Raw genomic sequence first — 72089 nt, 5'->3', positions numbered from 1 at the left:
AGTCGCAGTTGACTATTTTACCAAATGGACCGAGGCGATGCCTACATTAGATAATACTGGTGAAACAGCTGCCCTCTTCTTTTTCAATCATGTAGTCGCCAGATTCGGCGTACCACAGGCTATAGTCACAGATCATGGATCGCATTTTCGCAATCACATGATGGTCGAATTAGCTGCCAAACTAGGGTTGTCTCACGACAGCTCTACTCCATATTATCCGCAAGCCAACGGACAAGTTGAAGCGATCAACAAGGTCCTGAAACGCATGCTGCAAAGGATGATCGGAGTTCACAAAAGAAGATGGCACCTAATCCTATACTCAGCTTTGTGGGCTTACCGAACATCGGTAAGGAATGCAACCGGGTTCACACCCTTCCAACTGGTATATGGCCTGGAAGCAGTCTTACCAATCCAGTGTGAATTCTCGTCTCTCAAACTCGCAATTGATCTCCTCCCCGGAACTTCAGAAGAAGAGGCTCGTTTCTTGGAATTAATCCAATTGGATGAAACCCGTCGTGACGCCGCTTTGGCTAACGAAGCCCATAAGAAACGAGTCAAGGCGTAGTTCGACAAAAATGTCAAACCCCGTGTCTTCTCAGAAGGTGACTTGGTCTTGCTTTACTACCAAGAATCCGATAAATTGGGAGCAGGTAAATTTAAGTCTTTATGGATAGGCCCCTATATTGTTAAACGAGTGTTAGCAAAAGGAGCCTACGAGTTAATGGATTATGACGGAATTCCACTGGCGCAACCTCGTAATGGGTTGTACCTCAAGCGTTACTATGCGTAATGGTAACCAGTATGCTTTTGTTATGTTTTTGTTTTCGCTAAAGTGTTCGGTTTGGTCAAGTAATCCACTTTTTACATTTATTGCAGATGTCAAACCTATTGGAGCCATGTGTTGGATATGCCGACGGAGCGAGTCGTAGTTCGCGGAACCTGTCCTCCGCAGCCTGGGCCATTTTTGATCCAAGCAACGAGTTAGTAAGTTTCAGAGGTGTATGTATTGGTCGATCAACGAATAACATCGCTGAGTATAGCGCGTTGATAGAGCTTCTCTTTGATGCCATCACTCATGGTATACGCCGACTAATTGTCAGGCTAGACTCACAACTCGTAATACTACAACTCAATGGTATATATTCCGTCCGAAACCCAGCTATTTATCGCATGTTCCTAAGGGTTAAGATTTTGGAAAGACAATTTGATCTTATTCAATATCAACATATTTCCAGAAACTTAAACACATTAACTGACTCATTAGCAAACTATGTGTTAGATAGACATTTGCAACATTTATAAAAAAAAAGAAACACATCATCAATGTTTTGCATGTGGATCATGTAGCTCAACCAAAATAAAACTCCGAAAATCAAAAATATATATAACTGTTTATGGTTTACACATAATGTTCTGTAACCAAGACAAAATCGGTCAAACGACCCAAAAACTCAAAATGCTAGGGGGCACCCTATTCTAATGATGCTCGTGATAGCAAGTCACAGCCTGTGCGATCATGCGTAGGAGACGAGTCCATCGTCTGGGCACACCAGTAGTATGCCGCTGTAACCGCAAAGGTAGCTCGTCGGTCCTCACATCTGGAATACCGAGAGTGAGGCCCTCAACCTGCTCCTGCAAAGCTGTGAGAGTCTCGGCCACATCGAGGTCACGAAGAATAGCCCTTCCAACGGCCTCTCCTGCTGGGGCAACAGCTAGTACTCTCAGGCGAACTACTGGATGAACGGGACCAACATCTGCGTGTACACATGAGTTTGATTAAAGTCTTGATAGAATAAAGCACAAGGACATTATAAACAAAAAATGATAAACAACAATATGGTCAAAGATTTTACCAATGGCGCCCCACTGCTCGCCATCCGGCAGTACTAAATCTGGATCACCCCGGAAGTCCATGCCAGTGTATGGATACTCAGAATAAACCATCTCCTGACGATCAAACCACCTAAAGAAGGTATCAGAAAATGAAATCTGAGACTGGCCAGCATGCCTAGACATATGGTCAACCCATCTCTGCATACGTGGTTCAGTAGGAGAAGGTAAATTGAGTGCAATCTACTGCGGCTGCATCAGTGGTATCTTCTCCAATGCAAAGGTGGTCAAAATAGAACCATACCCAAAGTTCTTCAACCTCCCGCTCTTTATCTTGGTTAGCTGTTCTTTCATCACAAGAAGTACTGCGTCGCACCAGTTGAACACCTTCGGTTGGAGGCATTCCAAGGCATGCTGCATATAAGATCGATTGGCTACATGAAGAGACGCACCACCGGCCATCCTACCAAAAGTAAACAGAATAGTCCTAAGGGACCTGTCAGTGACATCACGGATGATGATCTTGCCGTCTTTACTCGGCTGAGATCCTTCTCTGTAGTACCGGCGGACATAATCTCTCATAGAATCGCCTCCTCGAGCCGAACCTGACAAAGAGATGGGGGCACCCCGCCTCGACAAGCCAGTCAAGAAATAGATATCTACTACAGTCAAGGGGATAGATTTGCCCCTGATCTGGAAAACCTGATTGGTAGGATCCCAAGCATCGAGAAAATACTGTAGTAAGTTGATCTGCTGTCTCATGCTAGAAATGCGGAAGAACTTCAGCAAGCCACAATTCCGCAACGCGTTCACTGTAACTGGATCATGTAGGGCAAGCATGTCCTCTTCTTCATGCTCACGTTCTCACCATGTAATGGTCATCTTACTCCAAAGATCTCTGAAAAACAAACAAGAGAGGAGTTAGGTCCTGATTTTGGTGAGAAACAGGCAAAAATTTCATAAAAAATTGTGCATCAAATTCCCTTTTTGCGCCCAACGCACCTGCAGCAGTGTTCTAGGTGCGTTGAATGTCAGATAGCCTTTAGACAGGCCAACATTCAACGCAGGTTTCGATACACTGAGGGTGAGTTGATGGAAGAACGAGTTCCTTAAACCCCAGGGGCTCAGAAAAGCTAGGAATCAAGCTCAAAATGCAAAATGGAAACCATGAAATGAAAGAGCTCAGGTTTAGCTCCTACCTGGTCCAGACGGCGCCGAGAATCGTCCACAGAATCTCCCGAAATCAACTGATGAAAATCGAGGGGAAAAGCACCTCCAAAGCTCCAACAAACCAAGTTCAAATGAAATGGTAAAATGAGAGGTAAAAAAACACTTTTTCATTACTTTTACGTAGTTCGAAGTAAAATATTAGCGTTTTAACTCGTTTTCAAGCAAATATTGTTCATTTCTGACTAGTTTGATGAAACAGTTGAAAATACAGCACTGTCACCTCCACTTTTTCATTGGCCGATCATTCACCTCCACTTGATTGTTTACCCATTTTGAGGAACAGCTGCGAAGAGTGATTTCACTAGCCATCCTTGTGACACTGCCGTGATTGGAAAATTCCAAACCTTACCTGGAATCAGCTGCTACCCTTTTTATCACTCGTTCCTCAAAAGACGAGTCTTCTTTAAGCTCTTTTCAACTAACTCGTAAAATATGAAAACATTGCCGAGTCCTTGGCCTTCCAGCTCATTAAGGGGACAGGAAGTGCTATCCCTCATCTAGATTTTAATATTTTTGGACCTGAGGGATTATTGCACAAAAAGATCGAGCGCTTGTTTTGTTCGGCTCGTTAAAACTATCGAAAATTCATCCCTTCTGTATTGTTTTATACTTTTTCGGACTTAAGGGATTAGATGACGAAAAAGGAATTTTGGAGTTACCTTTACGTACCTTTTCAGACTCTCTAAAATTGAAAAGGACCGAGTTATCTTTGTCGTTAAACTCGTTAAAAAGATTAATAGTGACAAACTTGTCTTTAGACAAGAACGAGTTTCACTATCGCTAGGCTCGTTAAAACATAGCGATGGGTTTGCCCGAAGGGAAAATTATAGAACAAGCATATGTTATCCTCCTCAAGCTTGACAAAAATAAAGAGGTACTGGTCAGCAATGACTGGGGAAAAATTGGGAAGAAAACTCAAAGAATCTTTATTGGTAGCAAGTCGCTCTTGAACATGACACTTCCACTCCGTGTCCGAGTCAGGTTGGGTTGTTTCATTCACCGGTCACATCGCCATGGTCACACCATACCATCCACATTTGGGGTTAATGCTACCAATCCATCACATCAGTGTCGCCGACATGTTCAAGAGAAGTCATCCAGAGAAGCCACCTGTGTCTCGTCCACTACCATACATTATACTCCATTCTTTCATGACCGCCACCCTGAACCGTATATCATCAGATCGTTTTCACCTCCATCAAAATCATTTGCTCCGTTCCGTGTCATTGATGTGGGATTCATTAAGGCCCTCCTTTGACAGATCACTTCTTGTCGACATCAGCTCATTATCCAAGAAGTTGGTCTAGGAACACCCCATTCAGTACTTTGAAGCTTGCATGCCTCAATGACAAGTTTCTCACTTCCGGCGACAGGTTTACATCAATGACCTTCGACCGAAAGATTTTGCGTGGTGTTCGACGCCAAGTCCTTTATTCACACCACGTGAATTGTACTGCAGTACCTTGAGGATCATTATCATTATCGGTGATTCCTCTCGCGCTTGTTAACAGTTTACATCATTGACTGGTAATCAAGTGATGTCTTTCCATGTTCGACTTCAGAACATTTCTCACATGGATCGACTTGTACTTCGAGTGAAGATCGGACGAGATTGAAGACCCCGGATCTAGTTTCATCAATCCGAGCTGCGATATATATCCAGGGAAATAAAGACATTAAATGTACAGCATTGCAGCACAGATAATCATCCTACCAAAAGGATGATGGCTCTATCAGAATCATCAGTCTACACTCAGACGATTGTCTGTCCTATGTACATAAAAATGAATTTATAAAACTGAGCATGGGAATGCCCGCCTTAGCTAGATCATGAAAACAGTATGAAGATAATGTATTGTAGTGTATCTTATTACAGGTCTCCTCCCAGCATTGAAAGAACTTCGGATCCTCATAATAAAGCATTTCACCCGACACCAAAAGGTTAACGGCCTCATACTTTAGGGGGCAACTGTTATAGACATTTTTGTGCCTTACAACTCCAAGCATGAAATGTCCATAAACCAAGGGCTCCTAAGTCCCTAAAAGTGTTGTTCTAACCCCTAAAGGAACAAGGTCAACAGATTACAGCTCCTCCCAGAAGTTCTCCACCTAAAACTGCTCAGAATAAGTCAAAACAGGATCATTTCAGCTGCTCCACTGGCTAGGTGCGTTGCATTGCACCTAAATACACTGGCTAGGTGTGTTGCAATGCACCTAAATACACTGTGAGGGTGCGTTGGGCGAGAAATGACAAATGGCGGTGTCATTCCACGAGGTGGAGAGACAATGGAAGCTTCCAGAATCTTCTCCTATGACACTTGCCTCACTGAATTCGACCAAGGATGAGTAAGAGGCCTTCAGTCTCCAAGTGGAAGCAAGAACTGACAGAGAGAAGACACTAATCAAATCACAAGCTGACTCATCCTCCTTACACATATCTATATATGGATCCCTCATCCCAGAGATCCAGAGGCTGGAATTTTGCACATTGTAAGGAATTGCTGTTGGTTTTGAGACAAACATTAGAGTATTGGGTGATCTATGCTTTGTTGGAGGTGAAGAGGGGCTTCTTTGCTGGGAGGTTGATGCTGGGTCAGGAACCATCGGTTGTAACTCCTCCTGGATCTTTTCTTGTTTATCAATAGAAACTATTTGAGTTTTTCCTCCATGCTTTTGTATCATTGATGCTTGTTACATTTGTATGGTTAACTTAAATCTGATCCTAAGTTGTTTATGAATATAGATCCATGTCTTTGTATAGTGTTCTTCTTCTGTGATCTTACAGGTACTTGGTGAAGCTGGGCAAGTAAGGGAGCAGGTAGCTGGAAGCTGTCAAAGAAGAGAGGGATTGGATCAAAGGATTAGTGCAAGACACATGTTGGTTCTTTCTATTCCTCTCTATCTATAGTTCATAAAGGAAATACAAAAGTAGTTTTTCTCTGTTTGTTTCTAAGGCAGCTGTCACACCTTAGTGGGATAGAGCAGTTCTAAATAGACAGTTTTCCCGGTAACAGCCAAACAATTAGAAATTAAGAAATTATAGGTCCAATAGACCAATTTGGTCTCAGTGGACGTTAACCATCATCATCATCATCATCATCATCATATATATATATATATATATATATATATATATATATATATATATATAGATATTATAATAGAGATTTTATTTATTTATTTTTTCTAATATAGGGGACATTAGACAAATTAACGGCCCAACAAATTTTCTTGCTTTCGGGAGCTAGGTTTCATGCCCGGGGTCAGTCAAATTGTAGGACACTTAAACCTGACCCACAGCCCAACTTTGACCAAAAATTTGACTGGCTCGTTCTCCCTCATACGAGCTCAGATTTGAGTGCCGTTCACACTGTTGGAATCAGGGCGACGAGAACTTTGATCTGGTGCTAGTTTGGGAGCAATTTGACCACTTTGAATTTTGCCCCTTTCTGAGTCCTCTGGGACTTTTGCATGTGTCTAGAGCCACCTGGATCAATCCTCCCCACTGAGGATCTTTTGGTCCTCCAAAAGCATGAAAAATAATCTGCAACTTCTCTGTACCTTGTCTGCACTTACAAATGTCTGATAAATCACCCTTCCTTCTCCTTCACCTTTGTCCTTTGGAGCCATAAGTGATGAGCCAACACCTGCAACCTCTGTAAACCTGTAGTACCATTATGCAAATTACATGCTTGATTGACATGACCAACTAATGACCCAAGCATCCCATACTTGCCACGAGTTTATAACACATACTCGGTGGTCAAGTTTACATCAAAATGGAAACAATACCCTAGCTATGAAAACAAGGCCAACATATCATTGTTGCTTCAACAAGTGATGGAAAACACATCATCACTGCAACACATGATTTACAAAAATAAGGCCAAACACTATTTTTTCTTTGAAAAGTGATGGAAACACAAACATCACTTTCAGAGTGTAAAATGCAACACAAAATAAGACCAGACATCATTGTTTCTTAACAAGTGATGGAAAACACATCATCACTTTTACATTTTAAAATGCAACAAATGATTTACAAAAGCACGACCATGAAAAGCTAACATATCTAGAAACCATTTTTCACTTATCGATGTGAATGGGTCATCCCCCTGTGGTGGTTTTGCTTGTCAAAAAATTGTTTCACTTGGTTCATGCATCGATGCTTTGTCTTTAAGGTGCTGCTCTGGATGGAGCCTCCAACACGTGGCTCTTTGATGGCCACCTCTGTCGCAATGACTGCAATAGGTCTTCTTCCTCTAGATCTGCTTAACATTTTTCTTTACCTGCTGTTGAGAGGGTCTTTCATGCCTCCTCCTTTTGTGTGCTGCTATTCTTTTCCAACACTTAGAAAATGTATGGTTATGTAATCCACAAAAGGTACATGTTTTTTGATGCCATGTTTTACGTTCATCATTAACAACATGATTATAATCGAAATGAACATTCGAATATCGAGACTGTTTATACCTTTCCCTGCTGTCTTTGGTGTCATTATGGCGATGAGAGCTTGCCTCAGCTCTTTCCCTACAATGGGAACTGCCATGGGATGATGGTGATGTGTTCCCATCATTCTCTTTCCTCGACGATTTCGACGATGTCTCGGAAGAATCTGACACCTTCGAGCATTCTCCTTCGATGTATCCCAAGCCTGCAAATCGAGGTCTCTACACAACCTCCAATGGTTGAGTTATGCCTTGGTTATTAACACCAAGTTCTTCCTCCTTGTACCTCATCCTGGTAAGGAGCCTCATGTTTGTCCTTGTAATTGGGATCTCCAAATCTCCAACAAAAATCATACTATGTGAAGACGAAACTGAAAGGAAATCAACATATTTTACCTCCACTGTTGAGTTGGAAAGAATGATAGGGCCTCTCATCATCTCTTGTTGGTGGTTCGCTCACTGTCTTGGCAGATTCCCCAACTGCTTTCTTAACATACCCAAGTTCTGTTCGACATGGTAATTTTTCTACTTTGATGGGGTTGACAATGCCTTGGCCATTAATGCCCAAGACTTTTCCTTCATATCCCATTTTCTTCAACAGTTTGGAGCCAATTCCCGTGGTATTATTTTCAAAAACAGCGAAATCATCATCTGGAAACATATATGAAGATGGAGAACTACTTTTTACCTCACATGGGTCACGTTGCAGCTTTTCCAAGGCCTCGTCCTTAGCTTGCAGCTGTTGTAGTAAAATTTGTTTTTCCTCTTTCTCTTCATGTAGAATCATCTTTAATTCAACGTTCGCTGTTTGAATACTCTGGTTGTTGTGCGTCATTTTTTCCAAGGCCTCTTCCGTGGCTCGCAATTGAAGATGCACTTGCTGCTTTTCCTCTGTCCCTTTTTGTAGAGCTTCATACATTATTTCCACCTTTTGGGAAATTCTGAGCATGGTCTCGTACATCACTTTGTCATCCTCCATCATTTCACGTTCCATTGTTCATGCTTGCAATTCACATCCATGCAAAGACCGCTCTGATACCAAACTTGATCCGAGTTGACTCAACTCCCAGATTTAACCAAGATCTTTTACTTTCGTGATGTGATTAGAATTGCATTTAAAATAACATAAAGGAAAATATATGCATGCTGTAAAGAAGAAGGAACATGACAAGAATCAACAACATAAAACACAAGACGTTGATAACGGAGTTCGTCCAGGAGGGACTACGTCTCTGGGCCCCGGTGTCAAGATGGTGTAGGCTGCTGCATTAAGTGCTGGAAAGAGTGATGATGTACATGCATGTGTTTTCTCTATCATACAAGGAATATGCCCTCATGTAGGAGTGGCTCCAAGAGATGTTCCGCTGCAGGAACTCTCATTCAGAAAAGGACTCCTATCAGCATGACATAATTTCACATATGTTAATAATGAGCATCCCGCCAACATGGCATCAAAGGGATCTCAATTCAAACATACATAGCGACCACATGAGTATCCCGTCAACATGATGACAAAGGGATCTTAACTCAAACATAACAATAAGTACGTCTCACATCAAGTACAAAACAAGATCACACATCAAACATCAAACAAGGATCTATACAACACAATGCATCTCAAGCAAAGAGACAAAGAAGTACATGATCACACTGTGTATACCTCACATCAAGGAGTTATCTGAAGAAGATAATGATAAACTGTTGGATCTGGTTGCACCATCAATCTCGTGGCGTCGAGTCTCATGGAAATGACTTCTCACACATCGAACGCTGACACCTGCACTCCACTTTGAAAAGTGGTCAAAAAATGAAAAGATCAAATGGGAATTTTGATTGCACCATCAAGTTCGTGGCGTCGAATAGTGTAAAATCGACTGTCAAATTTATGAATTCTGACAAAGTGAAAATTTGGGGCTACAAGAATCTTTTAGATTCCCCCTAGATTCCTCAAAGATTCCCTCCTCTGGGTCATTTGAAGATCTGCTGCTCAAATCAAAATTCCATCTGTGCCATCAGGTTCGTGTCACTGAGAGGTGTAGGATCGACATAAAGTTTGTCCAATTTGGACACTGGCAAAATTTCGCCCTCCTAAACATTTGGCTTAATCATGGTTATGCCTGCTCTTTTTCAGGGTCATGGTTCCACCTGAAAAAATTAATTAAAAATTGTTGTCTCGATTTCCGTGCCTCATTCTGCCTTAATCCCCCCAGGCACACTGCGGAATTGTGGGTTTTATAATAAAGTTTTGTGGTGGAAATTACAATGAAGCACCCGTGACGCGTTGGTTAGGGCGGAAATAATAAGGCGGACAGGGTGGGGGATCAAATCCCACTCGCGCCATATATACATAACAAAATATTTTTTGTTTATTATAAAATGGGCACGTTGTTTTAAATGGTGGAATCATTGCATTAAATGATGAGTTTTGTTTGAGGTTTGGTTGGTGTGATGTTGTAACTGTGCAACAATTTGAATGGATTGGTTACGATTTATGTGGTTGCAGTTTGGGTTACATTAATGTGAGGTGGTTTTGGGTTGGGCTGCCCATGGAGCGGGCTGACCACGTGGCTGGGCGGGTTCGATTCCCACCAGCTCATTTATATATGGTTGTTTGTTTTGAGGGTGGGGGCGTGGACCGGGTCCACCGAAGGTTGCCCACCCACAACCCAAATTAATGTCATATCGTTACAATGGTTGGGGCCAGTTGGGGGTCGACGGGGGTCATGGCCCATTGGCCATATTTTTTTTTGTGTAATACAGTTGGTTGTTGGGGGGTGGCAGGCTTGGTGGCCCGCCACCCCATAACATATATTTTATTTTTTTATTTTTTTTATATAATAGAGATTTTTTTTTTATTTTGTCTAATATAGGGGACATTAGACAAGTTAACGACCCAACAAATTCTCCCACTTTCGGGAGCTAGGTTTCATGCCCGGGGGTCGATCAAATTGTAGGACACTTAAGACTGGCCCACAACCCAACTTTGACCAAAACTTTGACTGGCTCATTCTCCCTCATATGAGCTCGGATTTGAGTGTCGTTCACATTGTTGGAATCAGGGCGACAAGAACTTCGATCTGGTGTGAGTTTGGGAGCTATCTGACCACTTTGAATTTTGCCCCTTTTTGAGTCCCTGGGACTTCTGCCTTTGTCTGGAGCCACATGGATCAAGTATGGTGATATTCATCGACTCTAGACACTAAGATGTGTTAGGGGCTCAACCTTCAAACCGTTAGCTCGACTTTGGGGTAAAAAGTGAGTGAAAAAAGTAAGAAGTAGAGTTAAAAACTCTGTTGATTGATGATATATGATGGTACAAGTGTCCTCAAGATCATCATTGGGAAAGGATTCTTTCATATAATCATCAGGTTCCACTCCAATGGTCAACATTTGGCTCCATATGGGGATGCATGCTAGATACAAAGTGATAGTGTGCAATAACCTGGAATCTGCATCCACCAAAAAAAGACATATATCAGCAATATCCATTCAAAATACCATCAAATGAAATAAAGTACAAAAGTGAAGCAATGGAAATTTATTCTAAGAGCATAAATGACAATTTATTCATGAAATAAAACTAATTAAACAAAATTGACAAGGGATAAGGTTAGAAATATGATACAGGAGATTCCCTATGGCATCAAATTTCTTCGGTGAAATCCATCTTGAGAACCTGCCTACTCACAGGAAAGTCCATAGGTTCTTTCTTCGATGTGCCTTGTCTAATTCTGACTATCTAGGGACTATGACTTGCCCCAATGTTAACCTGTTTTTGGCCATCATATACACCAAACCTCTTCATTTTCCTTTTTCGACTATTGATGCATTGAGGCTTGATCTTGCTCAAAATTGGTGGTTCATTTTTATACCTTTTCTCTTTTTTCTTTTCTTCTTGGTTAGTTGTGATGGTGATGATGATGCATTTATTTCCATTCCTACTACTTTGTCTTGAAAATGCTCTGATGGAAGATTTGAAGTACGCAAGCTTTTTGAGCTATTCCTAATCACTTCATTTTGAATATATTTTGTTAGGGGGGCAGAAAAATGATCAACAATGCATTACTTCCTGCCCGACATGATCAATAGATAATCTCATTGTTGGGCTTCCTTGTATCCTCAACATGATATCTTTTCTCTAAGTCCCGATCAAGTCTAACAAAGGTATTATCAGACATGGAGATGGTGGTATATGATAAGTCCATTTGAAGGCTACCACCTAAATCTGATGCCCATTTTCTTGATATGAGCATCCCCCATGAATCAGGAACATCTATCACAACAATATCCATAGTCATTATTCTGTCTGGGTATGTAGCTAGGAAAACTTGTAAATCTTTAACTATCCCACAATTTAGTGGCTCCATGAATTTTTTGGTCATGAAATTTGATGAAGCCCTTGAATCAAGCATGCAATTGTGTAAAATACGGTCATTCACTATCAAAGAAACATAAAATGGTAGATTATCTTCATTCACCACATAATAGTTCATACTTTTCAAACAATTTCCTCATCCTCTAGTTCAACATTAGGCTTTTCTTCCCTTTGATTAACTTCAATGGCACTTAGTAACTTGGCCCTTTGAGATGGTATCTTTAAGAGTTTTGTCTCTCGAATAGAAACCTCTACATTATTAACCCAATTGCCCAAGTCAAAATTTAATTCTGAAATAGGAGGAGAAAAAATTATGTGATTATTCTAGTCTTGGATATCCCTTCTCTGATAAGTCATCCATTTTTGTTTTTCCATAGCAAGAATCTGTCCAGATGTAGGTTTTTCCCCAAAAATCTTAGTGACTTCGTCAAAATTTGCAATCATATTGTCAACCCCAAGATTATTAGGCCTATGGTCAATCTCTTGATTTCTTTCAATGGTGTATATTTGATCTTCCATGGAGAACATATTGATTTGACCACTTTTTCCTACATGTTCATCTCCCAACATGCTACCTTCCATAATTCTCTTTACATATAGGCATATGGCCTCTTCATGGAACTCGTTACATGGCCTACGAAAAGGGGGAATCTAATCTACCATGTTGGTGGATTCCAATGGATTTGGAGGCCTATAATCCTGTTGGAGGTCTTTATTCTTTTGTCATCTATCATTTAGCCTAGGTTGGAATATTTGCACTTGTGATCTTTCCATGGTTGCCAACCTATTTTACATTGCTTGCATTTTTTTAATGTGATTTGCTTCTATGCTTTTGGTGAGTTGAGTTAATTCTTTAATAGGATCATGTGTAGTCTCTTCCTTGGCCTTGCCTTTTGAATCATTAGATTTTGATGGCCCTCTATTGAAACCAGAAATTTCATATTTTCCTGATTTCTTTCTAACCCTTTCTATCTTCAAGGCTTCAGATTGAGCTATACTTAGATTCATAGGCTCCTTCCTCCTCAACTCATAAGAAATGTCAACACCAAAAGCATCTAGATATGAGCATAAAATAAATTAATCATGAGGTTTAATAGTAGCAGACATGCTTTTTACTAATTCATTGAATCTCTTGTTAAACTCCTCCATGGTTTCATTCTCATTTTTCTTCATGTTGCTAATGGCATTGATCAAATTCCTATTTTACTTCTTCTCTCCAAACTTATCTAAAAATGCAATTATAATGGCTTGTAAAGAGTTATATGAGTTAGTAGGTTGCTCAGTGAGCCAATCAAGAGCATCCTCTTCTAAATATAAGACAAAAAGTCTCATCTTCACATCCTCATAATTAGCAGTGTTACACCATTTAAAGATACAAACATTAAAGTTTTTCACATGTGGTGTAGCACTAATGGCATTGTTACCTTGAAAAGAAGACAACTTTTCAATAGTCTCGTCGGGGATATTATGAGGATAGCCATTTATGTTAGTGAAGTCACAAGGATAAAAAATATCATTCATGATGTTAGGCTCTACTTGTTCTTGAGAAAGCAAATGAATATCAGATATATCCTCTTGCCCAAGACTAGCAAGAGCTCTATTATGAGAAAGTCTATTCAACCTCTGTCTAAAAACCCTTTCAAGATCAGGAGAGGGGCTAACTAGACCACTTGAATTTCTCCTAGTAGAGACTCTTGTAAAATTTGGATAGAGTGAAGTCGCCACTTGAGAAAGAATCTAAATCTAATGTTCAAATATGATAAAACCAAAAGGTTAGTCGATTTCCAAGGTAAAAGAAAGATTGTCCCCAGCAACAACGCCAAGAATGTTATCACCTGCTGCCTACACCTACCTACAAGTTAGTGAGAAAAGTCTTCAACCCCACAAGGTTTGGTTGGTGGTAGGGAACTCAGAAAAAGGGGCTATCAAACTAATCTCGACTCTCTCTGTTTGAGCTATATCCTAGGTTAGCTAAGGGGGTGGTCCCTAATGAAAAGTTAAGTTAAAAGATGTGAGTTTCTAGGAGAATTTTTAGAGTTAAATAGATTATTTATTTAAGATTTATAAGCAAAAGCGGATATGAGAAATAACCATCAATACATAAGGTAAGTATGAAATACATAAACAACCATTGCCTTCAAAGTATTGCTCTTTAAGAAATGAAATTGTATTTGCTTAAAATGAAGTGAAATGCTTTCAAATGGAAAGACAAAGTAATCTTGAAAATTTAAACAATAAATTGTTAGCACAAGATATTATAAGTGTTTTTAAGATGAGTAAGTCTACAAATCAAAACATGGAAACTATCTTGCTCAAAAGGATACAATTAGAAATCTACTTGTGAGAATGAGATGACAAAAAGAACTCAAATGTTAGACCAAGATGACAACATGCAATTAAGTTTGCAACCCAAAATAATAGTACTTGAAAGTGAAATCAACCATTCATGACAATATGCAATTAAACCAAAAGATAAGTCAATTTCCAAGTACAAGAAATTTAATCTTGTTGCAAAATTAAAAGAGATTACAATGCTTGCATCCTAAGTGTTCCTTGAAATAAGATTTGCATGTGAGACTTTAAACCATCAAGATAACAAGAAATTTAAGAACTTTGCAAACAAAGAAAATGTGATGGAATGTTGTTCTTGGTTTATTTTATTAATTAGTGCTAAGACAAAGTTACAATTGAACTCTAGTCCTCAGACCTCATCCTCACCCAAATATTTGGATCTCACAATGAGGATTCAATAGAGGTAGAGGGTTCTTAAAAGTCTATTCAACCAACTTAAGTTGGAGGTAAGTTTTAGTGATGCTTGGGGCATGTAAATAAATTAACCAAACAATGAAAATTAACTTCAACTTGAAATGTACTTGCTTGACATGAAATAAAATGTTACTTTATGGAGAAAATTTGTCCAAATACTTGATGCATGTAAAATGTGTTTAATGGTGAAGCATAAGTAAACTTGGAACTATGTTCAAGCCAAATAAGATCAAGTAAAAAGTGTTTGCATGCAAAAAATCTGAACTTGTTATGGATTTAAAACATGTAGTAAATTAAATTAAAGTGCATGCAAAATGAGTGTGATGCATGTTGTGTTAATTTCCCAATTAGATGATATGCATGCAAAATGAAATAAACCAACAAAGTCAAACCACCAAGCCTCTCCAAAAGGTGGAGAGATAGGGATACCAATGGGTAAAACCCACGCTCCCAAAATCAGAAATTTTATTAGTTGTTACAAGAAGGAAAAGACAATGAAGTCTTCTCTAAAATCCAAGGAAAGTCTTAACAAATTGGCATCAAACCATAGACCTTTCCTCGCTGAAAATTTCTGCAATTTGAGGCCCACAAAGGCTCAACAAAATGCAGATTTTTTGAAGAAGAAGAGAAGATAAGCCTCCTCTATGGCCACGACCAATAGAGAGAAATAGATGATCAAAATAGACTTGGCCTCCCTTAAGAGGAACACAACCTTATCAAAGTTGAATTCGACCTAAAGATGGAAGCAATCACTAAATCTGAACCCCAAGGTTCTGCATGCAAACTTGTAAGTAGTTTTCTTATGATGAATCACAAAATTAGCTGCAAGAGAACATATTAGAAATAACTACAACAACACAACAAATATTAGCTTAGGAAAACTACAAAATGTGTTACAAAAATAATCTACAAGAGGCTAGGCCAAAGAGTTTGAGAAAAAAATATCCTCCTTGACTAGCCATGACTTAGCTCTTTGAAATAGCCAGATATTGATAAATGAAGTAGAATACATAAAAAAATAAATTGTTTTCAAGTTTGATATTTTTATGCAAGAAATGAAAGCTTTAAGAAACTTGAAAGAATCCCTATAAGACACAAATAATATATAGATGAGACTTTGGAGTTCAACACATGCGGGTTCTCCTTGAATATTTTTCAAGAATGGGTTGATTCCTCCAAGAATTTCCCCTCACGCTTGAAAAACTTGACCAAATAATGATACATCTACAAAACTTCACCACAAATCATTAAATCGACATGAAATTAAATAAGAGAAGTGGAAATAATTCCTAGAGATACATCTATTATCCATTAGAAGATTTCTTTTCCAAAAGAAAATAATTTATTCTTATGCTAATATGAGATAGCTGCACACTGAAATAACTTGAAACAAGCATGAAAGAAACAATGACATGAGGATATAAATAAAAGCATAACAACAAGTCAAGAATTTACCACATATGCAAGGAGAAGAAAACCATCACACTTTACCCCAAATACTGTTGTATTATATTGCAAGTAGTGAATTCAATCTCGCAGAGTCTCCTCAAGAACAATAACTCATATTACATGATACAATATGAGAGCAAATAGCCTCATTATATAGAGAGTTGGGAGAAAATCTTAAGGAAGAATGCATGATAGAACTGGACTTGGAGCAAATCCCAAGGAAAGATAAGTCATGTTCGATGTGGAGAAGATACAAACAACAATGCAAAATTGAATTCCATATATGGCATAGTAAAAATATCCATGAGTGAAATAAAGCAATGAGATAAATCCAGTCAAACCAAATCAAACTCAAACCAAGTGCCGTCACTTCAGATGATGATCCCAAAGATGTTCTGCACAGATCCCTAGGAACTGCGTGATTTCCTCAAGTGAAACTCGTAATCCTCCATGTGAGGTGCTAAGTGTAGAAGCAACTCGAGCTAACAGCAAGAGAAGGCCCCATGAAATCCTCAGTCTAAATATTCCGTAGAATATTTCTTCAGTACATGAGTTCCTCTAATAAATTCGATTTTCCACATGTGCAACTGCTACTTTATCTCTAGGCAATTCGATTTTATGAAATAAAGGTATATTCATGATGCAGTGTGCTCAGTCATCTTCCACATGTCTGTTGACTCAACTGTTTGACTTAAGATAATTTCCAAGTCATTTCCATGTCATTTGTCACATGGAATAATTTATTTATCTCTATTTTATTTAATTCTAGCCTAATTAAATGCCACAATTTCCACTAAACTTAGGAAATGTGGGTTTTGATGGTCCAAAACAAATTATTAACCCCTCAAAATGTGTCATAGTATAAATTAGAGGGTGAGAGGTGTAAGTTTTATTACTCATAGCCCATACAACTTCTCTAGACTACACTTATTACAATTTAAATACAATTTTATTTGTAATTTTTGACCTGCGGGAAATCTAAAATAAAATAAAATATGACTACCTAGACCTAACAAAATTCCACAATTTTTTTTGTGTGATCTAGTATGGTAATATACATCTATTCTAGACACTAAGATGTGTTAGGGGATCAACCTTCAAACTGTCACCCCGGCTTTGGGGTAAAAAGTGAATGAAAAAACCCAGAAAATTATATGCCTCTAAAAAAGAAGGGATAATTAACTAGATAAAAAAAACACTCCAAGGTGTACTCGTTTTTTGTTCGAGTCCCAAAATACTAGGCCTTTTACAAACTCAAAACTCATCATTACTAGTATTACTTATTACAATTCCCCGTAGGGTGTGGAATCTGGGTACAAGAAAGATGATGAGAAGATAGAAGTATAGTTAAAAAACTATGTTGATTGATGATATCCGATGGTACAAGTGTCCTCTGGATCATCGTTGGGCATGGAGTCTTTCATATAATCATCAGGTGCCACTCCGGTGGTCAACATTTGGCTCCATATGGGGATGCATGCTAGATACAAAGTGATAGTGTGCATGAACCTGGAATCTGCATCCACCAACAAAAGACATATATCAGCAGTATCCATTCAAAATATCATTAAATGAAATAAAGTACATAAATGAAAAAAATGGAAATTTATTCTAAGAGAATAAATGACAATTTATTCATGAAATAAAACTAATTAAACAAAAATGACAAGGGATAAGGTTAGAAATATGATACAAAAGATTCCCCATGGCATCAAATGTCTTTGGTGAAATCCATCTTGAGAACCTACCTACTCACAGGAAAGTCCATAGGTTCTTTCTTTGATGTGCCTTATCCAATTATGACAATCTAGGGACTATTACTTGCCCCAAGGTTAACTTGTTTGTGGCCATCAGATACACCAAACATCTTCCTTTCCCTTTTTTGACTATTGACGCGTTGAGGGTTGATCCTTCTCAAAATTGGTGTTTCATTTTTTTATGTATTTTCTCTTTTTTCGCTTTTTTCTTTTCTTCTTGGTTAGTTGCGATGATGATGATGATGCATTTTCCAATCCTACTGCTTTGTCTTGAAAATGCTATGATGGAAGATTTGAAGTACCCAAGCTTTTTAATCTATGCCTAATCTCTTTGTTTTGAATTTGTCTTATTGGCGGGGGGGGGGGGGGGGGGGGGGCAGAAAAATTGTCAACACTGCATCACTTCGTGCCTGACATGATCTATAGATAAGCTCATTGTTGGGTTTCCTTGGATCCTCAACATGATATCTTTTCTCTAAGTCCTGATCAAGTCTAACAAAGGTATTATCATGCATGGGGATGGTGGCATATGATAAGTCCATTTGAAGGTTACCACCTAAATCTCATGCCCATTTTCTTGATAGGAGCATTCCCCATGAATCAAGAACATCTATCACAATAATATCCATAATCGTTATTTTGTCTGGGTATGCAACTAGGAAAACATGTAAATCGTTAATTATCCTACACACTTCAATTCTTTTAGAATCCATTGAACATATGCTGTGATGGGGCCTAGATACCCTTAAATTCAGTTGCTCCATGAATTTCTTGGTCATAAAATTTGATGAAGCCCTTGAATCAAGCATGCAGTTGTGTAAAAGACGATCATTCACTATCAAAGAAACATAAAATGGTAGATGATCTTCATTCCCCACATAACAGTTCATACTTTTCAATACAATTTCCTCATCCTCTTGTTCATCATTAGGGTTTTCTTCCCTTTGAGTTACTTTAATGGCACTTAGTAACTTGGCCCTTTGAGATGGTACCTTTAAAAGTTCTATCACTCAAATAAAAACCTCTACATTATTCACCCAATTGCCCGAGTCAAAATTTAATTCTCAAGTAGGAGGATACAAATTTATGTGATTACTCTAGTCTTGGATATCCCTTCTCTGATAAGTCATCCCTTTGTGTTTTTCCATAGCAAGAATCTGTCCATATTAGGTTTTTCCCCAAAAATCTTAGTGACTTCATCAAAATTTTCAATCATATTGTCAACCCCAAGATTATTAGGCCTATGGTCAATCTCTTGATTTCTTTCAATGGTGCATATTTGATCTTCCATGGAGAACATATTGATTTGACCACTTATTCCTACATGTTCATCTCCCAAAATGCTACCTTCCATAATTCTCTTTACATATGGGCATGTGGCCTCTTCATGGAACTCATTACATGGCCTTCAAAAAGGGGGAATATGATCTACCATGTTGGTGGATTCCAATGGATTTGGAGGCTTATAATCCTGTTGGGGGCCTTTATTATTTTTCCATCTATCATTTGGCCTAAGTTGGAATCTTTGCACTTGTGATCTTTCCGTGGAAACCGAACTATTTTGCATGGCTTGCATTTGTTTAATGTGATTCGCTTCCATGCTCTTCATGAGTTGAGCTTACTCTTTAATAGGATCATGTGTAGTCTCTTCCTTGGCCTTGCCTTTGGAATCATTAGATTTTGATGGCCCTCTATTGAAACCAGGAATTTCAGATTTTCCTGATTGTTTTATAGCCCTTTCTATCTTCAAGGCTTCATATTGAACTACACTTAGATTTGTAGGCTCCTCCCTCCTCCACTCATAAGTAATGTCAACACCAAATGCATCTAGATATGAGCATAAAAGAAATTCATCAATAGGTTTAACATTATCAAACATGTTTTTTACTAATTTATTGAATCTCTTGTTAAACTCCTCAATGGTTTCATTCTAATTTTTCTTCATGTTGCTAATGGCATTGATCAAATGCCTATTTTCCTTCTTCTCTACAAACTTATATAAAAATGTAGTTAGAATGGCTTGTAAAGAGTTATATGAGTTAACAGGTTGCTCAGTGAGCCAATCAAGAGCATCCTCTTCTAAAGATAAGACAAAAAGTCTCATCTTCACATCCTCATAATTAGCAGCATTACACCATTTAAAGATACAAACATTAAATTTTTTCACATGTGATGTAGCATTAATGGCATTGTTACCTTGAAAATAAGGCAACTTTTCAATATCCTTGTCAGGGATATTGTGAGGATAACCATTTATGTTAGTGAAGTCACAAGGAGAAAAAATATCATTCATGATGTTAGGATCTACTTGTTCTTGAAAAGGAAAATGAATATCAGAAATAACCTCTTGCCTAAGACTAGCAAGAGGTTTATTATGGGAAAGTCTATTCAACCTCTCTCTAAAAACTCTTTTAGGATCAGGATAGGGGCTAACTAGACCACTTGAATTTCTCCTAGTAGAGACTCTTGCAAAATTTGGATTGAGTGGAGTCACCACTTGAGAAAAAATCTAAATCTAAAGTTCAAATATTCTAAAACCAAAACGTTAATCGATTTCCCAGGTACAAGAAATATTGTCCCCAACAACGACGCCAAAAATGTTATCACTTGCCGCCTACACCTAATTACAAGTTAGTGAGAAAAGCCTTCAACCCCACAAGGTTTGGTTGGTGGCATGGAACTCAGAGAAGGGGCTATCAAACTAATCTTGACTCTTTCTGTTTGAGCTATCTCCTTGGTTAGCTAAGGGGGGTGGTCCCTAATGAAAAGTTCAGTTAAAAGATATGAGTTTCTAGGAGAATTGTTAGAGTTAAATAGATTATTTCTTTAAGATTTATAAGCAAAAACTGATATGAGAAATAACCATCAATACATAAGATAAACATGAAATACATAAACAAACAGTTCCTTCAAAGTATTGTTCTTTAAGAAATGAAATTGTATTTTCTGAAAATGAAGTGAAATGCTTTCAAATGGAAAGCCAAAGTAATCTTGAAAAGTGAAATAATAATTAGTTGGCACAAGATATTATAAATGCTTTTAAGATGAATAAGTCTACAAATCAAAGCATGGAAACTATCTTGCTCAAAATGATACAATTAGAAATCTACTTGTGAGAATGAGATGACAAAAAGATCTCAAATGTTAGACCAAGATGACAATATGCAAATAAGTTTGCAACCCAAAATAATAGTACTCGAAAGTGAAATCAACCATTCATGACAATATGCAATTAAACCAAAAGATAAGCCAATTTCCAAGTACAAGAAAATTAAACTTGTTGCAAAATTAAAAGAGATTACAATGCTTGCATCCAAAGTGCCTCTTGAAATAATATTTGCATGTGAGGCTTTAAACCATCAAGATAGCAAGAAATTTAAGAACTTTGCAAACAAAGCAAATGTGATGGAATATTGTTCTTGGTTTATTATATTAATTAGTGCTAAGGAAAAGTTACAATTGGACTCTAGTCCTCAAACCTCATCCTCGCCCAAATATTTGGATCTCATAATGAGGAGTCAATAGAGGTAGAGGGTGCCTTGAGCTAGTGTCACTTGAGCCAGAGGTGGGGGTTTTGGATAGAGTAGAAGGAAATTTTGGGAACCTATTGGATTTGATGTTTTTTAAATTCTTATTATACATGAGATACCTTATCATAGCTATGCCTTCAATGGGGGAAAGGCTAGCTTCAATCAAGAGGATAGGGTAGGATTATTTCCTTAAATCTTAAGGTTGTAGGCTATAAATTGTTTTTGGATAAGCGCAATATTCCTCCATGATTCTCTAGATATATTGCAACTCCAAACCTCACATCCATATAAAATAATAGGGGTGATGAGAGTCTCAAAGGGGAACTTTTTTTTACTCCATACCCAAATATCTGTCGACTTACAGTTGTTTTCCAGCCTCCAATTATCCTTTTTTCAATGTTATAATTCCAGTTGAGCTAATCATGAATTTTGATTCTCAGATATTTGTATGAAATTTTTTTATCCAAGTAGTTATTATTATAAATGAAATTATCATAGTTAATATTTTTGGATTTAATTATCATGAATTTAGTCTTGTTGGTATTAACAAACATACCCATATTGGAACAATAATCTTGGAGGATTCTAAGTTTCTTGTTGAGATCGTCATGGCTCCTAGCTAGAAGAATGATATCGTCAAAATAAAGGAGAAGAATAATGACCATACCAGTGAGCTTGGGGCTATCATATCTTGCAGCTTCCAAATACTCTTCTAGCTTATCAATATAAATGCCAAAAAGGGTAGGGGATAGGGGACACCCTTGCTTAACTTTGATATTGCATTTAATTTCTTTTAACCAACCCTTAATGATTCTAAGCTTGGAAGGAACATTCTTGTATAACCTAGTCACAACAACCCTCAACTCGAGAGGAACCATTATCTCTTCTAGCCTCTTCCATAGCTTATCCCGAGGAACTGTGTTGAAAGCTTTTCTAAAGTCAACAAAACAATAGAAGAGATCAATTTTATTATTGTGACATTCCTCTGCAATGATCCTAAGAGTAACAAGATGGTCTATAGTTGAATGATGTCTCCTAAATCCAGCTTTCCCTTTAGCTCTTTTACCATGGATTTTAAGCCAAAGGATAATCTTCTTTTCCAAAATGAGCCCATATAGTTTGGCTAAAATGTGGCTAATCATAATGGTCTTGTAATTAGAGGGAATGTTTTTATCCTCACTTTTAAAGATAGACGCAATAAGGCTTTAAATACAAGGCTTAGAGAAGCATTATTTCACTCCCAAATTGAGGAATTTTTGTATATGAGGGATGAGGACAGACCTACCCATTTTGAAATTTCAGCTTGGTAGCCTTCAATACCCCTCACTTTCCCAATAGCGAGTTTATTAATCCAAAACTCCACGTCTTCAAAATAAAAGATATCCTCCTCTAGGAGAGTGTTCAAGATGGTGCTCATTGTTGGGTTGTGTTATATTATTTCCAAGACTAGCTCCCCTAGTTAATCGGGGAGTTAGAGGGGGGGCGGAGCCCCCCCTTCGTTGCGTCGATTGCGCAATGGGGGGGGGGTCACAAGGGGTTTGAGGGGGGAGGGTAGCCCCCCTCTACGGGGTCTGGGGAAGCACCCTGGGGAAATTTTTTTTGGACCCTATATTAGGTGGGGCGAACCTACCTATCATTTTGTGCATGGTTTTCGCACATGGTTTTGGGCGCGATGGTTTTCGGTCCATATTATAGACATTTTTGGGCACTGCAACCCCAAGCATAAAATGTCCATAAACCAAGGGCTCCTAAGTCCCTAAAAGTGTTGTTCCAACCCCTAAAGGAACAAGGTCAACTGATTACAGCTTCTCCCAGAAGTTCTCCATGAAAAACTACTCAGAACTGGTCAAAACTGGATCATTTCACTTGCTCCATGGCCAGGGTGCGATGCATCTCACCTTGTACACACGGGAAGTGCGTTGCATTTCAAAAAGCCCTTCTATGGGGTGCGATGGACGAGAAAAGACAAGTGGCGGAGACAGTTTGCGAGGTGGATGATCTTGGAATCTTCCAGAAACTTCTCCTGGGACACTTGCCTCTCAGAAACGCCCAAGGATGAGTAAGAGATCAATGAGATCTCCAAGTGGAAGCAAGAACTATCAGAGAGAAGACACTAATCAAAAACCCAGAGCTGACTCACACCTCTGAAAATATCTATATATAGATCTCTCATCCTAGAGATCCAGGAGGTTGGAGGCTGGAATTTTGCATATTGTAAGGAATTGCTGTTGGTTTCTTGAGACAAACATCAGATTGTTGGGTGATCTAAGCTTTGTATGAGGTGAAGAGGGGCTTCCTTGCTGAGAGGATGATGCTGGGTCAGAACAACTGGTTGTAACTCCCCTTGGCTCTTTCTTGTTTATCAATAAAAGCTATTCAAGTTTTCCTCTATACTCTTGTGTAATTTATGTTTGCTGCATTTGTATGGTCAATTTACATCTGATCCTAGATTGTTTATGATTATAGATCCATGTTCTTGTATAGTGCTATGCTACTGTGATCTTACAGGTACTTTGTGAAGCTGGGCGTGCAAGGGAACAAGTAGCGAAGGACTATCAAGAAAGAGAGGAAACGAACCAGGAGATTAGCGCAAGACAGAGGTTGGTCTTCTTTGTTCTTCTCTATCTATACTTCATAAAGGAAAAATGAAAGTAGCTTTACTTTGTTTGTTTCTAAGGTAGCTATCACACCTTAGTGGGATAAGCAGTTTTGAGTAGACAATTTCCCCTGTAACAAAATGGCGACTCCGGTGGGGACGAATTAGTTTGTTTGTTTATCTTCCTTGTTGCCTATTTCATAAACTTATAGACGGAGTCTGAAGTCGTGCCAGGTAGCTTCCGAACTGCATTTTCTATGCAAATGCAAAGTAGATAAATGCCGCTTCAATCAATCTCTAGGATCTGTTTATGATTTAAACAACTGATTCACAAACTCTCTGATTGCCCCTTGTGGTAGCTCTTAGATCCTCCTTAGATCTACCCCTGATTGTTGCATTACTGATTACCATTTGCTCAGCCAAAACCCATGAACTGAACTGCAAACTGTGACCCAGAACCCAAGAAAAGTCTCGTCTCTGTCCCAGCGTAGGTACTGTTCTAAGAATCTAAAATTCAGCACACTTCTCGAGTGTATTAGGTGCACTGCATTTCAAATTCCCTGTGTTACAGGTGCGCTGATCAGACTAGGCATTGTGCAGTTTTGGTTTCTGTGATTCATTCTTTCCAGTTCTATTCATGAATTTTGCTGCCTGTGATCAGTATATCTCTGTTTGAAACCCCTTTTCCTTGCTGTTATTCTGCCTCCTTTGTACAAAATAACTGTAAATGTTTTTGTGTGTTTGTTGAGTCATTTTCAGTTCTCCTTTGCAAAAAGTAACATAATCGCACTGTCGTCCTTTGATTTGAAAGTGTCGCAAGTGTCGTTTTCAATCATAGGAAAGAGTTTGATTGCTGTAGATAGTCGATTATCTTGTTACTATTGTTTTTGGTCTGAATTTGTAATTTTCCTAGTTTCGAAAACAAGTATTCATTTCCAAATCGTAAGGTGTTGCTCCATTTTCGATTTCAAAAAGAAACTTGTTGATAACTGTCGCTTGAAAATAATTCAGATTTGTGCATCAACTTTCTTTTTATCATTTACATACTAAGAAAGTCGAAAACAAATACATGCATGTGCATTTGCATTTGGACAGTTTGATTGGTTTGATTTAGGAAAGTGCATTTAGAGTGTGCTCTTTTCTCTTTGTGAAAGGATTCTGTCTTTCTTTCCTTAGTAGCTAGGATTTTCATTGCACAAAGAAGATAAAAATATTGTTTATCATCTTAGATTTCATTTTAGGAATTATACTACATCTCGCGGTGAACCTGAAAGGCAAACTTCATAAACAAGATCAACTATAAAATAAATTCAATGAATCTAACAACGCTTTGGAACCTAACGCGCAACATTTAGAAGTCTAGGCTAGAGACGTATTTTGGCGTCGTAAATCCTGGTAACTGTTGTTCTCACTAATGGTTGGGTGATTCCTCCACTTTGAGACGATAAGTGCCAGTATGGACTTGTGCTCCCACGTACCGTTGAGTATATTTTGGGAGACCCCAATAGGCTTAATCCTTTATCCATAGGAAGCCGTGTCTGCCGCCCTATCGATCGCAATGCACTGAACACAACATTCGGGAAGATTGACTGCTGTACCGTAAAAACTATTCTGCAGTTTTGCGATTGGTTTGGTAATCCCTCTACCTAGATTTCCAGAGTAGTCCCTTTCGTTCCTTTTTAGACTCTTTAACGGAAAAGGTCCATCTGAGCACTTGTCACTTCAGGCTCATTAAAAATCGAAGGTGACTAGAGTCATCTTTTGTTTTTTCTCGACTCTTAAAAATTGAAAAAACAAGTTGTGTCAAAGCGTCTAAAATTTATTTTAATCAGAATAACATCACTGTTCCCTCGTTGGTCTCAGAAGTTAGTTCCCCTCCATCGCAAGTTCTTGTAAAATCGCTAGGAAATCTTTTGGATAGACTAGATATGTCTGAACAACCGTCAACATCCAGGACTGTGTCATCTGACGCAGCAGCGGCAGAGCCTCCTGCTGCTACTCCAACGATGTTCGCTGGTATACCATCTGTCCCGGTAAGTTATCAACAACAAGCCAGAGTCCAATCAAGGACTGTTTCGACGACATGGTCAGTTCCTATTTCTTCATCCAGATTATCATCTGGTATTTCTTATGTTGAAACTCAACAAATTGATCCAATGTGTCTTCAAATGCCAATCTACCCTTTAAGTACTGGATTTCCACCATATGGAGGGCAATATGCCTTTTCATTGTTCCCTCCCGAAGAACAACCATATGAGAGTTTACAACAAAGTTCAGGTCAAACTAGAATTACATCCAGCGGTTGGGTACCAATACTGCCTTAGCAACCAAGGGTTGTATATTCTGTTAGCGCTTGAAATTTCACCTCAGGCTAAGAAAGGTAAACCTCAAGGCAACATCAAACCACTTAGCCTCGTAGCTAGCCCTATGGGGCGGGAGAGGGCTCTCTCCGTTCTATCTCGGTGAGATCTTCAATGGATGAGATGACCAATAGGGTAACACTGATTTTAGGCTAGTAAACTGATCAAAAGGGTTGATTTGGGGTTTTTAGGGTTTTTGGTGGCAAATTGAGGGGATGGCAATTTTGGGTGCGGGGATTGGACACAGTTTCTGCAGGGGGTTCTTTGGGGCGAGGTAGGAGACAATATTGATGCCTTTGATTGAGGTGGATGGTCAGGAATGACAGGTGAGGAGCTAAGGAGAGCAAACATTAACTTTGAATTCTCCTTAAACAGTAGAAAACATTGAAATTAAACAAACTTAAAAGCAGAGCATGACAGTCATGAATTCTTACTTTAACACTTCGTTTGCTTAATGTGCAGAAGGAAAAGAAAGGAAATGATTCACATAACACACTTACAAGTACATAGAGAAATACACCATCAATACACGTAACCACAAGAATCCCAAAAAGGACTGCAAAACCCTGGTCTTCCTTAGCCAAAAATTGCAGAGATACAGTGAATAATACAATGATAGCTTCTCCCTCAAGAGTCCAACCATGAAAATGAACAAGAAAGTACATAATATAGATCATCTAACCTCTTTCCCTGCCTCCATGGGTCGAGCTCACTATCCTAGGAGCTGTTTCAACCACTTCTAAACTAAGCACTACAAACTAGGCAGTCAAAACAACTTGCCTCTATAAACTAGGAAACCAATTCATTCATTTAATTTTCACCTTTTACATGAATGAATCTTCTAGAAGAGGTACATAAGTGTAAAAGTGTCATAAAAGTACATTAATTACATCAAAGAGGATAATAATCCACCCCAAAAAGTCAAACAGGGTCAAACTACGTTTTTCTGAGCTGTACACTGAAATTTGGAGAAATTTGCCTGACGGGTCGCGCGCCTCTGCCTGATGGGTCGCGTGCCTTTGGGACCACTTTTGGTGCACTTCCAGGTGGCAAAATTAAGCAAGAGTAGGCTTGTTGGAAAGGTCTGTGAGTCTACTTTCCAACCCAACTGGAATTTTTGAATTTGCTGGTCATTTGCCCCTCCAAAATTGCAATCTCCCAAGACTGCTTTCTGTGTCTCAAAAATGTGGCAGAAAGTCATTTTTTGCTTGTTTTTTGACTTTCTGGAGGCCCAAAACTTCATAAAATCTCAAGTCCATTGATGAGCATATGTAACTTCTCATGACAAATCTGGAAATGCTGAGTTTTTGCAAAATGGAGTTGCCATGATGAAGGGTCGCGCAGGGGGTGAGACCCGTTAATGGAGAAAACCTGTAAATTGCCTGAAAAAACCAAAATTTACCCAAAATGCTCAAAATTTCTTGGGATTTGTGCTGTGGCTAGGCTATTTAGTGCCTTGGTCCTTCAGTGAAGCCTCGGCCAAGATATGAAGGGGATCGGGCCTCTTTCTCCTTTTTTGTGCCTTGGCCAACCGCCTTTGGAACATCTTCATCTTTGCCTTGCACACGTGCATCCTTGCCCAATAATGGTTCTTCATGTTCCTCAGCAATTTCTTCTCTTGGTTGGCCTTAGCCAACAACCTCTCTAAGTGTGCATTGACTCGGATGAGCATGGACTCTCGCTCAGAGGGCAATAGATCACCGGGTCTTCTCCGGTTCAAATTGCGGTCACTACGAATCCTCCACAACTCATCAAGAGCTTGTTCATCCTCCAACTGCTTGTTGCGCTGCTCCAGGTATGAGATTGTCCATTGTGCCCCCTCTAATCTCCTCTGCAAGGCATCATTTTCAGCTCTAAGGTGCTGAATGATCTCCTTTGACTCTCGGCTAGGAGAACTGACATCAAGATCAATAAACTCTATATCCGGAACACCTGATGGTCCCTCATCAATATTGGGCTGTTTGCCCCTCCCTGGTACCTGTGCTGCTGAAGAAAGCGAGGCCCCTTCCACCTGATGTGGAGATAACACTCGCTGAGCCGATGAAGAAGGCGAGACCCCTTCCACATGCTGTGGAGAAAGTACTCGCCGAGCTGCTGCAAATAAGGCCCTCTGGCCTCTCTGATAAGTAACCAAAGGTGAGGAGCTGACATGTCTAGTGACGGGGATGTCATGCTGCTGTGATGGTCCTCCCTCCTCATGAATAACCTCAGGATGTGGCGGTGGTGGTGCTGTGAAAAGCTCACGAGAGATGAACTCCTCCCATGAGATGCCCTGCTGAGCCAACTGATGTAATACCACAAGCTGAATCAAACCATAATGGTAAAGGCTCCTATACTGCTGTGCCGGGCTCTTCCTCTGCATCATGGACACCATCCTCTCAATGCTCTGATAGAAGAAAATAGGGATGTTCATCATCCGTACCCGTGTGAAGTGCATCAATAGGCGAATATGGTACGAATATACATGTGAAAATCTGCCCTCACAGGTAAAATAGAGCATGATGAGCCTCATCATGGGAGCATACTCACTCCTGAGAAATCTGAAGGGAAACACACCTGTCAAGTGCCTCATGAGTGCTGGTCTAACGAAAGGCTCAAAATGAACACTGTCCAGCACCTTGCACTTATTCCATACCTCTCCAACATTAGGTATCCCTGTGGCCTGTGAAATCACCTCGGGTGTCAATGTAAAGTCTACCCCGACAAGGTTGACATGTCCATCATGCAAGTGTAAAACAAACAGGCGAGCCAACTCTCTGTGGTGCTGAATCCGAGAGATCCTCTCACAAAACTCATAGCAAGACATGTACTGGAAACATGAGACTGCCATAGGACAAGCTTGTAAATCTGTCAAAGAGGTGGGCTCCTCTCGCCTATGATGACCACCCTTTCCACCCTTATGAGGCCTCCTCTGTATCTCAATCTCTGAAGCTGATGCCTGGTCATCACTCTGCTCATAGGTTTCGGTTTCTGACATTGTTTAAGGAGCAGAGTGGCCAAAATGTACTGCTGTTTCTGCTTTGTAAAATGCTGATTTGTATGCTGTTTCAAGGGGGACAAGGAGCATGAAGGGAATGTTAGGGGAGGGACATTTTTAAAGGGAAAATGGGAATAAATATATAAAACAGGGATTTAAGGGAAAAACATTGCAAAAATCATTGCATATGCATCATTATATACATTGTTTACATGGGTAATGAGAGATAGGGTTTGGGCTTAATTTTTCATTTTTTAGGGAAGAGGGGTAGGGTTTGGATTTTTCTTTACAAATTTAAAAGGGAAATTTATATAGAAAGATAAGGAAAATGACATGGGAAATGGGGAAAATGATTACAAGGGGAATACCTTTCAAACAGCATAAAACCCTAGGCATATTTTACAAATTTAAAATGCAGCAACATGGAGCTTTTCTCTTGCACATGGAGATCCTTTTAAAAAATGCAATTAAGATTCCCATTGACCATAACAAGCAACCATTCTTAAGTTGGAGAGCCTACCTTAGGCAATTTGGCGATTTCGGAGGGTCCTTGGATAAATTTGCAGTCGGTTTGGTAAGGAGGGCGCTGACGGGTCGTGCGCCTCACCCAATGGGTCGTGCGCCACTGACGGGTCACGCCCGTTGAAAAATTACACTGTCGGAACGCTGCTGACAGGTCGCGCGCCTCTGACGGGTCGTGCGCCTGTCCATCTCCCAAATTCGCTCAAACTTTCACTCAATCACTCTTGCAAGTAACTTGGATGCACAATGAGGGTCGATGGAGGGAGATTGGGCCTTTATAGCTTTGATTTGAAATAATTTCATGCCCAAACCCACTTTATAATGTTTTCCTTAGACACTTTATAAAATTGACCATTTTGGTTTCCTTTATCCTGAAATTGACTCATTTAATGCTTTTGCTCGATACTTTTTGCAGGGATATCATCTGAGGGATCTTGGCAAGGGAGCCAGGGTTACATGCTGTCCTTGGAAGCTTTTTGAAATTTCATCACTTTTTACAAAAATTTGAAAAATGACCTTGGCTTTAAAAACAGGGTTTTTAAATCCAAGGTGAAAATTTACTGTACAAGATAGAAATTTGCGAAGAAACACCTTTAAAATCATCCCTCTGGCTTGCTGAGCACTTATTGACCTTCAGAGACATGAATTTGTAAACAAACTTGACCAAAACCCTAGACCTAGGAATTTGACCTCAAGCCAAGACAAGACAAGGCTGAAAGTGACTAAGGACTGAAATGACTTGATCCAGCAATGCCAAGAGGGGGACAAAGACACCAGCTCCTCCATCAGGGTTATGGCATGCCTAATGGGATGCAAAAATTGACACTGATGAGACACCTACTTATGCAAATGCAAAGAGCTTTGATCGCTGATGGAGGGCTACTAGACCGACTCTAACATATTCAATGCAACCAGTCCACCCTGTGTCAAATATTCCCACTATACTTGCTATGGTGACTGCGTCGCAAGTACAAGCGCTACCTGTTGTATGTCAACCCTAAGTTTCTCAGGTTGCGATACAAAAGCCTCTTGTCTCAACGATTCAATCAAAACCTCAGGTTAGTGCCTTCTTATCTGGAGCGACTCATGCTCAAAAAAGTACTATGACTCCTAATCTTGGTCAATCATCCAGTATTGGGCAACAACAAATGGTCCAACAACCATGGCTGATTCAATCTCAACAATCGCCATTCCAGCAATCATATCAAGGACCTGAGCAACAAGTCTTTGTAAGTAATGGGCAACCACATTTCCAAAGCGGTTATCAACAACCATATTATAATGGTTATGCCCATCAACCTTGTCAAAGTTGCCAGCATCAAATACATTATGCTAGTATGCAAAGACCCACTGCTCAGGCGATTCCATCTTATCCTGGGTATGCTTCGCCTAACCTGAATCAACAGTTGCCCTTTGTAGCAACTCTAGAATTACCAGATCTAAACCGGCTGACGAATGATCCAATTGCTTATGCCCCTTGGTGGCCAGTGATTCTACATAAACTTCCGTCCGATATTCCTAAATTCAATGGAAATCCGGGTGAAGACTCGTCGAATCATGTGATGACATTTCATCTGTGGTGTTCATCAAACACCCTAAATGATGATTCGATTAGGCTTCGCCTTTTCCAGAGGACGTTAACTGGTCTGGCGGAAAAATGGTATATCGAATTGCCCAGAGCTTCGTTTGACAACTTCAGTACCCTAGCCACAACCTTTTTAACCCATTTTCAGTCACCGATAAGGTATGAAATGGGAACATAACTTCTTACCAATTTCAAACAAACAACGACCACTCACATATTTGATCATATACATGAGTGGCGACGTCGTCGCAGAATGGTAAAAACGTATGTTCCTGATTAGCTTTTAGCTGAATGGTTTATTAAGTCTTTGTTACCTTCCATTACAGAAGATGTGGCAAAGGGAGGAGTCGTCACTGAAGAGCAAGTTATTGCTCGTGCACAATATCTAGACTTGATCTATACTCAGTTTGGCACGTTCTACGATAAAATACCTGATGCTCCTAGACCGGAATTTTCTGTTCCTCCCCCTCCTAAATCAAACAAAGACTCTCATACCGGCGATGGCGTGATAGGTACGACAAACACGAAATCGACAAAGGCTACATCTAAGAAAGCCCGTAAGATTTCTGATCAAAATGCAAATGAAGAACTTCTCGCCTCAGAAGTAAATGCTGTGTCCACTGACAAGGGCATACAACTGAAGCAACCAGGAGGCAAGAAGAAAAAGAAAGGGAGGAAAAAGAAGTAGGATGAGTCATCTCCTGAAAAAGCTTCTGCAAACCCTTCTGGGCGAAGGAAACCCCCTGCGGGGTGTCATATATGCGATGAGGATCATCGGACGAGAGATTGTCCACATAAAGCTGAAGTTAAGAAACTCTTTAAGAATTTAAAAACCTCAGCAGTATTGACTGATCCGTTTCCAAACCCGGGAACCAAATTGGTTGCTAATCAAAATGCTTCCCGATCCCAAGTGCTTATGTTGTCTATCTCAAAGCAGCAAAATGATTCTTTGACAAGGAATAAAGATTACGGGAATCCACAATTGTCGAATAACAAGGCTAATGAACAACCTAGTAGTTCGACAACAACTTTGACCGAAGTTGTGCCACCCATCATTCCTGAACCAACGATAAAGTCACCAAAGGGAGTAGTACACAAATCGACATTTAATCCTCGTGCAAAAATAGCACATAATTATAATATAATAGAGGACCTGGCCCAATCGCCGTCCGCTATGTCGACACTTGAGGTACCGCAAAATTTCCCCTCCCAAAAGCAAATTTTATTATCAACAATAGGTGGGATTGGCCCAATGGATTCCAATCTTGTGGCCTTTGATCATAAAGGATATGACCCTCAGTTACCAGCTCAACCAGCTTTCCTTATTCAAGTGAAAGCCCTCAACAAATTGTTCATCGAACAATTATTGATGAGGGGGCATCTACATGTATTATGTCGATGAGTTGCTGGAAAAATTTAGGCTCACCACCCTTGTCACAATCATCAACAATGTTAAAAGCATTCGATGGACGATCATACACTCCATACGGGATTTTAAGTAACTTGCAAGTTGAACTAGGGGGAAAAACAGTAGAAATTGATGTTGAAGTAATTGACGGAATCCTCGATTACAACATCCTACTGGGAAGGCCCTAGATATATGCCATGGCTGCAGTTGTGTCGACCTATTTCAGGAAGATTGCATTTCCCTTTCAAGGAGGAATTACAATCGTCGACCAACAAACATTTCTCCCCAACAGTTCACAAGTTACGGGAAGCATTCCAATGATCCATGGAAGCAATCATTCGCTTCAAAATATCGGAGTGGGCCACCTAAAAGACCCTGCCTTAATGGGTACTTTTGCCCAACCACCTCCGAGAAATTTGGCGGAAGTGGCCACGGTGGGAACCTGCAACATGATATCTTCTAAATTCAGAAGATTCCTGAACATTTTGTCAGCATGGATCATCACCCTAATAGAAATATTGTAGCAATCAATTTCCTTGGCCTGGGGGCAAACTCAAATCAACACTCATCGAGTGTTTGGATAGATAGGTCTAAGGAATATGGCACTTCTTCATATCCTTGGTCGCATGTACATTCTATAAACGAAGGAATCATTCAATCAATGATGATAGGAGAGGCACCATGGGAAGATTACCACCATTGCTCCCATCTTCCGGATTACCACGAAGATTATTCCAGCAACCTTAATCATCCATCAGTTTTTTATTTTCTATCAAATACTGTAAATACGGTGGATTTCGAGGATGGTTCTTATCTCGTGTCGACCTCGTTAAAAATGAAACAAGGAGTCATGAGGATAGTTATTTTACTGTGTTAACCTCATTAAAAAATGAAATGACTCCCTTTCCAAATCGAGACTTTGATTACAATCTCGTAAAATCAAAGTCGAGTCTTTCGAAGATCTCAAAGGTAAACCTTCACTCCAACCACCGAGTTGAATGCAATGAAGCTTGGGGGGCATGCACCTCGATTTGCGTTATTATGCTGGGGGCATGCAAACTTATCACGAGCAGTGTTACTGCAGGGTTCAAGCTCGTTAAAAAATAAACCCGCCGCGAGCAGTGTTACTGCAGGGTTCAAGCTCGTTAAAAAATAAACCCGCATCGAGCAGTTTTAGGACATAGTTCAAGCTCGTTAAAAAGTAAACATAAGTCATGAGAAAATGTTTCCCCCCAGTGTTTAAGCTCAATAAAAAAAAATGAACCGATTTCCCGGCAAATAACCATCGTGAATGTAGTACTTCAGCCTTTAAAAGCCTTGGTTGTGTTCTCACCATGACCTCCACTCTGTATTGGCCGATCATTCACCTCCATTTGATTGTTTACCCCTTTTGAGGAACAGCTACGAAGAGTGATCTCAATAGCCATCCTTGTAACACTGCCGTGATTGGAAAATCCCAAACCTTACCTGGAATCAGCTGCTACCCATTTTATCACTCGTTCCTCAAAAGAGGAGTCTCCTTTAAGCTCTTTTCAACTGACTCGTAAAATATGAAAAGATTTCCGAGCCATTGGCCTCTCCAGCTCGTTAAAGGGACTGGAAGTGCTATCCCTCCTCTAAATTTTAATCTTTTTGGACCTGAGGGATTATTACACAAAAAGATCGAGCGCTTGTTTTGTTCGGCTCGTTAAAAGGATCGAAAATTCATCCCTTCTGTATTGTTTTATACTTTTTCGGACTTAAGGGATTAGATGACGAAAAAGGAATTTTGGAGTCTCCTTTACGTTCCTTTTCAGACTCTCTAAAATTGAAAAGGACCGAGTTATCTTTGTTGTTAAACTCATTAAAACTTAATAGCGACAAACTTGTCTATAGACGAGAACGAGTTTCACTATCGCTAGGCTCGTTAAAACATAGCGATGGGTTTGCCCGAAGGGCAAATAATAGAACAAGCATATGTTATCCTCCTCAAGCTTGAAAAAAATAAAGAGGTACTGGTCAGCAATGACTGGGGAAAAATTGGGAAGAAAACTTGAAGAAACTTTGTTGGTAGAAAGTCGCTCTTGAACATGACACTTTCACTCCGCATCCAAGTCAGGTTGGGTTGTTTCATTCACCGGTCACATCACCATGGTCCCATCACACCATCCAAATTTGGGGTTAATGCTACCAATCCATCACATCAGTGTCGCCGATATGTTCAAGAGAAGTCATTCAGAGAATTCACCTATGTCTCACCCGCTACAATACATTTATACTCCATTCTTTCATGACCGCCACCCTGAACCTTATGTCATCAGATCGTTTTCACCTCCATTAAAATCATTTGCTATGTTCCGTGTCATTGATGTGGGATTCATTAAGGCCCTCCTATGACGGATCGCTTCTTGTCGACATCAACTCATTATCCAAGAAGTCGATCTAGGGACACCCCTTTCAGTACTTTGAAGCTTGCATGCCTCAATGGCAAGTTTCTCACTTCCGGCGACAGGTTTACATCAATGGCCTTCGACCAAAAGATTTTGCATGGTGTTCGACACCAAGTCCTTTATTCACACCACGTGAATTGCACTGCAGTACCTTGAGGGTCATTATCATTATCAGTGATTCCTCTCGCGCCTGTTAACAGCTTACATCATTGGCTGGTAATCAGGAGATGTCTTTCCATGTTCGACTCCAGAACATCTCTCACATGGATCGACTTGTACTTTGAGTGAAGATCGAACGAGATTGAAGACTCCGGATCTAGTTTCATCCATCCAGGCTGTGATATATATTCAGGGAAATAAAAACATCAAATGTACATCATTGCTGCATAGATAATCATCCAATCAAAGGGATGATGGCTCTACCAGAATCATCAGTCTACACTCAGACGATTGTCTGTCCTATGTACATGAAAATGAATTTATAAAGCTGAGCATGGGAATGCCCGCCTCAGCTATATCATGAAAATATTATGAAGATAATGTATTGTATTGTATCTTATTACAGGTCTCCTCCCAGCTTGAAAGAACTTCGGACCCTCATGATAAAGCATTTCACCCGACATCAAAAAATATTAACGACCTCATGCTTTAGGGGGCAACTGTTATAGACATTTTTGGGCATTGCAACCCCAAGCATAAAATGTCCATAAACCAAGGGCTCCTAAGTCCCTAAAAGTGTTGTTCCAACCCCTAAAGGAACAAGGTCAACTGATTACAGCTTCTCCCAGAAGTTCTCCATGAAAAACTACTCAGAACTGGTCAAAACTGGATCATTTCACTTGCTCCATGGCCAGGGTGTGATGCATCTCACCTTGTACACACCGGAAGTGCGTTGCATTTCAAAAAGCCCTTCTATGGGGTGCGATGGACGAGAAAAGACAAGTGGCGGAGACAGTTTGCGAGATGGATGATCTTGGAATCTTCCAGAAACTTCTCCTGGGACACTTGCCTCTCAGAAATGCCCAAGGATGAGTAAGAGATCAATGAGATCTCCAAGTGGAAGCAAGAACTACCAGAGAGAAGACACTAATCAAAAACCCAGACCTGACTCACACCTCTGAAAATATCTATATATAGATCTCTCATCCTAGAGATCCAGGAGGTTGGAGGCTGGAATTTTGCATATTGTAAGGAATTGCTGTTGGTTTCTTGAGACAAACATCAGATTGTTGGGTGATCTAAGCTTTGTATGAGGTGAAGAGGGGCTTCCTTGCTGAGAGGATGATGCTGGGTCAGAACAACTGGTTGTAACTCCCCTTGGCTCTTTCTTGTTTATCAATAAAAGCTATTCAAGTTTTCCTCCATACTCTTGTGTAATTTATGTTTGCTGCATTTGTATGGTCAATTTACATCTAATCCTAGATTGTTTATGATTATAGATCCATGTTCTTGTATAGTGCTATGCTACTGTGATCTTACAGGTACTTTGTGAAGCTGGGCGTGCAAGGGAACAAGTAGCAAAGGACTATCAAGAAAGAGAGGAAATGAACCAGGAGATTAGTGCAAGACAAAGGTTGGTCTTCTTTGTTCTTCTCTATCTATACTTCATAAAGGAAAAACGAAAGTAGCTTTACTTTGTTTGTTTCTAAGGCAGATATCACACCTTAGTGGGATAAGCAGTTCTGAGTAGACACTTTTCCCTGTAACGGTCCATGGTATTGGATTCTTTGGCATGTATATATATGTATTGTAACATTGAAAGGAACATAATGAAAAATCAATCTGGTAGTCCTGTTTTTTGGATCCAGGGGAAATATCTGTGTATATGTGTTTTATGTGTTATGCTCTTGCATTGTTTATTTTCTGTTCTTAGAATTCGTATGCAGGTAATTTCTGTATGGGGTTAAAACCTACATTTGGTATCAGAGTTGTTTTGGCGTCAAGGGTACACCTTTCTTTTTGAGGGGTTTCGCTCGGGCCTGTGGTAGACCCTATTTAGTGGGAGATCTGCGGGATTGATTCTGGTGGTGAAAGAAGATGGCGAGCAGTGGAAAGATAGAGATCGAGAAATTTAATGGTCAGAGTTTTGAGTTATGGAATTCAATATGGAGGATCTGTTGGTGGATAAAGATCAGTGGATCGTGGTAGATACGGGTACTAAACCAACGAGAGTGTCCGATGAAGAATGGAAGAAGTTGGATCGGAAGGAAAAGAGCACAATACGATTGTGTGTCTCAGATTCAGTATTGCTGAATGTATCAGGGGAAGCTACAGTGAAGGCTTTGTGGGACAAGTTAAGGACTTTGTACCAATCTAAGTCTCTGGTGAATAAAATGTCCCTACAGAAAAAGTTGTATAACTTGAGGATGAAAGATGGAGACTTGGCGACAGAGAATCTGAACGCATTTGATACTGTGGTAAGTTAGTTATTATTTGTTGATATTAAAATTTTAGATGAATATAAGTGCATCAGTTTGTTGTGTTCTCTACCAGATTCGTGGAATAGTTTGGTTATTGCAATAGGTAGCAATGCAACTGCCTTGCAGTTTGATGAAATAGTCTCATCCTTGCTAACGAAGGAGATGAGATGGAAAAATACGGAGAGCCAGAATGGTGATGCCTTGTCTGTACGAGGACGGTCCCAGAACAGAAACAAAAATAAGTCAGCGAGTGGGAGATCTAAATCTCCAGGAAAACTTGTAAAGGTGGTGTTATCACTCAAGAAAAAATATTTTAAATTCTGGACATCAATTTTTTTAAATTTGTCAAAGGGTTGGTGTCAGTTTTGGGTCTAGTCTTTTCATTTGGCTTTAGAGTCTAAACAATTTGGATAAGAGTCTCGTTAGTAAGTCAAAAGGAGTCAATTTTCTATTTTAGTCTATCGTTGGCCTCATATCCAGTGCATTTTTATGAGTACCTTGTATCGTGTTCCATTCTGCATACACATATTTTCAAGAGCGCTTGATATGGGAATGCAAATTTTTGCCATCTTGGCAAAAGGTAGCAATAGTAAAGCTTCGTTTCTTCTTCTGTTACTTTTCGTTGGTCACACAGTTGGGATGCTTATTTCTTTGTTTTAGACCGAGAAGGTGGATATAGCTTCAACTCATTGGCCCAATTGCTCTTGAATGACATAACTCAAAGTGGGCCACCTGAGCAATTATTTACTCTGCCTCTACTTAAACAAGTGCCAGATCTCAGAAACATCTTATCAGGTATCCTGAATTTGAAAGTCACTAAGAAAAAGGAACTTGATGAAACTATCTATTAGAAGGCGGTTCTAAAATATCTTCATACACAAGTTTTGAAGAGTGAGGCCTACACAAATGGTGATTTATGTGGAAGTCTTCGAAGAGCATTTTACAGGATGGATGAGATGATGCGTGGGAAAAGGGGTTGGAGGAAATTAGCTATACTTGGGGATAAGTTCAACAAATTCACTGGCTTATTAGAGGGATTTATTTGGTCTTCTTCTCCAAGAAACATAGAGAACAAAGATAAAGATCAAGAAGATGACTGGGCATTTGAACAGGGACCACATGCCAATTTTTCTGGGCCAACTTCTCGAAGCGCGGCATGTGTTGCACTTTTTCAAAATAATCAGCTTATTGTGGCAAATTCTGGTGATTCCCGTTGTGTCCTCTCAAGAAAGGGTCAGACATACAACTTGTCACGAGATCACAAGCCAGAGCTTGAGATCGAAAGGGATCGAATTCTTCGAGCTGGAGGATTCATTCATGTTGGGCGTATCAATGGGAGCTTAAATTTGGCGAGGGCTATTGGAGATATGGAATTCAAACAAAAAAAATTTCTCACTGCTAGAAAACAGATACGTGGGAGCTCAGCAAATTCCATCTTCAATTTTCTTTCTTCGTCAATTGTGTGGCCTTGGTTCGAATCTGTAGAGGCTCATTTTCTGTTTTCTGATAGTTTTGGCTTCAGGAAGTTTCACCATGGGTGTTACTCTCTTGAGCGAATTGCTGTCGCAAATATGGATACTTGTTGCTGCTGTTATTGAAATTGGGTTCGCGCTGCTTCAATGGCTATTGGTGTCGCATGTTAAAGTGAGTTCTGAGAAGGCCTCGTCGCTCAATAATGGAGTGTATAATGAGGTTTTGCTCGATGAACCCGAGGAAGATGGCGGCGATTTAAAAAATGCTGTCCCCAAGTGTGCAGAGATTCAGAACGCCATTTCCCTCGGGGCTACTTCATTTCTGTTTACAGAGTACAAATATCTGGGTATTTTCACTGGATGTTTTGGGCTTCTCATGTTTTTGTTCCTTGGCTCCGTGGAGGGTTTCAGCACCCAATAGCAGCAATGTAACTATGATAAGACAAAGATGTGCAAACCTGCTCTTGCAAATGCATTGTTCAACACCATAGCCTTTGTGCCTGGTGCTTATACTTCTGTTTTGTCAGGTTATTTTGGAATGAAAATTGCAACATATGCCAATGCAAGAACCACATTGGAAGCCAGGAAAGGTGTTGGGAAGGCCTTCATTACAGCATTTAGGTCTGGGGCTGTGATGGGATTCTTGCTTGCTGCCAATGGGCTTTTGGTCCTGTACCTCTCCATTAACATTTTCAAGCTCTATTATGGAGATGATTGGGAGGGCCTCTTTGAGGTGATCACTGGTTATGGTCTTGGTGGTTCTTATGGTGGAATGTTAGCTGCTTGGATGAGGTTGAAATATCCACATATTGCAATAGGTGCCCTAGCTTCATTTACGCCCATATTGCAGTTTAAAGACATCGTACCATCTGATACATTCTACAATCTTGTTTCAATGATTTCAAACGGGAAAGTGAGAACTGTCTCAAGGTAATACAACAATCATGGAAAGCATTGGAGACATATGGTGAAAGAGATGAAGGACTACAAAATCTTAGCAAGAAGTTTCGCATGTGCAGGGATCTCAAAAGCACAAAGGAAGTACAAGACTGGTCAGGCTCAGCATACAATAACCTTGCTATGGTGAACTATCCATATCCAGCTAGTAATTTCAGGGCAGATGAAAAAGACAATACAAGAAAAGAAGCTCAAAATAGCAGAATTTTGGGTTGAAACTATGTTTTTGGAATTACACAGCAGTTTCGTAGCGCGCTACGAAACTGCTGAAGCTACACAATCTAATCTCAGTCAACCGATTTTGAAATACAAGTGGAAATTTTGAAAAGGGAATATCTTCAAGGGATCATCTAAAGCTATCAACTTTCAACAAGGTCAAGACAGCTGGAGGAAACATGTATTCGAATCCAACTCTAAACTTTTTGTCATAAAGTGAGCACATTTACTACAGTCCAAGATATGTCAGACAGCTTGGAAGAGCTTTTTCCTTCACACATGAAAGAGGTTGACAGCACATCAAAGACGTGGCAATCTGTTATAATTTGGATAATCAAAGATAAAGGGCATGGTTCTTTGGATCCGAACCTTTTTGAGGCAAACCAGAGGCCGATAAACAGGGGTAGTTTCCTATGTTTCAGGGGCAATGGAGAAGATGTGACATTGAAGAATAGCATGGAGCTTTAAACATCCACCACATCCAAACTAAAAATGGACCAGATGTCAAAGAACGAGAATGATTGTAATTAAGGCTATTATTAGCATAATATGGAGTTAGACTCCTACTTGATTTAGATCTCTAGAAAGTCTAGTTGCAAGTTTGTTACATTTAATAGGCAGTTAAAAGTTGAACAGGTGTCATTAGAAGTAGATTTCGAGTTCCCCTCATGTTTGAGGAGAAATCTCAGTCAGGTAGAAGAACTCTATATATAGGAGAAAGGGAAATGTAATAAAGGTTGGAAATTTATAGAAAAAAAGCTCTGATATTTGGCCTATGTAAAGACTCTGTTTTCCTGGTAATACAGTACTGGCTTATGCTTCTCAAGAATCATATAGAGTTCAATATATGAGTTTCGTTTGTTGTCTTTTCATGTTATCTACAGTGTTATGAGTATTTGATTACTTAGAAATCAGTTGCAGTGTTCTAATTTCCTTCATATACTCGTTGACTATCTTCTTTGTGTTTGGTGTGCTCTACCTATATTGAAATCTGAATGCCTTGACTTTTATGCAAAGCCAATCCTACTGTTAATACTAGATCACATATGACTCCATAAGCCCAATGGATGCTTGTTAATTTTGTTTCCACCATCTTCATTCCTATTTGTTTCACAAAGAGTTAGCCATCTTGATCATAATCAAAAACCTTTAATCCTTTGAGAGAGCCCTCTCAGGCTAAGGAGGCTAAGCCTTAGCTAAAAGATTGGTTTGAAACAATTACTTGAAGTCTTCCTGGTTTGCAGCCTTCCAGGGCCTGATTTTGAGATAACAGGTGGTGTGCTGGAAATGCGGAAAGGAAGGGCACTACAAAAGGGACTGTAAATCTAAATCTCCTGACAAAGGAAAGGGATCTTCTGATGGTCCTTCTGCAGAGGTGAAAACCACCTCAGATGAAGGTGGGGATGTGTACTTGGCTTCTTCAAGTACACATGTAGATCACGAGGCATGGTTGATTGACTCAGCTGCATCCTTTCACTTCACTCCCCATAGAGAGTGGTTCTATGAGTATGAGAAATATGATGGTGGTTACGTCTTCTTAGGGGATGATAGGAAGGCTAGAATCGTTGGTCATGGAAAAGTAAAGTTGAAGTTGCAAGGTGGAAGGGTTAGAACACTTCTGGGTGTTCTGCATATTCCTGCATTGGCTAGAAATCTGATTTCTGTAAGCAAGCTGGATGATGCAGGTGTAAAAACTGTGTTCGAGAAAGATACCTGCAAGATGGTTCGAGGAGCACTGGTATTGATGTGGGGAGTTCGGATTGGAACTCTGTACAAGTTGCAAGGTAGCACTGTTATTGATGGGTGCAACAGTTCTGTGGTTCCTGAAAGTGTAGCAGAAAATCTAGTGGTCTCTGGAGAAAATACCATGCTATGACATCAAAGGCTTGGACATATTGGAGAGAAGGGCCTTTGAATAATTCATGGTAAAGGTATGGTAGAAGGTATGACTAATAGCTCTCTATATTTTGATTTCTATGAAAATTGTGTATATGGGAAGCAGAATCGGGTGAGTTTCCCCTGTGGTGGTAAGAGGGCGAAACAGATATTAGAGCTTGTGCACAGTGATATGTTTGGACCTATGAAGGTTCCATCACTGGGTAAGTCTGTGTACTATGTATCATTTATAGATGACTTCTCAAGGAATACATGGATATATTTCCTCAAGAAGAAATATGAAGTCTTTGACAGGTTTAAAGAATTTAAGGCTCTAGTGGAAAACCAGACAAAGAAGAAGATAAAGGTGCTGAGGACAGATAACGGTGGAGAGTTATGCAGCAAGGAATTTGAAGAATTATGTAAGAAGTGTGGTATAGCACGACAAAAGACTACTCCATGCACACCTGAGAAAAATGGAGTTGTAGAAAGAATGAACAAGACGTTGATGGAAAAGGCAAGAAGCATGCTCAGTGGTGCCGGGTTAGGACAGGAATTCTGGGCAGAGGCGGTGGAGACAACATGTTACCTGGTCAACAGATCACCTTCATCAATGTTGGAGGATAAGACTCCACAAGAGGTATGGACTGGTAAGAAACCCTCTCTTTCACATTTGAGGGTATTTGGATGTGATGCATATGTACATGTTCCAAAGGAGAAAAGAACAAAGTTGGATAGTAAATCTGAAAAGTGCATCTTTATTGGGTATAAGGATGGTTTAAAGGGTTATAAGCTTTGGAACCCAGTAACAAGGAAGGTTGTGTACAACTGAGATGTGGTGTTCAAAGAGGTGAAAAATGTTATTAAAAATGAAGTCCCATCATAGGAACCTCAGAAGATAGAGTTTGAGCTAAAGGAGGAAGAATTAGACTCTATAGCAGAAGAGGAATCAAAAGATGAAGAGCCACAAACTCCAGTTGTGAGAAGATCAGTTCAAGAAAGAAGACAGCCAGAAAGGTATAGTCCATCTACTTTCGTTCAAATTTTGCTTTATCTATTACTGATGATGATCCCAGAACTGTGAAGGAAGCAGTAGATTCAGAGGATGGAAAACTCTGGAAAGAGGCCATGGTTGATGAAATGGCATCTTTGCACAAAAATGAGGATTGGGATTTGGTGGAGTTGCCGGCTAGAAGGAAACCCATTGGTAGCAAATGGGTGTTGAAGAAGAAGACAAATCCAGAAGGAAATGTGGAGAAATACAAAGCTCGGTTGGTAGCAAAAGGTTATTCCCAGGTGCTGGGAATTGATTTGGTGATATTTTTTCTCCTGTTGCCAAGGTAGCTTCTATTAGATTACTTTTATCTGTTGCTTCTATTTTTGATTTTGAGGTAGAACAGATGGATGTGAAGACAACATTTCTTCACGGCGATCTGGAAGAGGAGATATACATGAAGCAACCTAAAGGCTTTGTGGTGAAGGGTAAGAAAGAACTGGTATGCAAGTTAAAGAAGTCTCTGTATGGGCTAAAACGGTCACCAAGGATGTGGTATAAAAAATTTGATACATTTATACGGGGACTTGGCTTCACCAGAAGCAAAGTAGATCACTGTGTGTATTTTAAATTAATTGGTGACCGTGTTATTTATCTGGTCTTGTATGTGGATGACATGTTGTTGGTTGGAAATGACAAAGAAATTATCTAGGATTTGAAGACCCAATTGTCCTCCAAATTCGACATGAAAGATCTTGGTGCTGCAAACTATATTTTGGGCATGGAAATTAAAAGAGATTGGGAAAAGAGGAAGCTCTGGTTAAACCAGAGGAAGTATGTCGAGACAATATTGAGGAGGTTTAATATGCAGGATAGTAAACCAATGAAGGTTCCTATTCCTATAGGTGTAAAGTTATCTGCTGAACAGTGCCCCAAGACACAAGAAGAGGAAGAGGACATGTCCCGTGTTCCATATGCAAGTGCAGTCAGTAGCCTGATGTATGCGATGGTCTGTACTAGACCAGACATTACACATGCAGTGGGAGTATTGAGCAGGTTTATGTCAAAACCAGGGAAGGGGCATTGGACAACAGTGAAGCGGGTTTTCAAGTATTTGTGTGGCACTAGTGATTATGGTTTGTGCTACCAAGGAAGACCAGGATTGGATAGAGTTTTGGATATTCGTCGCTTTGTTGATGCAGACTGGGCTGGAGATTTGGATCAGAGAAGATCTACAAGTGGGTATGTGTTTAACCTATTTGGAGGTGCAGTCAGTTGGATGAGTAAGAAACAATATGTAGTGGAACTATCAACTACAGAGGCAGAATACATGGCAGCCACTCATGCAAGCAAGGAAGGAGTTTGGTTGCAGAGATTGTGTTCAAGTATGGGGTTAGTACAGGGATTTATAAGGATAGACTGTGACAGCCAAAGTGCAATTTTTTTGTCAAAGAACCTTGCTTACCATTCAAAGACAAAGCACATTGATGTTCAATATCACTTTGTGAGGGATATGATAGAAGAAAAAAGGTGTTGCTGGTAAAGGTGGACACTTTGAAGAATACTGCAGATGCATTGACAAAATATGTGAGCTCTAAGAAGTTCTCTTGGTGTAGAGAAACAATGGGCATTGTAGGGTTGGATAAATGACTAAGCTCTCCTGTGGAAAGAAAACAACAAGTGGGAGAATGTTGGGTTGTGTTATATTCTTTCCACGACTAGCTCCCCTAGTTAACCGGGGGGTTAGAGGCGGGGGTGGAGCCCCCCCTTTGTTGTGTTGATTGTGCAACGGGTGGGTCACAGGGTGTTTGAGGGGGGCGGGTAGCCCCCCTCTACGGGGTCCAGGGCAGCGCCCCGGGGAATTTTTTTTTGGACCCTATATTAGGTGGGGCAAACCTACCTATGGTTTTGTGCATGGTTTTCACACATGGTTTTGGGCGTGATGGTTTTCAGTCCATGGTATTGGATGCTTTGACATGTATATATATATGTATTGTAACATTGAAATGAACATAATGAAAAATCAATCTGGTAGTCCCGGTTTTGGGATCCAGGGGAAAATCTCTGTGTATATGTGTTTTATGTGTTATTCTCTCGCATTGTTTATTTTATGTTCTTAGAATTCATATGCAAGTAATTTCTGTACAGGGTTAAAACCTACACCCATGGTGTCAAGGGAATCAAAAATATTCTGAATATAGACATCCTAGTTCTTTAACGAGATCAAATTATTTTCTTTCATTTTACGAACAAGAATTTTCTTTGAAAACGTTCTAGGCTCAACTTTAGAAAAGTGAAGAAAATACTCTTTCCTCCTATTTATATAGGATCTTTTCTTCTTTTTGATAAGAGGTTTGTACATATTTATTTTTTCAAGCTTTACAATTTCGTTAGGAGTATCTCTAACCATTTTCCTAGTAATTTTACAATCATTATCATACCAAGGGTTGGAAGTTTTATTATTCTTTTTATAAGACACCTTGATAGAGAACTTGTTAATGGTAGTGGAAAGGGTTGTAGTAAAATTGTGGTAGATGTGATCAATGTTATCATTATACGTTAAGAAAGCTAAATCCCTTTTTAAATCCTTTAAGAAGATATCCATTTTACTTATGTCAAAACAAATGTGCCTTTGACTCTCACAATTCTCTTGCATGTGGTTGGTGTGCATGTCAAGGTTTAGAGTTAAGGTTAAGGGTATGTCATTGAAATTAGGCTCATGGTCAATTAAGAGGTCAAAATTTACAATATGGTTGAGAACATGGGTATCAGATATTGCATAATCCACAACACTACTACAAAGCCTATGAATATAAGTCCTTTGTTCAGAGGTTGACCACTTATTAATTCCATTACAAATTATCAAGCCTTGGGAACTATAGATATTGATTAGATGAGTACCAAATAATTTCTAGGTTATGTCTTTAGAATTACTTCAGAATGTCTTCAATATATATTTAAACTATTTATGTTTCATATAAGAAAAATTTATAAATATATTGGTTTTACATGTAATTATTTATTTAATTACTTTTTTATTTTTATTTTTAACGATGTTAATTTAATAATTTTTTAAAATATTAAAATTAAAATTAAAAATGTAATTAATTTTTTTTTGTTTGTTTGTAAAGTTGTTTGAGTCCTCCAGAGATTACAACATGCTTGACTTATGGCTCGATAAACCGCGACCCAAGGTCATCTAAGCTGTCAAAATCACTCAGGGATCGCACTTGCCCTGGGCTACACCAGCCCTTACAGGGTTGAATTTTTTCCCATGACAATTCGAACTAGTGACCTTCACATCACAGAGTGACTTAACAGTACACCCCATCACCATCTATTCTACACCCCGTGGGAAAAAAATATAATTAAAAATATTATTTAACTATTATTTTACAATTTAATTTAATTTTAAAACTTTATTATATAATTTTAATTAGTACGGTTAATAAGGTATTAATATAAAAATATGTTTAAGATATATAATTTATATGTTTAAGTGGTTTATGTCCATGGGGTCTTGGATAGACGGTAATCGGGTGCTCTGTTAAGGCACTCCTTGATGTGAAGTCACCATTTCAATTCCCTGCCCCGATCAGGGTGATATATTGGACATGATGAAGATGTAGTCCTCATAATCCCTTGGTCTATCAATTTGAAAAACAAACCATATGAAAAATATGAGGTTCCACAAAGTTATCAAAATATGTATAATTTGCATGATATGTTTGATATGACTAGTACAAAAAATGGGATTTTTAGCCATAAAAACTGCGATTACATTTTAAAAAAAAGCACATAGAATCTATCTGTAACATATCTAGTAAATCAAGTTCCATTTGAAGGTTTAAATTTGTTCATTTATTATATATTTATTCATCCCCCGCTTTGGCTTTTCTATAATTCATTCATGTCTTGATGATGGATCCTCTTTGGGATTTGAAACATAGACATAATTCACATACTACTGTGGAAAATCTGAACTATCTCACTCAAAAAGAAAATCACAGAAGTTTAAAATCTAACAAGAATAACAGTGCTAATTGCTCGAAGTTGGAGGATCATGATTGACTAGAGGAGGTGGGTCGATGTCCCGCAGGAGAACAACTTCCATGCTTTTGATATGATCATCCATGATCTGGTACAATAGGTGTAATTCCTCCATTCAAAAGAGGATTTCATCATGAATTTCATTATGTTAAAATAAAACTTTTCCTAACAACTCTTTAAGGTGCTAGTAGCGATCAACTATAAGAAGATATTGGTTGTGTCATCTTCTTTTTGAGCCCAGGTTAAAGACCCATGTAGAGATGGATGCCATGAATTCTGAGTTAGAGATATCTTATATTTCCTCAGCCAATTATCGTTCAATGTATTCAATTTCACGTTGGATAGATAGTGGCGTGTGTGCTTGGTATCTGTCTAAGGAGGCACGTGATCTAGCTCAAGCTTGGGCATTGTTGAGGCCATCATGGCCTCGAACCCCCTTTCTCGAGCGTGCTCTCTGAAGGGACATGAAGAGTGACTAGAGATAAAAATTGAACGAAGAGCAAAGTAGGATAAAGAAACCAGGAGGGAGAGGGAGAGAATAACCACAATAAGGTGTAGTAGGAAAACACGAGAATCCTTCATAGAAAGGGGCTTGGAAGAAGAACAAGAAGGAGAGAAAAAGTTTCTTAATAAAACAAACTTAGGCAAATTCTAGACAAAAAATGAAATAAACCAGTTGGAGGAGGTAATTGATACATTAGATTAAGAATGAAAATCAACTAAGCGGATGATCCAGGTGGATATTGGTGGCCACCTGCCAAGTCCACCTGGACCCCCACCATTGTCTTTCTCAGCATTTTCAGTTTCCTTAATTGTAGCACAACTTACTATTTTTAGTAGTTTTTCGGGTCCTGAACTTCCGGAGCCGTTTTGAGGCCCTAAACGACGTTTTTTGGGGAATCCGGGGGCAACACGAGTCCATGGAATGGACTGGTGTTGCCCGTTCCAACAATGATAGTGCTCGGATAGATCTTTCTAATGAGCTATTGTACGCGTCAAACGGAGATCATATGCCAAAGTTACGACCCCGGGAAGTTGATGTACCAACTTACCCCCAAACGGGGCCCACAGTTTGGCGTTTCATCTCCTAGGGATAGGTTTTGGAATGTTAAGGGTTTTTCCATTGTTTCTCAACAATAAATAGGCCTTCGAGCCTCATTGTAACAGAGTTCAGAGGCATGTAGCCATCACATCTCTTCTCAGAGATAAGCTACCATCGCCCTAGCTAGTTTATTTCCATTTCTGTTTGTAAGCATATTTCAGTATTTTCCATTAATGAAATGAAGTATTATTTCCACTGCATCTTTGTGTATATGGTTATCTCTGTAATTTGTTGCGTTCTTGTTTAAATCCGGATCAGTGGTATCAGAGCGGTCTGCTTTTTCTCTGTTTTTCTTTGCATGTCCCCAACAAGGTCGGGATATAAGGAGTTAGGGCTTGAACTGGTTGAACCTTTGCAAGACCAGCCTCGCAAATCCCGACGGCCTCCCATGGCGGACGAGAAGAAAGACGAGGGGGCAGGAGATCCCATCAAAATCTTGCTCGAAGAAGCGCTCGAGCGACAACGGAACGCGATGATGGACAGCTTTGCGCAGATCCTTCAGCGGCTACCCAGAAGCGGCGCATCAGCTTCCAGCAGCTCCTCTGGAAACGCCACACCCTTTAAGGTACAAGTTAATTTTGAAATCCCCATATTCGAGGGTCAGATAGACGCCGATGCCGTAGATAAATGGTTAAATCTGCTAGAGGGTTATTTTTCTGTTCATGAATTTTCGAGTCGGGAAAAGATTGTTTTTGCTCTTCTCAAAGCAGCCCCCCACGTCAAGGACTGGTGGGAAACCTACTGCGAGCAAAAGGATGAAAGTACTGGCTCACTATTTTCAGCCGCACCCACCTGGGATTCGTTCCGGGATGCCATCAAGGAGCAGTACTACCCTGTCGGAAGCTATGAGGATGAATACATAAAGTGGACCACGCTGCGGCAGGGAAGGGACCAAGATGTGCCGGAGTTCACCAATCTTTTCCATACCCTTCGCACAAAGTTGGGTATCAAGGATTCGGAGCAACATTTGATACTCAAATACCGTGGCTGCCTGCACAAGTACATCCAGGAAGAAATACAGTTCCTAAACATACCGGTATGCCGTCAAGGTCGAGCAGAAGTTTAAACAAAAGAAGCGAGACTTTGGATCTGCGAATCCAAAGCAGGGGAAAGGTGCCCCTAAACCACAGAACAAAGGACAAAGCCAAGGCGGGACAACCCAAGACAACCAGCCGAAGCTGCAAGCAAAGAGCAACGCCGCGAAGCCGAGAAAGGACACTGGAAAATGGTGCGAGTTCCATAAGAGCTCCACTCACAACACAAGTGAGTGTCGGGCCAAGCAGTCACTGGTGGCTGAGCTAAAGGTTTCAGAATCAGATGCATGTTCCGACTCTGAGTCAGAACCCGATAAGGGGTATGAAAAAGGGAAGCAGATCATTGATGCGGATCCCAGCGCCACTGTTGCTACCGCAAAGATCCAGAAAAATGAACCCGAAGATCCAGAGGAGGAGGAGCGTCTCTTCCACTCCCAGATGTGGGTAAAGGGCTCCCCGATACAGTTCATTGTTGATAGCGGGAGTCAAAAGAACCTCATTTCGGCAGAGGTCGTGAAGCGGTTGGGCTTACCGACCACAGCACATCCACAACCATACACCATTGGGTGGCTTCACCAAGGGCGAGATCTTCGCGTGAGCCAGCAGTGTCGCCTTCCATACAACATCAAGCCCTTCACGGATGAGGTATTGTGTGACATTGCTCCCCTTGAAGTTTGTGATGTATTACTAGGACAACCATACTTGTGGAAGCGACATGCTGTGTATGAATCAAGGCCCCGTGCTGTTATTATTACATTGGGAAATAAGTTGTTCAGGATACCAGAGGTAGCACCACCTGCCGCCATCTCTTTGATTACTGCAAAACAATGCAGTAAGATCATTTCCAAAACCAGGAAATTTGTTTTCCTGATGATACGCCCTCAAGGGAAGAAGAAGACAGTGGCCGCGGCCTCCAAACGGGGTCCCTCTGCACGGCAGCTACAGATGGACAAGATTGTGGAGGAGTACGAAGACATCTTCACCTCCCCGGCAGGGGTTCCTCTGCACTGTCAAGTCAAGCACTCCATCGATCTGACCCCAGGTGCGCCGCTACCCAATGGACCAATTTATCGGCGCTCCGTTCTGGAGAACAATGAAATCAAGAGGCAGATTCAGGAGCTCCTGCAGAAAGGTCACATCCGTCCGAGTTCTTCGCCCTGTGGGAGCCCGATAGTGTTGGTACAGAAGAAGGATGGGACGTGGAGACTCTGTATTGACTATCGGGCGCTGAACAAGATCACTGTCCGTAATAGGTACCCGATCCCGCGGATTGATGACCTCCTAGACCAACTAAAGGGGGCGAAATATTTCAGCAAGATCGATCTGAAGTCAGGATATCACCAGGTACCAATTGAACCCTCAGATGTGTGGAAGACTGCCTTCAAATCCAAGGAGGGCCTCTTCGAATGGTTGGTCATGCCTTTCGGATTGACGAATGCTCCTGCAACCTTTATGAGGCTAATGGATGACATCTTGCGGCCATTCACCAACTCCTTTGTAGTAGTATACTTGGATGACATTCTGATCTTCAGCCAGAGTTGGGAAGAGCACCTCCACCACATCCGACAGGTTCTCCAAACACTGCGGCAACACAAGCTATGTGCCAATTTGGAGAAATGCACTTTTGGCATGACCGAGGTTCAGTATCTGGGATACATCATTGATGAACAGGGGGTGCATGTCGATCCAGCCAAGGTCCAAGTCATTCGGGATTGGCCCTCTCCAACCACTCTAACAGAGCTCCGCAGCTTTCTAGGTCTTGCCAACTTCTACCGCAGGTTTGTGTTGGGATTTTCTCATATTTCTTGGCCCTTGAGTCAAGTCACCAAGGGCGGGGCGAAAGCAAAATTCTTTTGGTCTGAATCTCAACAGAAGGCATTCAGGGAGTTGAAGGATCGCCTCTGCACGGCACCAGTGCTCGCGTTACCAGATTTACAACAACCATTTGAGGTCGAGACAGATGCCTCTGACTATGCTATTGGGGCAGTCCTTACTCAACATGGACATCCAGTGGCATATCACAGTGAAACACTTTCAGACACAGTCCGGAAGTACCCCACTTATGATAAAGAGATGTATTCCATTGTACAGGCCTGCCGACAATGGAAGCATTACATTTTGGGGAAGGAAACGGTCATCCACACAGACCACCGACCTCTGCAGTTCATACAGACCCAAGGGAAATTGCAGAATGATCGCCATCAGAAGTGGTCTACATACCTGCAACAGTTTCACTTGAATATCAAGTATAAAAAGGGCAGCACCAATAATGTTGCAGATTGCCTCAGTCGACCACCGATCATGGCGCTAACCACCGTGCTCAACTCTTGCGGGCACGAGACTTCTGATTGGCCACTTCTCTACAAAAGCGACCCAGAATTCGGCCACACATACCAGACACTCTTGGAGGGTCGGCAGGTTGCAGATTTTCACCTCCAAGATGCCCTATTATGCCACCTCGGTCACCTTTGTGTTCCTTCAAGCGAGCGTGCCAAGATGATTTGGGAAGCACACTACAGTCGGGCTGCTGGGCATTTCGGGGTCGAGAAAACAGTGGCAGTACTGCAAAACTATTTCTATTGGCCGAATCTTCGACAGGATGTTGGGAAGTACATCCGATCATGTACTGCCTGTGCCATTGCCAAACCGACCATTAAGAAGCAAGGCCTCTATACCCCGTTGCCTACCCCTAGTCGACCTTGGGAATCCATCTCCATGGATTACATGTCAGGCCTTCCTTCCACTAAGCATGGAAATGACTGTGTTTGTGGTCGTCGACAGGTTCTCAAAGATGGCCATTATGATGGCCTGCAAGAAGAATATCACAGCAGAAGCCACTGCTAAACTCTTCTTTGAACGAGTGTGGGTGCACTTTGGGATCCCACAGTCTATCATCTCAGATCGGGACAGTCGGTTTCTCAGCACCTTTTGGTCCAGTCTCTGGTCAATGCTGGACACCAAACTCACGAAGTCCACAGCCTTCCATCCTCAAACTGATGGCCAGACAGAGGTTGTCAATAGGATGATTGTGCACATTCTGCGCATGTATAACTCAAAGCATCCACGCACATGGGACGAGAGCCTCCCCTACGTTCAGCACAGCTACAACCGAGCTCTTCACAGCTCCACTGGCCATAGCCCTTTTCAGGTGGGTTTGGGATTCCAGCCACTATGCCCCATTGATGTGGCCATGCCACTTGCAGCTACTCACATGAATTCAGCTCATGTCCAGTCCGAAACAGATAAGGCCACCAGCTTCATTGAGCGCATCCAACATATTCGCCAGCAGGTCCATGACATTCTTGAGAAATCAAATGCCAAGTACAAGCAGCGACATGATCAACATCGGGTGCCACACAAGTTTCAGGTGGGCGACAAAGTCTGGTTGCATTTGCAAAAGGAACGCCTTACTGGAGCCTATCGGAAATTGAGACCCCTCCGATATGGTCCTTACACCATTACTAAGGCTATGGGAGACAATGCATTTGAGCTCAGCATTCCCCCATTCCTTGGCCTGCACCCAGTATTCAATGTGGACCGCCTTCGGCCATACTTTCCACCATTGCTAGACACATCCGACATTGCAGAACAGCTCAAACCCACAGAATTAAATCCAGATTGCATGGAACAAGCTGCAACTGATCGGATCATGGACACACAGATCAAGAACACTCGCCAACAAAATATCCAACTGTATCGAGTTGTCAAAGCGGGCCAACTCCTTCAGCAGGGCAAGTGGCTCACCAGGGAACAAGTTCAGCAGAAGTTTCCTCATCTCATGGAGGAGCTCAACGCAATGGGGACCATTGCTTCCTAAGGGGGGAGGAATGATCCAGGTGGATATTGGTGGCCACCTGCCAAGTCCACCTGGACCCCACCATTGTCTTTCTCAGCATTTTCAGTTTCCTTAATTGTAGCACAACTTACTATTTTTAGTAGTTTTTCAGGTCCTGAACTTCCGGAGCCGTTTTGAGGCCCTAAACGACGTTTTTTGGGGAATCCGGGGGAAACACGAGTCCATGGAATGGACTGGTGTTGCCCGTTCCAACAATGATAGTGCTCGGATAGATCTTTCTAATGAGCTATTGTACGCGTCAAACGGAGATCATATGCCAAAGTTACGACCCCGGGAAGTTGATGTACCAACTTACCCCCAAACGGGGCCCACAATTTGGCGTTTCATCTCCTAGGGATAGGTTTTGGAATGTTAAGAGTTTTTCCATTGTTTCTCAACAATAAATAGGCCTTCGAGCCTCATTGTAACAGAGTTCAGAGGCATGTAGCCATCACATCTCTTCTCAGAGATAAGCTACCATCGCCCTAGCTAGTTTATTTCCATTTCTGTTTGTAAGCATATTTCAGTATTTTCCATTAATGAAATGAAGTATTATTTCCGCTGCATCTTTGTGTATATGGTTATCTCTGTAATTTGTTGCGTTCCTGTTTAAATCCGGATCAGCGGAAATTTTCCCAAAGAATTCGACACATCCATAACAAAAGGCCAGCTAAGAATACTCTTTGCATGAGAGTTCAAAGGTACAAAAGTAGGGGGTGGTTGTGTGAGCAACCAACTCATCCAAAGTGAAAATTGAATAGAGTCTCCTCATATTGCAAGAGCCTACGAAAAAGCAAGGGTTAACCAGAGGTGATGCAAGGTGAGGAGGAAGGAACTAGGCCAGGAGGGCATGGTCCTTCGTCTCACTTGGAACAAGCAAATGGGATGGAAAAATCCTTTAAAATCCATAAGTTACCAAGCATGTAAATCTAATGATTGTTGTAAAAATCCCTATAGATAGGAAACAATCCTTCCTGCTACCTAAAACGACCAGAGCTGACCTTAAAGTACATGACACCTTCAATGGCATCCTCCAAACATAATGAGAAATTTGTGGAAAATTCACTCTGAGGCAAGGAAATTTTTAAGGATGGAAGTTTATCATAAAGTTTAGAAACCTTGGCGAATATTACTAGTCCCTATATGAAAATTGTAAATTGTTTAGAAATATTTTTGTAAAAATGATTTTATATTAGTCTATATAAAATTTTGGCAATTTTTAAGTTAAAATAATTTTATACTATAAAATGTGGGTAAATCATTTTTAGAAAAAATGGAAATTGGAGTATATTTTTTTTGGAAAAAACATGGAAAATTAGCCCACCTACGAATATTAGCCCTTAAAATTTTCCTTGCTCCAAGGTGACTTGCATTTGAGCGGGATTGCTATCGCTTGCAACGTCCATTGAGGTCAATCGTTGCGAGATCTTAAGAATGGAGCATGGTGACCCATTAGCACATAATGGATTTGTGGAGGGAAGTTGTCCTCCTTCTCTTCCATTCTCCTCCTTGTTGCAAAAATTCCTCAACTCGATTAATGAATTATAGTCCTCAACACCCTCATCAAGGAAAATATTGGAGATATTTTCCAAGTTAATAAAAATAAAGTAGATTAACAATAAACCATTCTTTATTTTAGTTAAAAATTGTTCATGACCCATCATAATTTTATAGTATTTAAGCCTTGAGGGTTAACTCAATTGGTTGAGTTTTTATTTCTAAGTGCCTCTCCAATGGGAGATCACTGGGTCAATTTTCCTTTATTCCTTTGGGGTTAGGCTTTGTTAGTTTAGCGAGTGGAATAAGATCACTTCAGATCAATCTTTCTGGATTTTCTTTGAAAAAATAATTTTATAGTATTTTTTATTATATTAATTTAGAATAATTTTTTTAAAGAAAACTTATTTATAACATTTTATATTTTAAAAGTATCATCCTAGATCCATCTTAACTCTAGATCTACCAAGCATTAAGAGGGATCAAATCCCTTGAGATACAAACTTCTTTTAAAGTGAAAATAGATTTGGTCCTTCTCGACACTGGTTAGATCCAAAATTAAGATAAATATAGGTTGGTTTAATTATTAATCATAATTATTTATAATTATTAATTATTTGTTTTTATTTTATTTTTATTTCTATGAAATTTGACCGAGCCAATTTTTTTATTGATCATTATAATTATTAATTATTTTATTTTATTTTTATTTTAATCTAGTCAAAATATTCATCGAATATTATGTTATATTATATTACAACATCTATATTATAATAGATTAAAGAACGTTTTTTTAACATAATACCAATATTTTATTTATATTAAAATAAAAATTATAAATTAAAATGATTACTTTTATTTAAATATAAAAATGAAATAGTATTAAAAATGTTCATGAAATATAATTCGAGTCGTTGAAATTCTCAATTTTCATCAATTTTCCCAATAGATAAATATATGCTATCAAAACATATTTTATTATTTAAATAATTAGAAAGATTTATTAAAATTTTGAACATTACCATTAAAAATAATTAAATTATATTAAAATAAAAAAATAATAAAAACTTTTTATCTAAACTTAAGAAAAATAAAAAATTATATTAAAATAAAAACAATAAAATTTAAACTCATAAATAATAGTAATGTTTGTATTATTAAAAGGTATTTAAATATAAAACAAATTTAACACTTTATATATTAAATTCAATATAAAAAACCATTTAATTTAATTTTTTAATTTTAGGCATTTTTAATGTGAAATTTATTATCATATTATTATTAGATCTATGAAATGTAAATTAATTAGTTTTTATGGGATTTAATTTTTATTAAGTTATTGGTTCAAATCTCATGAAAAAGAATTGAGGGTGGAAGTTCACTACAAGCAATGACAACATCTTATAATTAGGTAATTTTTTTCCATTCAACATTATCATTGCTTTTGGCCTAAATTCAACTTAGCATCTTATAATTAGGGAAATCTTTTTTCCATTCAACAATATAATTACTCTTGGCCTAGACTCAATTTAGTGTATATATATGGGGGATAAAACTATCTCATAACACATTTAAATTCAATTGAACCTTTCCTCATTGCAGGTGCATGTGGCAATCACGAGGTAGGGAACATGGCACATGCTTGCGTTGCATGACAACTTGGGGGGAATGACACGGTGGCGATAATTTCCTGACCTCACCTCAAGCCATATTCAATGCAGCCAGGCCATAAGGTCTTTGTCGAGGACAAAGAATTTACACCCAATGCATGCCATGGACTTGAGCATAATTGAACGATACATTCCTTTAGGCAGTCTCCTGGTGTTGAGAGGATTTGATTGTTGGTGGTCTGGAGCTGTTGTGAGATACAAGTGGCTTCATAGAAATATAGGGAATTCCATCATTCTGATAATCATGGTGAGAGAGAGAGCCCGAGCTTGACGGGGTGGCATGGGACGAGCATGTCAACCTCTTCCCCCTGGCATGCTCAGGGAGAGGAGCAATTTGATGAGGATATACCAGTGCACATTTACAGACTCATGGCAGCCATGGAGGCAAAGGAGTGACACAACACAAACAATGCTGTCTGGACTATCAGGAATTTGTTAGGCAAGCATCTCATGGACTAGGACTAAATAAGAGACAATTCCAAAATCAAGATGGCAGAGGCCAATTCCTTTTTTTTGCAAACACAAACGATGCTCAAGAACTTGGTTAGGGCGATGAGGATCCCCTTTCCGCTTCCTATGCCTCCTTTGGCATCATCGAATTCGCATGATAGGTCTAAAGCGGAGGGCTCCCACTAGGGATAGAGACCCTCTCTACAGGGTCACTTAGAAACACAACCAAAATAAGGCAAAGGTGGTGGCCAATCATAGCTCTCTGGAACTGGTGGAATAGCCACCAAATTTGGCCAGTCAGATCAGCGTCGAGGGCACTTAAAAGGGCGAACCCTCCAAGGAACCTGAGGACTCATACACAAGGTGAGCATTCATTGAATGAAAACGTTCTCCTTGGATTTTGGAGGGATACGAAGACCTATTCTTATTCCTAGAGCTGCATGAGCAAGCCTGAAAGGAGAAAGGTCAACTCGGTAAGGTCGCAAGAGAGCCAACACAACCCAAATTTGACCAAGACAAGGCCAAGACCCACTAGGCATGATGATTTTCTAGGAATTTTTACTGTCAAAGGATTTCATTTGCATGCTATTTTTCTACTCTAGACTGTCTAGTTTTTGCCACGTTCTTTTTATTTTGTTGTCATATGGTCAATGTCTTGCACCTGAACTCACATGGAGACCATTTGGTTTCCCTGCCATGGGCATATGACTTTCTCCTTAGAACTCCTCTGTCTTTTTTATGCTACTGTTCACACTAAGGCTTAATGCTTTAAGAGAGGTTGTTTGGTTTCCTTTTCATAAACATACGATTTCTACATGAATTCTCTATCAAAAATTTTCTCAAAAAACATAGACATTTCCCATTCTTCACATCTATATTTTATTTACATTTCTAATAATATAAAAACTTTAAACTTAAAAAGCAAAATCCAATTAAACTTTACACAATTGTAATAACAACATTTTTCAATTATACAAATAACTTTTGTGTTCAACATTCTAACTAAGCCTAACCTAAACTCAACCACCCCCCACATATATAATTTAATAATCCAAACAAACAACATATAACATACCTCATATGCACCTTGTCTTCTGCGACAACAAAGTATTATTTTTTCTTTTCAAACATCTAAATTTGAAACATAAATTAATACAGATGATGTATACATCCACTCTTCTTCGTTCAAGCCACTTGGGAATAATGTATTTGGAATATAAATGAATACATTTTGTATTTGAAATATAAATACAAATATGAATATATATGAATGTATATGAAATATGAATGTGTTTTGTCATTCTTTCAGCTCGAGTGATCCGGTAATGCATCTTCTTAAAAAAAAACTAGAAGTTAAAACGTTAAGAATGGGGGATATGTGCATGTTTTGTTTATATATTTTATAATGTTGTAGAGAATATTTGCATTGTTGTTGAGAATAATGGTAGTATTATTGAAAAATGTGTGTATAGCTATTGTTATAGAAATGCAATGTTGTTAATGGTTTCTAATGTATAGAAATGTTAAAACATAAATTATTTATGGTTTTATTGTTTTATTTATTTAGCGTTGAGGATAGGAAAGTAGAGATAATTTTTTTTGTTTTTTATTTTTTAACTAGAAAAATATTATGTGTATTATATTATTATGTGTTTGGTTTGTAATAAATAAATTATGCATTACAAAGTTAATTCATCAAATAATTTTAATTATTTTCTTCTTTTTAATATAAATACATGATTTTTTTTAAGAAGAATATATTTGAGCAATAAAAAACAGGGATTTTATAGGTCAACACCTTACAAAATTGTCTCAACAAAACACACAATTTACAACACATAATTCTATTAGGAATTTTTTTAATAAACTTCATTCGCCGTAACAAAATTATAGCAAGCCTGATTTGGTTATTAATCTTTAATTCACCTATCTTCAATTTACACCGCTTGTTAGCATACTTGTCTGCGTCTCTGTTGAAGTCTCTTACGACATGGAAATATGCTTTGGACACGATATCTTCAACAATTTTCTTGATTCTTTTCATAATGTTTTCCATGGATTTCTCCTTTGGGAGGGAGGCTTTGACCAAATGATACAAGATTATGAGTGAATCTCCCATAATCGTAAGCGTGTCCACTTGATGTTCTTTTGCTAACAAAAGTCCCTGGTAGAGACCATATATCTTTGCTTGATTATTTGTCATATGACCAAGATCCCATGAGTACCTAAATACTTTGTCCTCCTTAGGGCCATAGAGTACCCCTCCCCCACCTGCAACCCCTGGGTTCCGTTTGGATGCCCCATAAAAATAGAGAATCCATCCTTGTTGCAAGCTCTTCCATGCTCTTAATTCTACCTCTATCAGTCTTAACTTCTAGATTTTATCTATTTCAAGCTTGTTCCATCCTGTGTTTTGGGAAAAGTTGTCCAAAACTATAAACTTTCTAAGCCAATCCCATTCCATTTGGTCTAAGGTTTGTTGAGAAGAGTTCTAGCCTATCTTTTGAGCTCCAAACTCAACACACAATGAGATTGATTTCATCAATGTGCTATGGGGAGGAGTATTCATGTTATTAAAGATTGCATTATTCCTTGTTAACCATACTTTCCAATATATAATTTTTTGGAGAGCTTATTAATAATTTTTTAAGAGAGGTTTCCTAAAAAAATATTCCAACATAATTTTTTGTCCAAGAAAAGAGAATTCTTGAAAATCAAAGGTCCATTTCACTCTATTGAAGAGTGGGGAAATTGATTCCATCCAAACTGATCCGGCATAACATAGTCCAGAAAGACACGAGAGATGACTTCTACTTGATGCAAGTAAAAAGGACACCGAGAGGACCCATGAATGCCTCTCTTTCTTAAATTCTCACCTGTCAGAATTTTTATATGAGCAAGAAGCTAGCAAAAAGAGTTTATCTTTAGATTGGTGTTATGTTTCCATTTTTTTTCCAAGTGTTGAGCTTTGGGGGAACTCAAGACTAGAAGAGTAGAGTGACACATCCCTCTTTTGTTGAATAAACCAAGGGATTACATCCTACCTAATCTGCTTCCTCCAATATCCGTGGTGTGCATCCTACCAGTCAATCATGAAGCTTTAAGGCCAAGTGTTGAAGATTCTGAGGAATATTTTAAGGTTCCATCTAGTCCAATTACCTTCCTCATTCCAACTAGAAATATCGAGTAGGGTGAATTTTCTTTGAGAACATAAGAATTATTTGAGATGAAGAAACTCTTAGAAACATTCTAGTGGTTGTTAATCCATTATTTGATCAGACTGTTGACATTGCTGGAAATATGCTAACCAAAGGGGTCTCCCCAATTTGAAGTCCCAATTACACCTCACATCATTTGAAATAGGAGCCCCATCTGGAGTATCGGTTCGACTGCCATATATTCTTATAGATTTTCCTTGGCTTAAGCTATCAGCAAGAGAGAGGAGCGCATATGTGCCTTTGCAGAAATCAAGTAAGTGTGCATGGTGAATGTTCGGTTCTAGGTGTATCAAGGTTCTTATACTGTAGAGGCAGGAAAAGTGATAATCTAAGAGAGAGGTACTAATATCATCCTAGTAGAGGTGCACACAAGCGAAAAGAGAACCACCTAACATCAAGCATAATAGTCCACATAGATGTGGTGATTGTTACAACCATTACAACACATTTTCAATTAGATAAGCAATAAAATAACTTAAATAGTTCAACTACTTTAGTATAGTTGAAAGAAAAAATGAATCATAAACATTCAAAGAATAATCTTACAAATATTAATAATCCATGCATGAAGAACATGTTGGCCATCAGGCTTCATATATTAACTAAAAGTCCCAGGACACATATATACAACGAACACCACTAGCTCCAATAGTGGAGCATTGGAGCCAGTACTTGCTCCCCAAAAGAACTAGCTTGTCTCTCTAATGCCTTGTGGGAGGGGCCAAGGTGAAAAATTCCCTTTACATGAGCTATGAGGGTGTATATATAACAACTAGGGTTCCCATTCACCTCCCTTGTGACTCTTGGACTACCCTCATGACTATTCGAATTCTCTATGACTTTTCAACTCTTACATGACTCTTGGACTTCCACTTTACATGAAAGTTTGTGTTTTTCTTGTGATATTTACATCATTACATTCACAAGAGATGTAGCAAGACACATGAACACACATGAAATTATGGTGACACTTGCATAAGTCACAACTTGACAATGACAATATGAACTTCATGATAAGGTGGTACTGCCAAGCTATTCCTCTTGCTTCTTTGTATTCAATAAGAGATGTATCCAATACTTTGTCTTCATGAGAGATATGTTTTGTTCATCATATCTTCCCTCCAAAGGGCTGTTAATCAGATGCAGTCTTCATGCGGTCCTGATCATTGGTCTTTTGTTGTAATACAATTTTCCTTCATCTTCTCGCCTAATGATCATCTTATCTCCTCATCTCCTTAGGTGTCTTCTAGCATGGTCTCCTTATCCATCTCCTTCATCATCATCCTGTCATGACATAATAGAATACCTGCGACTGTAATCCACTCATGACAAGACAACATCAGTCTGATAAACCCCTAGTTTAAGATGCTTCATGAAATCACTTGTCAGGGTTGGAACTAGTGACTAGTTGAGTGTCTGACTCAGGGATTGCGCAATTCCAGAGTCCAAAGTCTAGGACTGAGGCTTGAGACTGCATAATGTGTAGTTAAGGATGGCTAGGGTCAAAGGATTTCATAGTGGAGGGACTCAAGAGCTTAGGATGGAGGCTTCAGCCTTGAGACTATAGAATGTGAAATTCTGGAGGCTTGGGCAGAAGGACTGCGTAGTTGAGAGGCTCAAGTTAGAAACTTGAGGCTTGAGACTACGCAACGCGCAGTTATGAAGGCATGGGCTGAGGGACTGTGCAGTTGAGGAACTTAAGATGTCAATATTGAGGCTTGAATTTGCCCAATGTGCAGTTCATATAGGAGAAAAAAATAGGAGATTGCAAAGTTGAAGGGTTCAAGGCCTCAAGCTCGAGGCTTGAGGCTTGAAGTTTCCCAATGCACAGTTCTAGAGGGAGAGAGGCCAAGTGATTGTGTAGTTCAAGAGCTAAAGGTTGATGCTTGAGATTGCGTAGTGCGTAGAGAAGGTTGGCTGGAGGCAAGGATTGCATAGTTCAAGAGCTCAAGGGTTGGGCTTGAGCACAGAGATTGCATAATGCGTAGTTATGGGAGTCAGAAACTGTGCATTGCGCAATGCTAAGAGGCAAGGATACTGATTGAGGACCAATACCGCGCAATGCATAGTCTAGGAGGGTTGAATGAGGTTGAGAGGCCTTGTCGGGGAGTTTTCCTAGTTTTAACTAAGTGTTGGATCAGTGAGAGAAAGTTGAACAAAAGAAAGACTTGAACATGATCACACACTTATTTCTCTTGAAGACACAACACGGAACACTCAGAACACATGAACAACATTTTTTCCTCAATGTGACAACATTGCGACAGCTCACTCCAAGTGCGACACTAAAGATACACTTTGTGACGACAATGACGACACTTGTGCGATAGTGCTTGAAACTTTGGAAATGAGTGTGATACATGTTTACATGATAAGGAAAACTCATTAACACAAATATTACCCCTTGAAACAACCAGAACTAGCTTTTGTACAATATGTGACACTTAACATAGTAAAAGACGACACTTGTGATATGAAGAGAAAAGTGTGAACGACACTTGCAATATGCAAACGATGGTGAAAAAACACATGCCAGAGCCAAGATAACATGAAAATGAAACTAATTAGGATGAAATAAATTGAAGGCAACAATCAAAAACATGAAAGCGATACTCGCGAAAGTGAAGGCGCACAAAAGCGACATTTTGGAAAACTCGTCGAAATAAAAGTACAATCACAACTAAAAGTGAGAGACTATCAACAAAAGCACGCAATGACTGCTGACATGGATTGATCATCACATAGGCACAGTCTTTTTGGACTGTGATATGCCTACACAAATAATGCGCTCATGAACTTGTTTCAGATTGAGCATGTGTGAGAAGGTGACTTTGACACTTACAATTCAAGAAGGGAGCTCAAAGACTTAACAAAAATTGACCGACTAAGAAGTGATTATAGAAAACCTGATCGCAAGATCCATGGTAGGCTCCAAAATTCAAGTGTGTTTGTTGCAGCGACAACACTTGGCGACACACTAGTAGAATGTTCGCTTCTCTGCCATGGTAAATTCTTTGTACAGGGTCTAGTTCTTCAGGGAGTATTGATTCATCATTCAGAGTAATCGAGCTTCCCCACTTAGTCAATATGTACACACAGTCGCCTTCATTCCTTCTCGGTTGAACAAAAACATATGTCTAGCAATACCACAATGTTTCAAAAAAGGAAAGGGTAATGTAGTTCGCAAGCTTTAGATTTTTAGAGTATAGTTTTTCATCTCTGGTGTTGCTATGCTGCCAGTAGGCCTGGAAAGTACCCCGGTGGAGCCACTTCAGGAACACAAATATTGCTCTGCTTCCAGCGAGCCTGGACAATACCCTGGTGGATTTTCTTGCTTCACTTCCCTATGTAGGAAGCCTTTCTCTTCCTTCACCCTTATTTATTTATTTTAAAGGATTGTGCATCGACACTTATTCATTTAATGGGCGAAAAAGGGATCCCAACTTATTGAGAGCATAAGAGGTTGTTCCTTCAGAGAAGCATATGTAATACCTCTGATATTGTTTTTCTTGTTTTGATTTTCCCCTTGTCATCCTCTATTTGTATGGATAAGCACGGGTAACACCAGAACATAAAGAACCGAGTGTACGCATGAGGTTTCTAGGGTAGACACGGATATCATGGTTTGACACAAAGCTTTCCTCAAGCAAGGATCATATTTTCCATCAAAACATCATCGACCAAAGGATAACCAAGACGAGGAAGAATGGTTGATGGTTAGCCAAATGTTGCAGTGTCACAAATCCATTTTTCTATTTTGCCACATTGTCTTCGAGCCCAAATGGAACACCCTTCATGCAAAGTCTCATTAATAGAACAAAAAGAAAAGACACTGAGACAACAAGAAATAAAACCCAAAGCACAAGAAAAAGGAGGCTAAACAAACAAAAGTAAGAAAACACAAGAAAGGCTAAGGAGAACAAGTGTAGGATGAGTGTAAGAGAGGGGAAAAACAAAATGTAGCTAGACCTACTCCTAACCTAAAAATCTAGAAGGTCAGGGTCAAGTGTAATGAAATTTCCAATGAAGCCACCATAGTTGTTCCCGACCTGCAATCACAAATATACGATCGATTAAAACTGATATAAAGTAATGTGTAAGAGAAAATATAAGAGCTTGAATAACTTGCACAACAAATAGAAAGTCTTTCCTATCTGTAAGAAGATGTGTCACAACCATTCTTTCTAACCAATTCACATTTTTACCTTTTTTACAAAGACCATAGTTAAACAAACCTCAAAAGACTCTTGTGAATATATCTTCATCTGCACTATAATTCTTAGCAAGCATGAGGAAATATTGAAACTTGTTATTTGCGATGGAGATTGCCAAGTAGGATTGCTCCAACCATTCAATGATTGGATCGTAAAATTCGAAACAATCCTCTTGAGAACCCTGAAATCTTTGAAAATATGAATTTTCAATTAAAAGCACAGGGTCAGGATGAGAATCTTGTGAGGGAAAATGGATATGATCATATTTAGTAGACATGTCAAGATAGTGAGGACCTGACATAATCATTAGCGAAGGTTGAAGTGCCTCAACTGCTTGGCTAGTATCTAGATATTAAGATGATAAACCATAAAGATCAAAGGATGTAAAAAAATTATCATTGGATGTGCTAATGGGAAGATGGTAAGTTGAATGACAGTCATCAGAGATGGAATCATGATCAAATGGGATGATTAGAACATGAGGATTCTAGTTTTAATTAGCAAGGATAAATCAATTTGAATAGTTTCGTGAATACTCTGAACAATAGAACCAAATTCCTTGCATGACCAATGTGACAAATCATATTCTTGTAACTGGTGACAAATTGTACAAGCATCGTGATCATCGAAAGAATTGAAGAGGAATTCTAGTATAGCCAATATATGAAACCAATTAGGATGTAATGGATGAAAAGAGGAACTCAATTCAACAAATAACTCAAGCACTTGCTAACACTCAAGAGGATTTTTGGTGTCATGAAGACATTCACAAGAAATACTAGGAGTTGATTATCCACCATAGCACTCAACATATATGAACTCTTCAGCCAAAGGTAATCTTCAAATTGATCAACTTCGCATTTTTGCACATTCACGAAAGGTATACACTCCAAACCCGAATTCAATACAAGATATTTTTATGAGGATGAATTCACTACAACAGTATGATCAGAAACCCAATCTTGAGAAATAGGAAAATTGTAATGAGAAATCCCAAAATCCATCAAGAACAAGTTTGCATCCAGTGAAATAATATAAATGAAAGAATTTTGCGAGAAAATCCAGATCTGACATGGTTCAAGAATTTTACCAGGATCACAAGAACCCGACATAACCATCAGTGAGACTTGAAGTACCTTGACTTCCTAACAAGTTCCAAAAATTTGAAACGGAAAATAAGAACATTTTATAAACTGAGTCAGATCGCAAATTTCATGTGGACAACTACTATTGATTAAGTTAGTAGGATCTCCATTATTTGGATGGACGCTATCTACATCACTGGTTTGATCAGATTTTCCAACTTCAACAAACAAATTACTCAAGTCATAATATTCCTTTGATCACAAATATGAGGATGTATGAATTGAAAAAATCTCGTGATCACACTGATTCGAAGAGTTTCCCCCATACAAAACAAGAGATGATAAGGGATGGAATGGATTCTCTATAGTTTCATCACTTTCTTCTTCTTCATGGATATTCTCACTATCCTGTGTCATTTCAAGATTCAACTCATGAGATAACAAACTTGAAGAGAATTGAGAGTCTCCATCGCAAGTTGATGCATTGTAAAGAGTAGAGCACAAAGGATAGGGAGGTGAAGAGGAAGACGTATTCATAAGCATATCTTCTTTGACCGAAACATATTTAAGATCTAAATATTTCAAAATAAAATCTTCTTGAGAAACTGAAAGATCAGTTGGTGCACTTGGGCATTCATCATCATATCTATCAATGAATTCATCCTCATCAGAATGATTGTTGCCCAAGACTTGAGATTGATTAGGAAAACTAATCACATTTGATTGACTACCAAGATTACCAGATTCAATATCAGCCAAGAATGAGGAAACACCATCTTCACATGGAGGATTTTGAAAAAGAGAAGAAATATTGAAAGAATCTTCACCTTTCTACTCCTCTACCTGTGAAATGTGACTACCTTGCACATGATCACTACTTATATTTTAAATAGATCGATTAGGTAGATCAAGGGACAAGGGGTCATGGAAAAGAGATGGTAAAGGATGATAGGTATTTGAATCAGATTCAAGACTTAAGTTATGAGTAGTAATATCATCTTGCAGAATGGAAGAGTTAGTCTTCACCATAGGCTTCATGAACCATTCTGGGATTTCCTCCATGGGATCTGAATCATGAAAAATGGAAGGAGGATGAGAAGATGGATTAGGAATTTTATTTGCATATTTCCCAACTTTATTATCATTGCAAGGAGGCACCTATATCGGGACTGAAAAAGGAGGAGGACAAGGAACAAAAGGAGTAGTAGATTCCTCCTCTGAAATTAGAGGTGTCTCATGATTTACAAGAGTTGGGGAAGTAGAAACATCAGGGGGTTCAGGTTCACCATGCAAAGAGATATGAACCAAACATTCAAAATTTTGTTTCAAGAAATCCCAATATGTATATTCTTCAGAAAATTCACAACAAAGGTGAAGGAATCAATCTGATAAATCCTCAACTAATTCATTAGGCTTCATTCTTAGCTGATTGATTCTTTTATAAACATCTTGGTAATCAAACCTACCGAAGGCTTGATAAATTAAGCAGATGGTAAGGTATGACACCGTCAATTAAAACGACCTTCAAGGGTGAGGAAGAAAGCCACACAAGCAAAATATTCATCATTTATTTTGTAATATTCACAAAATTTAAGAAAATTAGAAATGTGCTCGGCTATGGATGTTCCATCCTCACCATCAAACTTCAATTGAGACAAGTGATAAAGAGGCTCATCGGGGATTAAAATTTTACCAGGGGATAGATTAGAAAAACACCCTAGGAATATGATTTTAGGATGAGCCATTTAAGATAAGAGATTCAAAATAGACTCAATGGACACAACTTGTCATCTGGCCCTCCTTCTAGTGCCATTTTTTTACGGTTCTATAAATACGCCAACCAAGGGGGTCGCCCCGATGTGAAGTCCCAATTAGATCTCACACCATTTGGAATAGGAGCCCCATGTGGAGTATCAGCCCGACTGCCATATATTCTTATAGATTTTCCTTGGCTTTAGTTGTCATCACCAGAGAGGAGTGCGTATGTGTCTTTGCAAAAATCAAGTGTTCTTGGTGAATGTTTGGTTGCAGGTGTGTCAAGGTTCTTCTACTGTAGAGGGAGGAAAAGTGAGCCTCTAAGAGAGATGTAATAGTACCACGCTAGTAGAGGTGCACACAAGCGAAAAGAGAATCACCTAACATCAAGAAAAATAGTCCACATATGCGACAATTGTTACAACCATTACACCACATTTTCAATTAGATAAGCACTAAAATAACCAAAATACTTCAACTACTTTAGTATAGGTGAAAGAAAACAAGAATCATAAACAATCACATAACAGTCTTACAAATATTCATGATCCATGCATGAAGAACGTGTTGGTCATCATGCTTCATATATTAAGTAAAAGTCCCAGGATCCATCTATACAATGAACACCACTAGCTCCAATAGTGGAGTGTTGAAGCCACTACTTTCTCCCCAAAAGTGATGCCTTGTGGGAGAAGCCAAGGTGAAAAGGTCCCTTTACATGAGCTATGAGGGTGTATATATAAAAAATGGGTGACCATTCACCTCCCTTGTGACTCTTGGACTACACTCATGACTATTCGACTTCTATATGACTTTTCAACTCTTACATGACTCTTCATATTCTATACATGACTCTTGGACTTCCACTTTAAATTACATTTTGTCTTTTGCTTGTGATATTTACATCATTAGATTCACAAGAGATGTGGCAAGAAACATGGACACGCTTGACATTGTGGTGACACTTTCATAGGTCACAACTTGACAATGACAATATAGACTTCATGATAAGGTGGTAGTGCCAAGTTGTTCCTCTTGCTACTTTGTCTTCAATAAGAGATGTATGTTATATAGGAAAATGACCTCCTCATCAGCTCATAGGAGGAAGACAGTTTGGTTGAAGACATGACCAAGTTCACAATCCTATTTTCTAGGGTAATGCTCCCCAGGAACTAGCAAGATGAGTTATAACACTCCCCATGCATGAGCCAAGGGCATTAGTCCCTAGGGTAACTCACTGTGTTGCCTTAGGGGCAGCGTTAGTCAACTTTTGTGAGGTTCCAGAGGTCAAATGAGCGGGTTGACTGAATAATATCCCACTTTTTACTCATATGTCAGCCCAAAAAGTAGGAAACATCCACCTTCGACCTATTTAAGGATATTTCTATTTCTAACAAAGTCTAATAGAAAGGGAAAGAGCAATAAAGCAAGGAAACATCCTAGCTTTTGCCAAAGGGAACTCATGAGAGAGTTGGCAAGGATTAACCTCTCATTCTATATATTGGAGTTTTGGGGCATTGTGAAAGGGGTCGAAAGGTTGAAGGATTTCCAACTTATTGTTGAAACTTTGTATGAGACATAGTGGTTTACCAAGAGGTTAAGAAGAGAGAGAAAGAAAGGAGCTGGAGGATTAAGGGAAGCTTGATTCACCATATGGTTGTAATCATCCTTTCCTATTAATAATATAGACCTGCAGTTGTGTTGTCTACTCTCTGTTGTTTATATTGTGTTCTATTACATGTTGAGGCAAAGCCATAGTTTATGAGTAGCTTATATGCATATTATTTGATGTCCATATATATTGTTGTCTTGATTATCAGAGTTTATATGTTGTAGTATTACTTCTTGTCTTGTCTATATGCAGGTGTTGATCTAGGAGCTAGCAAAGAGGTCTTCCGCTCTACTACATTGGGTTCTCCAACAAAACTACATCAAGATCTGAGGTAATCTCTTCCCTCCTGCTTTGAATATCATACATTAATATGGATATGTATATGCTTCTTTGTGCCAGTTGCAGCTAATCTGATCTGTCTGCCAAGGATCCCAGGAAGATCCTTGAGGGTATTCTAGCCACAACCACTTGTGCATTAATCCCTATAGCAAAATTGTTGACTCCGTTGGGGACTATACTTAGTTCTTGGTTTTCTCCTACCAAGTTCCTGGATCTCTCTTTCTTCCAGGCCCTCCTGTTCTTCTTAGTTCCCTTTTTGACCATTCAGGACTCTTCAACACCCTCCTCACTATGCTCAGCCTTTGTTCTGACCTTGAAATACTTATTTTTGAGCTTCTGCCCCCCTAACGCACCCCAGTAGTGCAACCAGAGAGTTATAATGCTTTGTTGGCTTGCAGACAGAGCATTAGTGCAGTCACTAACTCTCTGTGCCCTCTTCTGAAGTGTGTTAGCCAACCATATCTTGATCAACAACCAGTTCTGTGAACTCTTGGGTTGGGGAAGCTTCTTATAGTATGTTCAAGGATTTGCAGTTGTGCATTTTTTTTTGGTTTCCTATTTCTTGAGAAATTTTTAACTTAAGTGCTTATGTTTATCAAAAAAAAGAAAATAAAAATTTGTTTTAAGTTTTTCTGTTTAGTTGGTTAGATTCTGCATTTATTGGGTTAGTTGTTAAAGATCATTGCATGTCTGCAAGTTGTGCTTGTGTTTACTACACTGGATTCATGGTAACGATTGATGTATAAATGATTCTCTCCTTGTAGAAATAAATCATTCATCGAACTGAAATTGAAAAACATTTTCTACATGGTTTGTGTTAGAGTCCCACAAAACTCCATATGTCAACACCCCTTCTGAAGACATTAATAAAGTACATTTAAAATCTATCTCATAATAAAATCAATCAGAAACTCTTTTTTGAGTATACACACATATTAGTCTAGGATAGGATCTTGGGCTAGGCAGTTGTGAGTTAACTTCCCAAGATCATAAAATTGAGACTAGTGTCATTAAAGAGGGAAAATCCTGCTACACTCATACTATCCGGGACCACTCCAGTCAAAGCGGAGCTAAATGTGAGACAACATTGGAATGTGAAAGAAGGTAGCCCACCTTTGATTGCATCTCCATTGGGTATTCTGTGTATCGAGGATCCCTTCGGGGGTATCAGAGCTGAGTCGGGGACTCAGGTATCCTGCCCACATAGCGTACTATCTGCGACCATGTCCCCCCCAGTAGTGTATGTGATTTGAGGTAACCATAGTGGCCATACATTTTAGGGACGAACACAAGGTGATTGGGGTGGGCTACCCTGGTACCTAAGCAGACGATTCTACTCTATCTTCTATTTTTGGGAGGGTGCTTGTCTTCACGAGAGTACTTGGCCCCTTAATCTCAGGTTCGGGCGAAGCTCAAGAGTAATCATAACTGTACATTTGGATAACTCTCTATTTTATCCATTGTGATACTGGGTTTCATCTCCAGCAAATGGTGGTTATCAGACAGAGTCATATCCCCTGCTTACTGATTGAATTTTAGAGTATTTTTTATTTTTTAGGTGTCGGTTTGTTATCACTGAGACTATAATCAATATCACTATAAAAAAATTTGATAAAATATATTGGTCATCGTGGCTACATATGGCCCTCATCGCCAATCTTGGTGACAACAAGGTATTCCTCCGATGACTATGGAGGATCCGCTGAGCCTCGGTGATCCAGATTACCCATCTTCAGGTAATAAGTCTCCATTATCTAACACCAAATCAAACAATACATCCCATAACACAACGTTGTCGAAAGATTTTTTCACTGAAGGTTTTGTACCTCCTTATAATCCTCCCATCACTGATCCTTTGGGACCATTATTGATTCAAGTTGCACCTGTACCTACCATGTCTTCAATTGTATCTACATCCAATGTTCTGTTGACGACTAACGAGCCATGGGATTTTGTGGACAACTTTGGTCCACCCTCACTTCCCCAGTCGACAGTCAGTAATACACAATTGATCGGAAACCCCGCTATCTAAAATATGCCAACTTTTAGCAACTTAGTTACACCTAAAATGAGTAGAACCTCGTACATATCGGTTTCTACCCCTTTTGTTTCTACTCCTGGACCTTTGGTAAGCGTCGCAAATAACGTTGTTAGCATGGGTCCCTTTAGTAATCCCTTTGGTTGGAATCCTTTGTTTAGTTCAAACCCCTAGGTTCAAATGCCAGGGGGCACTGTTTCCAACATGCATATACTGACAAGGGGCATTACGGTTCCCCCTCTGCTTATAGGACAAGATGGATAGTCATTAATTGACATCAATCCTCCATATGTCAGTCAAGTTCCTACAACCAACTACGTGGCTAGCGGGATCCCTCAACCCAGTCTCGCTCAATCCATTTGGGCACCCCATTCTCAACCTCAATTGAGTCAAGGGGGAAATTATTATCCTGGGGGAAATCAAGCTTATATCCCCCAGCCTAACATCCCATATGGACAACCACACTATATGATTGTTCCTCAAGGAAACTATTATTCAGAAAACCCTATGTATAATGTTGGGACAATATGATGGGCAGACCACAAGGTCCCTCAAGTCATTTGTCATCACCCTGGTCAGACTTAGACATCCCCGATCTTTACAAATTGACCAATGAACCCATCTACCATAACTTACATTGGCCCCCAATCCTACACAAAATACCTGCCGACATCTCGAAGTTTGAAGGAAAACAAGGGGATGATCCGGGTACACATGTCACCACCTATCATCTATGATGTGTATCAAACTCCATGGTGGATGACAGTATCTGACTCCGTCTCTTTCATAGCACCCTTACTGGCGTTTTCGCCAAGTGGTACATTGAGTTACCATGCACGTCAGTTGATACCTTTGGCGCCTTGGTGATGGAATTTTTAAAGCACTTTAAGCTACCCATATGCTACGAAATCGGGATAGAACTCCTTACTACCTTATGCCAAGACACTTCCACCCACATATCTGATCACATTCATGAATGAAGATGTAGGCAGAG

The sequence above is a fragment of the Pinus tabuliformis genome, chromosome 2_2 (genome assembly GCF_031772625.1).
Source record: "Pinus tabuliformis cultivar Carrire ecotype Pingquan chromosome 2_2, CPIR1, whole genome shotgun sequence".
NCBI lineage: Eukaryota > Viridiplantae > Streptophyta > Pinopsida > Pinales > Pinaceae > Pinus > Pinus tabuliformis.
Note: the sequence above shows the minus strand (reverse complement) of the source record.